At 38.5% G+C, this 71,080-nt stretch overlaps 7 protein-coding genes across 7 annotated transcripts in view; 4 read left to right on the top strand and 3 right to left on the bottom strand.

Annotated features, from left to right (window-relative positions):
* Nucleotides 1-460, top strand: part of LOC124643810 (kanadaptin) — a 10,391-nt gene extending 9,931 nt beyond the window's left edge. Inside the window, exon 10 of the mRNA XM_047182911.1 lies at nt 108-460. Coding sequence (XP_047038867.1) covers nt 108-432 — 325 coding nt within the window. The 3' untranslated portion in view covers nt 433-460. The remainder of the gene's footprint in view (nt 1-107) is intronic.
* A 2,206-nt stretch (nt 461-2,666) lies between these two features.
* LOC124643742 lies at nt 2,667-22,464 on the bottom strand. The gene is made up of 12 exons (XM_047182804.1): nt 22,341-22,464; nt 21,642-21,750; nt 20,358-20,445; nt 19,373-19,511; nt 16,632-16,814; nt 15,154-15,327; nt 12,409-12,597; nt 11,264-11,407; nt 10,302-10,469; nt 9,805-10,002; nt 7,997-8,124; nt 2,667-3,669 (listed from the first exon to the last, which is right to left on the bottom strand). The coding sequence occupies exons 1-12, from the start codon at nt 22,402-22,404 to the stop codon at nt 2,998-3,000; spliced, it is 2,256 nt and encodes a 751-aa protein (XP_047038760.1). The 5' UTR covers nt 22,405-22,464; the 3' UTR covers nt 2,667-2,997.
* A 12,829-nt stretch (nt 22,465-35,293) lies between these two features.
* LOC124643615 lies at nt 35,294-38,095 on the top strand. Its single transcript, XM_047182629.1, has 4 exons — nt 35,294-35,351; nt 35,791-35,932; nt 37,613-37,704; nt 38,005-38,095. Exons 1-4 carry the CDS (start codon nt 35,294-35,296, stop codon nt 38,073-38,075), a joined length of 363 nt encoding a protein of 120 aa, XP_047038585.1. The 3' UTR covers nt 38,076-38,095.
* Nucleotides 38,096-38,642: 547 nt separating this feature from the next.
* On the top strand, nt 38,643-47,349 carry LOC124643754. The gene is made up of 7 exons (XM_047182819.1): nt 38,643-38,774; nt 39,580-39,708; nt 39,844-40,056; nt 41,275-41,331; nt 45,122-45,292; nt 45,792-45,949; nt 47,041-47,349. The coding sequence occupies exons 1-7, from the start codon at nt 38,717-38,719 to the stop codon at nt 47,173-47,175; spliced, it is 921 nt and encodes a 306-aa protein (XP_047038775.1). The 5' UTR covers nt 38,643-38,716; the 3' UTR covers nt 47,176-47,349.
* Nucleotides 47,350-47,680: 331 nt separating this feature from the next.
* Nucleotides 47,681-53,839, top strand: LOC124643739. The gene is made up of 6 exons (XM_047182801.1): nt 47,681-48,018; nt 50,939-51,073; nt 51,531-51,704; nt 51,817-51,882; nt 52,007-52,545; nt 53,423-53,839. The coding sequence occupies exons 1-6, from the start codon at nt 47,865-47,867 to the stop codon at nt 53,543-53,545; spliced, it is 1,191 nt and encodes a 396-aa protein (XP_047038757.1). The 5' UTR covers nt 47,681-47,864; the 3' UTR covers nt 53,546-53,839.
* On the bottom strand, nt 53,837-58,927 carry LOC124643740. Its single transcript, XM_047182802.1, has 6 exons — nt 58,658-58,927; nt 58,107-58,235; nt 56,696-56,887; nt 55,024-55,089; nt 54,516-54,565; nt 53,837-53,953 (listed from the first exon to the last, which is right to left on the bottom strand). Exons 1-5 carry the CDS (start codon nt 58,731-58,733, stop codon nt 54,549-54,551), a joined length of 480 nt encoding a protein of 159 aa, XP_047038758.1. The 5' UTR covers nt 58,734-58,927; the 3' UTR covers nt 53,837-53,953; nt 54,516-54,548.
* Nucleotides 58,928-63,731: 4,804 nt separating this feature from the next.
* Nucleotides 63,732-70,724, bottom strand: LOC124643815. The gene is made up of 7 exons (XM_047182915.1): nt 70,576-70,724; nt 67,625-67,762; nt 66,973-67,152; nt 66,504-66,569; nt 65,710-66,309; nt 64,596-64,768; nt 63,732-63,892 (listed from the first exon to the last, which is right to left on the bottom strand). The coding sequence occupies exons 1-7, from the start codon at nt 70,643-70,645 to the stop codon at nt 63,767-63,769; spliced, it is 1,353 nt and encodes a 450-aa protein (XP_047038871.1). The 5' UTR covers nt 70,646-70,724; the 3' UTR covers nt 63,732-63,766.
* Between the last annotated feature and the right edge of the window lie 356 nt (nt 70,725-71,080).

Genomic DNA, 71,080 nt, shown 5'->3' with positions numbered 1-71,080 from the left:
TTAGAAACAATATGGACCCTATAGGGCACAGCTTAAAGAAGTTTGAGACTTTAATACTAGTTTATTTATAAATTCTTCAAATAATAACATATATAAATTAATTCCAGAATAAGATTAAAAGAAGACACAGAGAAGAAAACTAAAATAAGGAAAGAAATTAAACAAGAAGACACTGAATTTGTCGAAGAAGTGGATTCTGATGATGAAGCAGAATTAAATAATTTAAGAAAACAACAAGTTCCAGATGTAAACAGCCAAGAAGTACAGAAGGGCCCAGAAGATAAGAAGAGTGAACCAGAAGATAAGAAGAGCGAACCAGAAGTTAAGAAGGTTTATGGGCCTATGAGACCCCCAGAAAATTATGTGATACCCGAAAGTTATTTTGACCAAGAAAGTGACAGGGATCTGCCAGAAATTATGGAAAAGGAGTAATTTGAATAAATGTACATTTGAAAATGTATTTTTTGGGTTTTATTGCTGTTTTACCCACTTCTTGTACAAGGATAAAATATAGCCTATTTTACTTGAGCTCTGACTTCCATCTGCGCAGAAGTGATTTATTAGCAAAGAACCAATCCCGAGTGACGGCTATGACGCGATGCGCTGCGGGCCAATCACCGCTTTAGCCCGTCCCCGCGCCTCACTTCATACCACAAAAGGGACCCAATAAATTACTTCTGCGCAGGTGAACGTCAGAGCTCAAGATTCGTGCCGATAACTATTCTGTAGCTTCCCAACAGTGATAGAATTTGTTAAATCGGTTCAGTAGTTTCGGGGCCTTTGGAGTATGTTTATGCCATCTCCGCTATCTTTCCTTCTCGGTGAACTTATCGCATTATGTACTTACACTAGCTTTTGCCCGCGGCTTCGCTCCCGTCAACTGACTTCTCTACTTTACCCTATTTTTTTTTCATAAGAACCTTCTCCTGACAATAACAAACACAACAAAAAAAGAATTAGCCAAATTGGTCCAGGCGTTATTGAGTTATGCGCTTACCAACACATTTTGCGATTCATTTTTATATTTTTTACAAGTTTAATAACACAAAAAACTTAATTATTGCATGACGTAAAAAAAAAGCCTTATTTATACATATATACAACTAAAAAATGGCATCAAAAAACTCCTCATCGCTGCCCACCGGGAGTGTACCCAAGAGGCTGGCAGCATTGCCACGTTGGATGGCAATGCTTAATTTTTGACCAAAATAAAAACCAGCCTTTGGGTCACTCGAAGTGTCAGCAAGTCGCTTTGCCAGATCTTTAAAAAGCAGATGAGCACTTGGACCCCACGGCCCGAGGGTTTCAACCCCAAACGGCTCAAAGGTATAGTTACCAACCAGGGTGCTATATTTGCGCCGTTTGAGGTTCTCTGCAGCCGCAGCAGCGGAACCAGCACATCGCGCCGAGCTAGGAAGGTGAGATGGTGCAAGAGTATCGACACAAGTCGCGTCCCATACTAAAGACCTACCCATCTTCCACGGGAACAACGACATACCGTCTGGTCTCTTGCCATCGTCGCGTGCCAGACCACTGGGTTCTAAAATGGCTGGAACGCCTACGGCAACAAGAGCACGACGGATTATGTCATTGATATTCGCATGCCGTGCAAATCGTCCCGCGCTGCGGCTGCACGACAAGCCGTGGTGTCCAAGGCTGCTGACAGCTTCACCACAGTGGCAGCGGTGAGGAGAGCAGCACGGAGCACCCAAACGCAAGTAAACAGCAAGCCGGAAAGTGGTGTCGTCAAACAATGTGCCTATGTTTGACGACGGAAGTGCCAGAAGCCATAGACCCGACTCCCATTCGCCCACAGCCAGAAGGCGCGCTCGCTCTGCAGAAGAAATTGACGTATTTAGCAGATTATTCCGTATAACTCTGCAGAGCGGCTCATCCCACTGTCTCTGGGAGGACGGGTTGACGGGTGGATCAGTATTCGGGCAGGTGATTTTCCAAGCCTCTACAGCCTCAGTCAGACATGGTACCTCGCAATTGGCCAGTGTGATAGGAAGAATTTTCCTGGTCAATTGCTCAGTACCATGGACGGAGGATATAAAGGCCGGTAGGCTAATACTTGAAATTTGCGGACGCCAAGCCCTCTCATGCGAACGGGAAGAGTAGCCTGAATCCAGGCTCGGTCGTCCAAGGCCACATTTAAAATTGATGTTAATGTGTGCCTAATAATTTTGTCAAGTTTTTCCAAAAGATTTGTGTGCTTCCATAGACTGGAAGCACGCAAATAGTACGTTAATTTTGGGCCAAAACAACAATATCTAATGATTGTGATAGCTGAGTGCATGTTAATTTGGAGTAGCCTGTCCGAAATATGATTGAAATTTTGTATTTTATCATGAATAAAATTCGAGAATGAATTTTCAAATATTGGGGAACCGAGGAGACAAAGAGAACTCTTGTCAATTAATTTGATATCCGGGGCTATTGCACGGAAAATATGTCTTGTCTGTCTGTATTGTCCGTTACAAAGAGTTCACATTTGGAATAATTTAGATTTAGTCCTATTGCTTGGAATTTATTTTGAAGAAAGGATAGGTCTTTAAGAACAGTATCTATCTATTATTTTTATATTATAAGATAAATGTACCTGGTCTTACTAACTACGTTTAATCTACCTATGAGTATTAATGTAGTAAATTATAATAAGTATATGAATCAGAAATATTTATTTGTAAAACATAGCTTGATTACATAAAGTTCTTATTACTATTTCTCTATGCTTTACCGCTGAGGCGTACAAAAATCAAAACAAATTAAAAAAACCTTATATTGAGAAAATCATTAGAAAACACAAAATCAAACTAAAAAATCTATAATAAAAATGAACCATAAACAAATCAGTCTTAAAAATTATACCTACGTTGGAGACGTGAGGGATGGGACGGATGTACCCCTATGCGCATGCGCGCCATCACGCCACCGACGCGCATCGACTGGCGCAGCGACCATTTTGGTTTTCGTACGCAGGAGAGTTCCTAATTTTCAAATCTTCCCGTACAGTGTATTTATAACCATTTCATCAAAATCGGAATGAGGTTCTGCGTAAACTGGGTTTTCTACTCTCTTCTCTTTGGTTAAATTTTCATAATTAGTGTCTTTTTGCATGCTAACGTTACTGTTATTTTGTTTGTGCCCTCCAGTGTTAATATTATTTCGAAAAGGGTTCAAATCGTTTTGAATTCTAACTTCAGCTTGTGTTGGCTTGTTTTCTTGGAAGCTAACTACTTTATTTTTTCGGGGCACATTACAATATGTACGACTTATTGAACTCTTACTGTTGTTAGGCAAATCTTGATTCAAATAAGTGTTCTCGTATGTTAGTTTAAACGGCTTGCCGACATTTTGGTAATTTACTTCCTTCAACTTGCCAATTTCGAGTCCATTTACACTTGGACCTGCAGTGGGGTTGCCAGAATTATAAGTGGCATTTTTACCATTAATTTTGGTTTTAAAATAATCATCTATTTCAGTGTAGTGGTGTTCACTGGGCGCGTTACTTTCTCTTGTATTAAATTTATCGATAATGGTGGCGTAACTGTGAGTTTCTTGGGAAGGTCCTGCACCCAATGTGGTGCAATAGGCATACTCGTTTTCCCATTGTCTTGGGAACGCTGGGATGGGACTCTCGTTCTGACTTTGGTCTTCGTATGCATTCTGTAATTGAATTGTAAAATATAGTTTTTGTTATAAAAGTTGAATTCCATGAGGGCAATGTGCCTTGTCCATTTACACACACTATCATGGTTTCCATGAAATAAAACATTTATATACAACTAGCTTTTGCCCGCGGCTTCGCTCCCGTCAACTGACTTCTCTACTTTACCCTATTTTTTTTTTCATAAGAACCTTCTCCTGACAATAACAAACACAACAAAAAAAGAATTAGCTAAATTGGTCCAGGCGTTGTTGAGTTATGCGCTTACCAACACATTTTGCGATTCATTTTTATATTATAGACTAGCTGTTGCCCGCAACTTCGTCTGCGTGGGCAATATAGAATCGTCAAAATACTACTTATCCCGTAGGTGCATTCTTTCACGTGACAGTATAATTAGGATTAGCACTTAGCAGTCGCATAGATTCATTGATCAAGGTTGTGTTGTGGATGTGACCATTTATCTAAACAAAAGAAGTAAAGCTTGTGTCGTTGTTCAGCCAATTTGGAAAATTATTACGTATGGTGCGTAAGTAATTTTCACAGGAAACAGCTATAATCTATATCTACATGCTTTGAGTCTGACAAAGCTGTCATTTGTACATTTTCTGCAGCTGCTGCGACTAATCAGAAGCCAGAAAGTCTGTCAGTCTTACCATAATATGGATATCGTCTTGTGTAGTTGACTGGATTGTAGATAGGTAGATAGGTAGTCGCTCCAAGCAAAATATTGGTACTCAAAGAGATTCGGTGACTGGAAGCCAACACCAGCATAGTTGAGGAATAGCTGGATGGATGATAAAATGAGTCATCATCATCAGCAGGCGCATAGGGTAGGATAGTTTCACTTACTCATGGTAAGGCTGACCCCACATTAGGCGTGCGCGATCCTCGGGCGTGTGAGTAGCGCGGGCGTCGCGAGCGCGCTACGTGAACGTCGCGTTTTGCTGCCCTGCGGCATGTGTGAAGAGTGCAAGCGACGCGCTCGCGGCGAGCACGCGGCGCTCGAGTTGCGTTCTTACCCCTTCGCCTGCTATCCCCGCCGCCCGCTAAACGCCTTAGCAGTTAAACGTCAAGGAGAGCGGCGCGTGCGCGCCGCGAGCGCGCTGCAAATGCCGCAGGGCAGCAAAACGCGACGCTCACGCAACGCGCTCGCGACGCACGCGCGGCGCCCGCGCCACTCACACGCCCGAGGATCGCGCACGCCTAATGTGGGGGAGGCCTAAGCCGGGACTCCACCGAAAAGTTTGCATTAGTTCACGAATAGGCAAAATGTACGTATCTGTGAGAGTCCAGTTCATGCGTTCGTACTTGAAACCTGTAGTGTTGCCAAGATTTTCAGAATGTACGCTCGCAATTTGTCATTTCTTGGTGGAGCCAGTAAATCAAAGGAAACATAAGTGTTGTATACTGTGCGTCACTACCGCACACCGGGAAAATTTCGCTCTTGCGGAGGACGTTTATATACCATATTTTGTGTCACACGTAGACAGGACGACAGTAAGTATCCACCGAAACACTTTCAAAGATCTGATGAACGTCAAATCAGACCTGACTTGGTCACCTGGGGTCAATCAGAGCTCTATGAAGCGATAATACGCTTTGGCTCCTACTGTTATTGTGGTTTCTGAAAATTTATTCACCTCATTCAACGATGAATGTAATTCTGATGGTACTATTAAGAACACTTGCTTAGCGCAAAAGCTGACGTTGGCAGGTCAACTCTTTTGACTTCTCGAATAGGATACCATTAGTTTTTGTGTAATGCACACCTGCAATGCATTCTGGATTAGGATAGGATATAGGTGGATAGGATTTGCAACAGAGAACAATTCTGTCTTTGTGATTAAATGACATCAAACGTTGTTTTATATAAAAGGTGTTTTTTAGGGTTTTTAGACTTGGCTCGGGTCTTACTGAGACTGTTCGTAATCGTGCATGCATCGTAAGCATGTCTTTGGTATGCGGCGCGTAATTTGTACGTTTTCAGACGCATAAAGCATTTTACGTGTGTATGGTATTAAATAGAGAGAGCTCCCATTTCTTATCTGCACTTTGTATCTGGGCTTGTTTTTAAAGCTACAGAATCCTACATTACCAACCTCACGCTTAGCAGCGCTTGCGAGAGATAGATCCTCATTTCTTCTAGGATTAAGTTTACATATTTTGCATCAGAAAAAATAATTAAGGTCTACTTAATACTACTCACTCAAAGTAATTTGTTTTAAGGCCACCACATTAGTGGAAGATAAGCTAAACTATGTTTATGAAAAAATCCTGATATAAACTCCATCTGTAACTTTAAATGATAATTAATTGTTCCACTAAAGTCGTCATTTTTGACATAATGTTCAAAAAATAATTTAGATGGCACCGTTTTAAATTTGGCTGAGAACTATTAATTTTCTTTTCATCAAGGTAATAATTATAGTTGGATTTTGATGTGGCACGGCAAACTGACAAACACTATTGGAATGTCTATCGAAAAATTACACTACGTGTTAAAATATGGTGAATTACGGAAAATACACAACTCCATCTGTTGAAATAATAATCCTCTATAAAGAATGTATGGTAATATTGTCATTAAGGTGATCTTCACACTGCCCCGCATCACGCTGCATCTTGCGTGTCGACACACCTACGCGCGTTCCTGCGGGAGTGCAGGTCTGCATCATCGTGCGGGTTTTTCACGCACTCACGCGCGTAGGTGCGTTTTGTAAATTCACGCACAGCGAGTTCCATTTTCAAATATACACGTCACGCCCATTCAAAATCACGCGCGGCATTGCGGGATTCAGTGTGCCATACCTTGCGTCTCGCCCCGCACCTACGCGCGGGGGTGCGTGTTTCTCCGCATGTATGTGCGTGATCCGCATGAACGCGCGTGGATGCATTTTCAGTGTGTTGGACTATGCGTGTTTTCCATACAAACGGAGATATTTCCATACAACGGAAAAAAACGCATCCACGCACTACGCTGCATCATGCGGGGCAGTGTGATAATCGCCTTACCACCTCGCTCCTTCCTTTGACAAATTTGATGTATTTTATTTACCACAGACAGATGGAGCTACTTTAACCTTGGCTAAACAAAATTTTCATATTTTTTTTTTCTTCCGAAGTTACTTATAAAGGTGTGATTTTCTGTGTAAAGATTAATAATAGGCCGATCAAATAATATAAGTACAACATTCAAATGTACAGTTTTGACAAATAGATTGCGTGTCGTAATATTTTACATCTTGAATTCACAAAATTAATCATATCTTTTGATAGAGTGAATCGATTTCGATGAAACAAAAACTAAGTAATACCCCAAGTTACGTAGAATTTTTGTATATAAGCATTGTCTGCATTTAATTCGTAGATTTTACGTGAATCCCGAACAAACAAACAGATAAACAGACAAACAGACAAATAAGTACAACATTCAAATGTACAGTTTTGACAAATAGATTGCGTGTCGTAATATTTTACATCTTGAATTCACAAAATTAATCATATCTTTTGATAGAGTGAATCGATTTCGATGAAACAAAAACTAAGTAATACCCCAAGTTACGTAGAATTTTTGTATATAAGCATTGTCTGCATTTAATTCGTAGATTTTACGTGAATCCCGAACAAACAAACAGATAAACAGACAAACAGACAAAAATGACAAAAATGATGGAAATGGGTTCTGTTAGTTATCCTTTAACATGCTGGCTATTTTTTTTGTCAATTTCTTCAATGTACAAAAATTACTTTTCTACAGATTTATTATATGTATAGATAAAGAAAATTACCAACATCAAATACCCAAAAAAAATGCTTAATACCATTTTTGGGCGACCCATAAAAATTATCATAGATTTTGTAACTAACTGCCTTATTGGTTTAGCAGGCGCATAGCTCGACTGCTTCTGATCTGTCTCCGGTGGTGTCGGATTATCATTCCATCGTGCTATGAGAGTGAAGGAATAGAGAGTGCACCTGTGTCCAAGCAAATGCTCGTGCACTATAATATGTCCTTTGTAGCTGGCTGATCTCCTTAAATGAGAGCAACTGCCGTTGCCGTAACCGGCCTTGGATGCTATTAATCATGGAAGATATGAACTTCATTGAACATCTTTGGCAGTCATTACGGGTAGTCAGAAGCCAGTAAGTCTGACACCAGTCTAACCAAGGGGTATTAGGTAACTGCCCGGGTAACTAGGTTGAAAAGGTCAGATAGGGCAATCGCTCCTTGTAAAACACTGGTATTTAGCTATATCCGGTTAGACTGGAAGTCGACCCCAACATACTCAGGAAAAGGCTCGGAAGATGATGATATGAACTTACTTCAATAAGTCTGGCATGCTTCTTCCTCTTGATCCAAAACATGGAGAAGATGGTAGCCACTGCACTCAGAATGATCACGGCCACCGCGATGATGATAATCAGGTACTTCTCACTGCCTCTTTCCTGACCTTGAATTAAATACAACATTTATTATTATTTCTACATTTTTCCCGTGGTTTTATCTGCGTGGAATGCTATTGGACTAAAACACTACAAAAAATTGTTCGCGAACATATGTGCGCAAAATACATAGATACCTATGTTAACAGTTGCAATTTTGCGGACATTTTAGAAATGTTCGTACGCAATGTGTTACTGTTTGCTAGAGCGAATACACCAAGATACATTTGTGTGTGTCACAGTCATAGATATAATATTACTAAACAAGATTGCGCACGCTCAAAATATATATTTACGAAAATGAACTCTATTCTAACGCTATAAGGAACTAAATTGGTTGCATAATACACAGAGGCAAATCCGAGCCGAGAGGGATAGTTCGAACGGAGGCTGTTTGTCTCTTTCTAACACCTTGCATGCCAGCATAAAAAAATGTTGTGATCAAAAGTTTTGTCTTCCCAAAAACAATTGAATCACTTATATTTTTATCTTATTTTAACAATTGTAAGTCAACAAATTAATAACAATCGCATTAATTTATTCGTATTTATTATTAAAACATAAACAACATAAATTTTTATTTTGCTTTTTTTTATTTTCTAGCGGTAACCCTGAACATTCTTGGCGCGTAATCAGCATTTAAAATTTTGTTTATATTTTTTTGTATTAAATCAATGTAAACTATTAAAATGGTGAAAAAGTGTTGCGTTTCTACTTGCAAAAGTGAATCCTATGGTGGTTGCAATATATCGTTCCACAGGTTAGCTAATAATAACATTTTCGTAAACCAAACAACTAGGGTGCCCATGAATTCTTGTAACGAGTCAAAATATGGGTGATGGATTTTAAAACTGTTGTACTATTGTTATAGCTTCCCAAAAAATGAAGAAAGGCGACATAAATGGCTCAGCAGTCTATATATGAAGTAGAAATACAAAAAAAACAGTCTTCACTTCGAATCTTCCTGCTTTTATACTGCTAATTTCCGCTAATTATTAAAAGCCTGTATTAGTATCTTAAGGTCACAAACTGCGTAAGTTAAAACTTCAATACTAATCTGTGTTTAATAATCTTAGCAAATTCGGATTTGTCTCACATAGCTTAATCTCATAGTCACCCTATTAGAAAGGGACAGACAGCCTCCGTACTAACTGTTTCACTCGGCTCGTTTTTTGGGTTTATATGCGCAGTCCTGTTTACTAATATTATGTCTATGGTCACAGTGCACAGTTTTGTCCTGAAAGCGTAACTAACTCACTTTGGCATCCTACTAATTAGCGGAAGCTAGTTTATAATATTCTTTATTTAAGTATTTGCTGTGAATAATGTTTAAGGGCCAATGCAAATTTTCTAAGTTTGATGTACTTTCTAAGTATCTTGGACACCAATGACTGTGTTTTGGAGGGCAGGATAAACTGTAAGTCCCAGCTGTCACTTAACATTCTTGGCAGTCGTTACGGACGTTAGTCAGATGTCAGTAAATCTGACACCAGTCTTACCAAGGGATACTGGGTTTGCCTGGGTAACTGGGTTGAGGAGGTCAGATAGGCAATCGCTCCTTGTTAAGCACTGGTACCTACTTAGCTGCATGCGGTTAGACTGGAAGCCGACCCCAACATAGTTGCGAAAAGGCTAGCCGGATAGTTAATATTTTAGAGCTCTATTAATCGTGAGCACTAGCTACTAACCTGCTAGTTCATCAATAGATATTTCTGAATCTATTTCTGGTTTTAAATGCAGCACCACTACAGCGGTTTCGTTCTGTCTTTGATAAATACAGCGTATGTGTGTCTGGTTGTGCCTTTCGTTCAGCACCTTCACATAACTTGTATTGGTCACCAGTACCGTTGAGAGCATCATTTTTGGAGTAGATGTTAGGGTTTCATCTAAAAATATTAATTATGTACTGAACAGACCAAAATCCCAAGGCTTTTAGCAACCGACGCTTTTATTGAATTGAATTGAAATATGTAGTTTATTAAATAAACATCATATTTGAACTTCTTGCACGATAAAACTATTGTCTTGAAATAATACTAGAGACAAAATAGTTATTTTTGCGTCCCTTCATTAATTCCTAGTAATGTAATTTAACTTACGTCAATAGAAATTGACGCTACAGAATCGACAAAAATGATGGATAACCTTCTCTTTTTACATTAAAATACTTTCTTGAAATACATACCTTCAAATTTCCACAGGAATGTGTGGTCACTAATACTCACTTCACTTTTGGTGACACAAGTTAAATTAAGAGTTTCGTTCACCGAAAATTGATACGCAATGGTCCATTTAGAATCATTTGTATATCGGTACATAATGTTCTTTCTCGGCAGCCCTATTATACGAACACCTGAAAATATTAAAATGAAAATCAGACAGTTAAGAGAGTACTGTAAACTAAACAGTCGGCCGATGGCCGATTTAATTTTTTTAAAATCTTGATTCCAGTAAGTCGCGGTGGCCTAGTGGGTAAAGCACCAACCTCTTATGTATGAGTGTGTGAGTTCAATTCCAGGTCAGGCAAGTCCCAATGCAACTTTTATAAGTGTGTATGTATTGTCTAAGTATATCTTAGACACCAATGGCTAATAAAAAGGTGAAGGAAAACGTTTCGAGGAACCTGGACTATAAAGTCTAAAATCACCAACCCGCATTGAGCAAGCGTGGTGCTTACCGCTGAATCCTTCTCCGTGTGAGAGAAGGCCTGTGCCCAGCATTGGGACGATAAAAAGGCTTAAAAGTTTAATCTTTAAAGTTTTCAGTCGGTCTGATACCCACAAACCTAATTGTTGTTATCTGCATACTACCATTCATTTCTAAACTGACTTATGAGCCCGAACAAACTGTCGGCTAACTAAAAGTTTGCAGTGAGCGGATAAGGTACTCTAAAGGCGGAAACACACTTACATGGCGTGTCTTGGCGTGACGCGCCAGAAGCTATCGGTTTCATACATTTAAATACACGTGGTGCGACACGACACGTCATGGCTTTAACCATATTAAATACCCAAATACCCATAACCAAACCAAAAGAAACCGTTATGCTTCTGGCGCGTCACGCCACGTCACGACACGTACCTAAGTGTGTTTCCGCCTTACATGTCTGCAGTGTCAGGAGGCTTTTAAACGATTAAAAAAACTTACCCAATTCAGGCAATGCAGACTTAAAATCGATTCTGGCAGAACGATTTTGGACATGCATATTACCAATGTTACAAATTAAGGATTGGTTAATATTATGCTTGACTGTTTCAGAAGGAAGCGTTATTTCTGATTGGCCCTCAAAATCTAAAACAAAAAGAATGGTATTTTTTTAATGCAGGTTCCGAAACTATTGAAGCCTCTCAAGTATCAGAGTGCTGGTTCGATCCCAGGTCAGGCAAGTACCAATGCAACTTTTCTAAGTTTGTATGTTCTTTCTAAGTATATCTTAGACACCATTGAGTGTGTTTCGGATGGCACGTTAAACTATAGGTCCCGGCTATCATTGAACATCCTTGGCAGTCGTTACGGGTAGTCAGAAGCCAGTAAGTCTGACACCAGTCTAACCAAGGGGTATCGGATTGCCCGGGTAACTGGGTTGAGGAGTTCAGATAGGCAGTCGCTTCTTGTAAAGCACTGGTACTCAGCTGAATCCGGTTAGACTGGAAGCCGACCCCAACATGATTGGGAAAAGGCTCGGAGGATGTTCCGAAACTATTGAACTGATTTGAAAAAATATTCGGGCGGGGCGCCTTGGGAGCGAGTGCGGGGCTGCTATGCAGACCATGTCCCACCTCATCGCATGTCCAATGTGCCCTGAAACTTGCTCGCGGGAGGACCTTATGAGCGCATCCGGCCGTGCTCTCGCTGTGGCGGCATATTGGGCTGACAAAGTGTAGTCTCACATATAAGACATGTCGTCGACACGAAAGAAGAAGAAGAATCAGTGCTCACAGTAGTTCACTCTTTCCGAGTAACATTGGCTATATTGAAGGACGGGCAGTAGTACCCACAGGACGCGGGTGAAGCCGCTTGATAACGGTCATACTAGCTTTTGCCCGCGACTCGTTCGCGTGGAATAGTGACTTCCGGCAGATTTTTGGTTTGACCAATAGATGGCGATTTATCCGGTTTTTTTTTTGTAAAAAAAACTATCATACATTGTTCTTTCTCAAGTTCCAAACTAAGTCTGTACCAAATTTCACAAAAATCAGTTCATTAGTTTAGGCGTGAAGAAAAGACAGAGTTACTTTCACACTTATAATATTAGTTATGATATATTTTTTAGAAACATCTTAAATACTTACTCGCGTAATTGTTATTTTTAAAATAGACTCGTATATTCCCTTCAAATTCTCTATTTTTCTTACAGGTTACATTCAATTGTTCTCCGTCTATGTACTTATAGGGTATATAATCATCGTAGGATGTTTCAAGTTGCTCGCGGCGTAACAACTGTCGTTCTCCATTGACGTATAATGTAAGCGGGTGTTTATCTGCAAAAGTAGATAAATAAATGTTAAATGAACACACGAAAAGCACAACTGAAAAATACAGTATTTTTTTAGATATAGGTTCGTAAAATAATTTTCTCATTTAGTTTTAAAGGGGTAGTATTTAAACGCAAATCAAAAAATATCCTTTTTCTATGCAGTAAAATTCCGAATTCCCATCAAAATTACTGATTGCACAGCAAAATATTCAACTCAAAATATCACTAAACACACTACAATTTATTTTCGCAGCGTACAGCGATTTTTCCTAAAGCAAAAGCTTTTTCATCAATGCACAGCTAACAATCTTAATGCACATTATACATGTTAACTTTTTTCCTTTTAAATATAGCTTCTATTTTTATATTATTTACAGCAGTTTTTCTGAATAAAACAGCATTTAATTAGTCACAGTCATCTTATTATTTATTAATTACCACATAATGAGATCAGCAAAAAAATATAAAATTAAATGCAAAATTGTAATTTATTGAAATCTTAATAAGAGTCCACGCTTCCTTTTTTGCCCAATAGGCTCATTTTTAGCTTCTGCAGTTGGCGCCACGTACTTGAGTCGGATCGCAAGTCCGATGATATGCTTGCACATTCTTAAAAAAAATGGGGCGGGTACATTTTTAGTCATTGTCAGTACTTCCTTTTGGCATACATTTCATATAAGTAGTCATTAAAAGGCAGAACTATCATATTTCAGAATGTTTATAGTCAGAATCATATTTTGGCATATTTTTGGAATTTTTATTTTCCTGTAAGAAGCATGCAAACAAGCCTGAAGCATGCAAGCAGGCATGCAGCATGTAAGCAGGCATGCAACATGGAACTAAGCATGCAACAAGCATGGCTTCTGTCACGGCTCCGGCGCTTCGTGGCTCCGGCGGTCCCATGCGAGCTTATCGTCGCAGATGGTTTTCACGCTCGCCGACGCGGTTGAGGCTGGCCGGCTCTGCCGGCCAGTAAGCCGAAGCTGCGGTGTGGTTAAAACTACCTGCGCCTCAGCTCGCAGGCCGCCTCGCCCCTCCGCGCCTACGCGGTTTTGAATTGCACTCTAGGGGTAGGGCAAATAAGACTACGTGGAGTCGGTTTTGCAGCGATTCGTTTTCGTTGCTAGCTTCAATTTTTAAAACAATGTTTTTTAATTGAAGGTTATAAATGGCAATGTGCTAAATAAATTGAATCTAAATAAAATTCTACCATCTTCATAGTACGCTGCATGAGATTTCAGTTAATTTGTTCTGCTTTTAGAAATAATGCAATGTGACAGGATTTTTTTGTTATAATAATCATTAAATTTGCCGAGCATGGCTTCTTGAAAATTAAGACTAATATGATGAACAGGTTTTGTTGTACTTACTGGTTAATATGCGATTGGGATAGTTATTTTGCTATGAAATATGGAAAATTTGCTGTGCAGTCAGTATTTAATGCTTGTATGTAGTATTTTTGTACAAGAATAAATTTAACTGTATTGCATTATAAGGAAAAAAGTAATGTCATATTGATGTATAATTTCGAATTATCTGCAGTTTGAGTTTTGTTAAACATTTAGTTTATTTGTAGTGGAGTAAGTTATTTGATGTAAAAAAGAATATAAATGATGAGTATTTATTGATAGGCGATTATTTATTTGATATGCAATTTATAATATCCCGTTTTAAAGTAGTTATTTCGAAATTTCATGAAATTCTATCTTCTGCTTCTTTTTCATATATCATAGTTGCTGTTTCTCCACCACCCAAAGTTAGACTGGTGGAAAACGCCTAAGTCCTTTGTATACGATTATGCAAAATATGTAAGAAATAAGTATGAAATAAATCAATGAAAGACATCGATAAGGCCGGATTTAAATATAAGCTTTTACTGTATTTTTACTACTTCATTTTGAAAGTCTTCAAAAAGCTAATCTAGTTGTTATGCTTTCCTGATTTTACCCCAATTTCTTATTTGTGGTCGGCATCTACGACGTCTGCTACTATCTCCCTAACTAATGGTGAGATTCAATCTAAATTCACTCATTAATCCACTGCTAGCATAATGGTCGCGCACGGCGGTTGCAGTTTCGCGGACATTTTAGAAATGTTCGCACGCAATGTGCTACTGTTTGCTAGAGCGAGTACACCAGAAGATACATTTGTGTGCGTCACAGTCACTTCTCTACGTGATCGAGTCCGAAACGAGGAGATCCGTAGACGAACCAAAGTCACCGATATAGCCCACCGGATTAGCAAGTTGAAGTGGCAATGGGCAGGCCATATTGCTCACAGAGCGGATGGCAGATCGGGCCGAAAAGTGCTGGAGTGGAGACCACCGACTAGCAAGCGCAGCGTTGGACGTCCACCAACGAGGTGGACAGACGACCTTATAAAGGTCGCTGGAAGACGCTGGATGCAGGTCGCCTCCAACAGGTATCTGTGGAGATCTAAAGAGCAGGCTTATGTTCAGCAGTGGATCGTCCTATGGCGGAGATGACGATGATGATGACAGTGACGCACACTGGTGGAATCTGACCTGCATGTAGTCAAAAATACTTTTTTTCATACTCACATGGATCTAAATCCTGGTTTCTGAAATAGAAATATACTCTGTAACGATATTCTCTTTTAGGATCGAAAGTTGTACAAATACAGTCCAAATAATAATTGTTATGTTCCAATTTCAGTAGCGAACGAAATGTTTCACTTCTTGTTTGTGATGACGTAGTTTTAAAGATTGATCTACCTGAAATATAAACAGTTTTTGTTTAAAACATTATTCAAAGTTATATATAAATTTTATTTATATATAATTTTTTTTTATAGTTTTTCATTCAACATTATATAATAAATAAATAAATATATATATATATTTTTAATAGTTTTTCATTCAACAATATATAAATTTTATCTATGTAATTCTTCTTAATATTGTTAAAATTGTTTCAATATTATTAAGTAAGGATACTAATGGAGTCCAAGGCTGATTTCGGCGGCAGTTCTCATAAGAAGATCAGCCAACTGCGCAGGACATTATAGTGCACAAGCATTTGCGCAGACAGGTGCACTCTCTGTTCCTTCACTTTCATAGCCCGGTGGGACAGGAATAATATACGACCGGACAGAGATCATAAGCAGGACCAATATTTACGTGCTCTCCGATGCACGGGTGCATCAATCGCCAACTTCCAGACTACGGGCTGCTTTGTGAAAGTTTATAATACAAAGCACACGAAGCGATGTCAGCCCGACCCGGAAATCGAACCCGAGACCTCGTGCACAGTAGTCGCGCTTGTGATCATAAGACCAACTAGGTAGACACTAGCCCCCTTACTTATAAAAATCTTTAATCACCTTCTAAGCAACATTTTAACTAATCACTACTTAAAGTCTTAAGCAGTGATTAAATGTTAGTTAAGGCATGCTTAAGCAACGTTCATAAGTAAGAATTTTCTTAAACAACCCTTAAGTATTACTTATCGTTTAATTCGCATTTATAAGTAAGGCTGTTAATATATTTTACCTTACTTAACATTATAATTGCGAAAGTAACTGCCAAGTTGTTGCGCCAAAAATGAAAATTCGTACACAGATAGTCTAGAGAACCTAAGGGTGCGTCCACATCTGGCGAATGTGCCGCGAATGCGCAGCTCGCGAGCCGTTTGCGACCTGCCCGCGAGCTGCGCGCGTGCAGTCACTGCAATAGTTTGGTGCGCCTCTTTAGCGCAACTCATGCAAGGCGCGTATAGAGCGCGCGATCTGCGCGCACTCAGTTCTCGCCCTTACAGTTCCGTTTATTATTTAATAAAGAGCGCGTCGCGCGCCGCCTGCGCGCTGATCGTGTACGGCGCTTAGGTCGCGCGCGAACTGCGCGCGGGCGGCGCAGAAGCGGCGCACGAACAAAAATGCACGCGCGCAGCTCGCGGGCATGTCGCAAACGGCTCGCGAGCTGCACATTCGCGGCACATTCGCCAGATGTGGACGCACCCTAAGAAGGACATAGGCTACTTTTTGTTTGTTTCTGCGCGAATGAGGGTAGAACTTCGGTACCTTGTGCATCGTAATATTCTAACCGGAGCTCGTCTTGTGTCGGATCATAATTTATTAGATGGCACTTATATTCAATATTTTCTCCATCTTCGTATTTGTAGTGAGCTTCCGCGTCGTGATCAGCTGTCTCGTTTGTTGGGACGACCGTTAAAGAAGCATCATTTACTATCAACACGACCTCTTCTGAAAAATATAAATGTTATCATCCTAATCACTACATAGTATAAAACAAAGTCGCTTTTTCTATCACTATGTCCCTTTGTACGCATAAATCTTCAAAACTACGAAACCGATTTTCATGCGGTTTTTTTTAATAGATAGAGTGATTAAAGAGGAAGGTTAATATACATTAAATAGTGGGGAAATACTGTTATCCCGTGAGAAGCCGGAGCGGGTCGCTAGTATACATATAATTTTCTCTCTATAAGTTGCCGTATAAAAAAAATCTGGGGGATTGATATCTGAAAGCCGGTTTCTGATTTCTGAGTACCCTTATCTATTCTTTTAATTCTGTTAACTACGTGAATTCAATAATTGAATGTATGTGAATGTTCAACATCAGATGAATTTTATTTTTTAGACTGGATCCGTCTCTATTGTTGAGGAAAAAATCATAGATAATCCATTGATGGGAGTGCCCAGAAAATATCTAGTAGTCGTTAGAGCCATGTTCCTTTAAAAGAACCTACCAAAAAAATAAATAATAATAATAAATCTGCCCCGCAGGGCATCTGAGACGGATGACGGGGAGTAGCGACCCCGCGGGGCTATATATCCGAGTGCTCCAGGGAGAGTATACTGTCCCCCATCTCCGGCCTGCCGGAGTGAAGCATGACGGGGGATAGGTCTCCCGCCTCTTGGCTTGCCTTCATCGGCATGCCCCATTCCTAGTCCATTAGCATCCCATCACAATAGCCCAAGTAGTTTTCATCCACAGTTAGCAATAGTATAGCATAGAACCGGGGATTGTCCTTGGGTACATTTCTATAGTGTATACAGGGATAATCGTCGGTTTTATGTCACCATCTCATTAAAGTTGTCTCAAAAGGGCTTCAGCGTGTTGGCATCGGCCCCACGTTCGCCTCCCAAAAATCCGGGACTCCATAGTCCCGAGGTCTGGTAGAGACATACAAAATAATAATAAATCTTGATATTATGAAGCCTGGTTACACATTGACCTAAATATTAACTGTAAAAATATAAAGGTGAGTCAAGTATTTCACATTAAGTATTAATACGCCATTTGTGGTTGAGGAAAAACGATCACTATTGAACTTTACGTAGTTTTCCTTCATAAAAGTGTGGGTTTTCAGTCCATCCATACATGGATTCATGGATGGGCTTACTACTAAAATTAACTTCTACGCCGCAATCAGTACGTCGTCTCTTTATTAGGGTTCCGTACCCAAAGGATAAAATGGGACCCTATTGTTTTCGTTCCTCTGTCCGTCCGTCCGTCCGTCCGTCTATCACCAGGCTGTATCTCATGAACCGTGATAGTTAGAGAGCTGAAATGAGCTATTTCTGTTGCCGCTATAACAACAAATACGAAAAAAGAAAATTAGAATAAAATAAATATTTTGGGAGGATCCCATACAACAAACGTGATTTTTTTGCTCATTTTTGCTCTAGTTGCGAAATCTTCATGCGCGAGTCCGACTCGCAATTTGCTGATTTTTATTTATTTTATTTTGCTCTTCAACAATATGTACCTACACTATTACAAATGTGATGATGGCGTCCACGGCCGATTTCGGCAACGGCGGCTGTTCTCATTTAAGGAGATCAGCCAGCTGCGCAGGACATATTATAGTGCACGAGCATTTGCGCAGACACAGGTGCACTCCCTATTCCTTCACTCTCATAGCCCGATGGGACGGCAATCCGACACGACCGGAAAGAGATCAGGCGCAGGACCGACATTTACGTGCTCTCCGATGCACGGGTGAATCAATCACCAACTTCCAGACTACGGGCTGCTTTGTGAAAGTTTAAAAAAAGAACCAAAGTTTAAAGAAGACCCACAAAGCGATTTCGGCCCGACCCGGGAATCGAACCCGAGACCTCGAGCACAGCAGCCCCGCTTGCGACCACTAGACCAACGAGGCAGTCAAAAAACAAATGTACTATAAATACTATAATACCCTTTTTTTGGTGAGAAATCATCAATCGATACCACCCGCTGATACAACGTGAGGGAGTGTCAGACTCTTTCTGACTTATTTTAGAACCCACCATTATGTACAGGGCCGTGGTAATTCTTTCGAAGAATCCCGCAGATTATTTAGGTAACATTTATCTTTAAACTGATATCTAAATACCCCAACACCTTACTGAAACCTCTTTATTAACAATCCATGCTGAAATGACGCGACCCACTACCGCATTTTGCGTTAATATTACCTACTAGCTGTTTTCCCGCGGTTTCACCCTTGTCCCTTGGTACTACTGCCCATACCCCGATAAACTATAGCCTATGTTACTCGAGAAGAGTATAGCCAGTGAGTGTAGCCCTATGTTACCCGAGAAGAGTGTAGCTTTCTAATAGTGAAAGAATTTTTCAAATCGGTTGAGCGGTTTTGGAACCTTTAGGGTACAAATAAAATAATTTTTCCTCTTTATTTTATTAGTAAAGTTTGATAAATGCGGTTAGGTGGTGCGGCAATAGGGCACGCCATTTCAGCGTAGACGACTATATGTATCCGCTAGTTTAATTTTCTTCTTCGATCAGAACAACTTACTTGCCATCGTAACATGTATGTGAAAGAGCAGGTCCATTGAAGTAAATGTCTTGTTATTATAAACCGTCGCTGTTGGACCATGATATTCCTGCAAGATGGAGCATTTCCATTTCGTGCTCATGTCATTTATAACCTTCACCTACAAAATAGAACAATTTTATTCATCATCTTCATCTTCTGAGCCTTTTCCCAACTATGTTGGGGTCGGCTTCCAGTCTAACCGGATGTAGCTGTGTACCAGTGCTTTGCAAGGAGCGACTGCCCTATCTGCTGCTCTATCTAAAAATAGGTATATCAATTTTTTTATGATGATTTATACCAGTTTAGTTCACAGAGTTGTGTAGGTGGACTTCCAGTTGTTCAAGGGAGACCCGGCGGGGGCCCACGTTGGCGAAATACCAATATACTGTTACAGCCTTTTATCATCCCAGTGCTGCTGGGCTGCGGCCTCCTCTCACACGGAGAAGGATTGAGCATTAATCACCACGCTTGCTTAATGCGGGTTATATCTACCAATATAGGAATGGACAAAACATAAACTTTTCCCTGGACCCCCAGGGAACTACAAGACTAGTAAACTACCTCGGAAAGTTCTGCCGCTGTCACTATATCATATTACAATGGAATTGTATAGGGTGACTGGTAATTAGTGACCGATGTCATTGAACATCCTTGACAGTCGTTACGGGTAGTCAGAAGCCAGTAAGTCTGACACCCAGTCTTACCAAGGCGTCTTGGGTTGCCCAGGTAACTGGGTTGAAGAGGTCAGATAGGCAGTTGCTTCTTGTGGCACACTGGTACTCAGCTGCATCCGGTTAGACTGGAAGCCGACCCCAACATAGTTGGGATAAGGCTCGGGAGATGATGATGACTTGAATACGCGATTATACTCATGATTACAAAAACAATTTCCTAAATAACCTTTTTTATTATTCTTTGTCTACATTTGTCTTTTTTAAAAGTGGTCTATAGTAATTCTACTTACTACAATATAATTATTTGTAGGTTTTCTAAATTCAGTTGATAGTGTAAATGGGTGTTTATTATTTGGATTCCAGTAAAAACTTCTGCACCTGAAAATATAAATCGTAAAGATTTGAAGCGGTTTCACTCATTCCGGCTATTTGCTGAAAATCAGCGCTTTGACCTTATCTCCTATGATCACTAGTGTAGAACAGTCGCTTATCCCTATATCCTATGCTTAAATCTTTAAAACTACGCAACGGATTTTGATGCGGTTTTTTTTTAAATAAGTAGATTGATTGAAGAGGAAAGTTCAACATTTCATATGTATTATTAACATCCTGCACCCGTGCGAAGCCAGTGTGGGTCGCTAGTAAATAATATTAAAATATCCACAGTTACATAAGATCGGTTTCTTAAAAAAATAAGTTAACATTTGATAAATTGTTTTGGTGTCTATTTAAATATCTATTTAAATTGTCTATTGTAGCAGACATTGGTTTGTTGGAACGGCGGTAAGTAAACAATGTACCATGTATAGTTATCGGCACGGATATTGAGCTCTCGGCGGAAGAGTGGGGATCGCTTTGCGCACTGTACACTTAAGGCAATAAACCAATAAATCACTTCTGCGCAGGTGAAGGTCAGGGCTCAATATCCTTGCCGATGATTATACGAGGCCTGTATTTCTGGGGCCCGAGTTGCGGTAACATAAGTTCATTTCAGTTCAAGTATCGGCTCTCACGTGTATCCGGGGTTTATGGTGGACAAAGTATATACACTCGCAAGCAAAAAAATGGAATCACCCCCTTGCGCTGTACAAATACAAAGATTGCCAATGATACAATATTTACAGTTTACAGAGTTTATGGTCTCGTTTGAAAGCCTAGCACAAGGAGGCGATTCCATTTTTTTGCTCGGGAGTGTAGTAAACAAAACAAAGACAGGATTTAAACAATTGATAGGGTCACAGTGTTATGAGACGCAAAACATCACATTTTGTACTACCGCCTCATGATTTTGAGAATTATTTTATAACTGACTTCAAAAAAGTTAAGGGTCTCAGTTTGACCCGTATGGATACCTATATGTATGTATCTCTTGATTGGCTGTAACGATTTTGATGCGGTTTTCAGAAAATTATGTGTCAAGAGAAGATTTAAGGCATATTTATTTATTTATTTTCTATTTTTGTATACACACGTAATAAAGAAAATAGACAGGAAAGAAAAAATCATATTGTTGAAGTCAATTCAATTACTTTTTCTCTTTCATTTCCTAACTAAAATACCAATAAATTACTCACTCTTTTAAGACGCTTACGTCATCCTCAAATATGATTTTAAGTGGTTTTTCTTTCATCACTCTGAATGCTTCGTTTGGTCTTGTATAGCTGACATGAATAACTTGAACTTCTGTAAATGAAAGAGTCATTTAGTTCTGGTTTCCTGACCTTGTTTTTTTCTTCGTAACCAGCGTCTATATGTATTTGATTCACCCGTGTATCGGAGACCACTTTAATGTCCGTCTTGCGCCTGATCTCTCTCCGGTCGTGTCGGACTGCCGTCCCATCGGGCTATGAGAGTAAAGGAATGGTGAGTGCACTTCTGTCTGCTCAAATACTCGTGCACTATAATATGTTCTGCGCAGCTGGCTGATCTCCTTATATGAGAACAGCCGCCGTGGCCGAAATCGGCCGTGGACGCCATTATTATGTAAGACAAAGCGTGGTGGCCTGGTCGGTAAAGATCCATCCTCTCAAGTAAGAGTGTGGGTTCGATTAGAATTAAGGCAAGTACTAATGCAACTTTTCTAAAGTTTGTGTGACTTTCTAAGTATATCTTGGACACTAATTACTGTGTTTTAGAGGGCACGATAAACTGTAGGTCCCTGCTGTCATGATGACTGAACATCTTTGGTAGTCGCTGTATCCGGGTCGAATAGAAGCGAAGCCGACCCCAATAGTAAGGAAAAAACTAGGCAGAAAAAAAGTAAATTCACTTACCAGACTCACTGAAACCATCACAGTTAATTATTAAGAACATAAAATATAATATTAAATTGAACATTGTCACTGTTTAAACCACAAGCTTGTTACATTGAAAATCCGTCACAACAAAATAATTATTAACAATAATGGTGTATTCCTGAAATGCGGTCACCATGATTTTTGCTTTTTTAGTCCTTGACAAGTATGAGTATGTTTCTAAGTATATCTTAGACACCAATGACTGTGTTTCGGATGGCACGTTAAACTGTAGGTCACGGCTGTAATTGAACATCCTTGGCAGTCGTTACAGGTAGTCAGAAGCCATTAAGTCTTACACCAGTCTAACCAAGAAGTATTGGGTTGCCCGGGTAACTGGGTTGAGGGGGTCAGATAGGGCAGTCGCTCCTCGTAAAGCACTGGTACATCACTCAGCTACATCCAGTTAGACTGGAAGCCGACCCCAACATAGTTGAGAAAAAGGCTCGGAGGATAGAGTCCATGTTAATGTGTGCATGGACAGAAAGGGGAAGACCTAAGAAAAGATGGATTTATCGGCTGATGGATGTCGTGAAAGAAGGGTGTGAGCGACAGTATGACTAGAGGAATGGAAGCGGAAGACGGGAGGAATAGAAGCGAAATGTTGCGTCGATTGAAATCCAAATGAAATTGGGAACGAGGCAGGAAGAAGTCACAGCGATTATTGTAACGTGAATCAAAATCAATCTTTTGTATCGTTAGTCTGTCAATTGCATAGGGGAAAGAAAGATGAACGGAGAAGCCCTAAGGCAAGTAGGACAGGCGCCTTCTTGTAAGTCAAATAAAGTACAGTAGCCGTAATCAGTTAATAAAACTAACGAGGCATTCGGGTTTCTTGTCAAATCAAAACGAATCTATCAAAGATTAGTCTTTATCGATTGGTGATTTGGTTAAAAAAATAAAATAGTGCCAATCTTACTTGGGAATAGAGTAGCTTTCCAACATTGAAAGAATTTTTCAAATAAGTTCAGTAGTTTCAGACCAGGATAGAAACATTCAGGAAAATGTTTATTTTTTATCATATTAGTATTGATAGTATAGAAAAATAGATTAAGCTTGTGCAGACCACTATTGTATTTGATAAACAACCTGTATAGATAGTTAATAGATAAACACTATTATAACTATTTATGAGGTGGCCTATATTTAATTGAGCATGTTAACAGGATTGTCCTAAAATAACCCATTTTCATGGCGACCCTAGTCCCGATATCACAGTATTATTCATTTTATAGGAAAACTCAGCACTTATCCTCATTATTTCAACCATAATATAAGAACCCATATACGTATTTATCGTAAGAAAGACAAACAGAATAGGCATGGCAAATGAAAAAACCGGCCAAGTGCGAGTCGGACTCGCGTACGAAGGGTTCCGAACCATTATTTATGAAATGAGCAAAAAAATCACGTTTGTTGTATGGGAGCTCTCCAAAATATTTTATTCTAGACTAGCTTCTGCCAGCGACTTCGTCCGCGTTAGAGTCGGACTTTGTGCAAAGAGAGGAAGAAATAATAAACACCAGCCCCTCCAATTATCTAAATCTATGCGTACTTACTGCTACTTTAAGTAATAAAATGTAAACTATTAATAATTTGTAATTTGAACGAATATTTAAACACAAAAATAACTAATAGGTACCAACCTATTTTATAAAATAACAACAAAAGAAAGTTAAAAATAAATTATTTAAAACCTAAAAGTCGCGCAATAAGGTTGAACGCTCTGAACGTCTATTCGCATCAATCGCACCAACAGCCAAATATTGTATGAAGCTCGCGCAGCCACCGCGCCGCGAGTCGCGTCGAGCGCGGCGACCGTTGCACAAAAATGATCCTTATAGCGTGCGTGATTCAGTATTCACGCGCGGTGGCTTATTACCGTTTTTCATGTATAACTTTGGTGTTTCTTTACCGATTTAAATCATTCTTTTTTTAATTAATAGATAATACTGTTAACTATGTTTAATTAGTGTGAGTGAGAGTGTTACGTTACGTTGTGAACGAAATAGTAGACAAATATAATCAGAAAGCTCCGAGCTGCTAAGTTACCGAGAGTTTTACGTGTTATTGTGAGTCAACCATAAAAGATAGACATATGCTCCCATGGGATATTTTTTACATAATTTTATGAAGAATATTTCCGTCGTACATGGTTTCTGTGTAGCTGTAACCATTAAGGCTGCACACGCGACGGAAGCTTAAAAAATGGAGTAACTTCTCCCGTTTTCCCAACATTTACCTTCACTGCTCTGCTCCTATTGATCGTAGCGTGATGGAAAGTATCCTATAACCTGCCCAGGAGTATGAAGAATATTTGTGCCAAGTTTCATTAAAATCCGTCCAGTAGTTTTTGTTTCCATAACGAACATACAGACAGACAGACAGACAGACAGACAGACAGACAAAAATTTTACTGATTGCATTTTTGGCATCAGTATCGATCACTAATCACCCTCTAATAGTTATTTTGGAAATATATTCAATGTACAGAATTGACCTCTCTACAGATTTATTATAAGTATAGATTTCAGTATTTGTTGTTATAGCGGCAACAGAAATACATCATCTGTGAAAATGTCAACTCTCTAAATATCACGGTTCATGAGATACAGCCTGGTGACGGACGGACGGACAGAGGAGCGAAAACAATAGGTTCCCGTTTTACCCTTTGGGTACGGAACCCGAAGGGTTGAAAAGGAAAAATAATTTAGTATTGTAGGTACCCCATTCTGCGAAAATTTTTATATTATATTAATATTTTTATAATAATGTATTCGAATATTTTTATATTCGCGGAATGGGGTACCTACAATACTAAATTATTTTTCCTTTTCAATTTATTTACCTGCGAGACGAATACATATTTCAGATCCCTCAATTAATTTAATTATAGGTACCTTCATAAAAAAAGATTTCTATTTTTCTTCAAAATACGCCTTAACTGCTTCAGTGACTTCATCATTGGTGATTTTTTTACCCCGTAGCTCCCATTTCATTTTTTAAAATTGGTAATTATCCTTCGGGGCCAGGTCTGGACCGTAGGGTGGGTGATTCAAAATATCGCGGCCCGCCTAGTGCAGGGCACCCAACGCAACGCCGCTCTTGTGGACGGTTGCGTTATCGCGTAAAAGCAGCACACCTTTCGACATATATAAGTTTTCTAACTGGTCCGGATAAAGAGTGAATATGTGCTTTATAAGAGAGATTCTCGTCTAGTGTTCATCAGCCATGTCAGCAGCCAGTAAGTCTGACACCAGTTTTACCAAGGGATATTGGGTTGTCAGTTTAACTGGGTTTAGGAGATCAGATAGGGCAGTCGCTCCTTGTTAAACACTGGTACTCAGTTGCGTGCGGTTAGACTGGAAGCCGACACCATCAAAGTTGGGAAAAGGCTCGGCAGATGATCAGTTGTTAATTGTTTGTGGCCTGTAAGTACGAACCGGGCGATGTCGCTCGGAAAATCAGCTGAGGTGAAAACACTTGGATCTGCTGTTAGAAGTCGTCTTTCAATTAAACAAAACAAATAGTTGAACTAAGCACGTATTTATTTCCATTACATTATAGATAAAGATACATTATTTTGTAAAAACATGGTACAAAAGCATAGGTGTTATAATAAGTTGTGTCAACTCATGTTTTGCCTTATGATGGCGTACAAAATTTTAAATGGTGCTTAAGCTAGCTTAAGATATTAAAATTGACTCTATATAAAAAAAGAAAAAACATTTTTAAAATATGTAACTAAAATAAAAAAGATCAAAATAATTAAGTCAATAGAAGAGAATGTTAAACGAGTGTGTGTATCACTCGCTTAAAAATTCTTGCAGGCTATAGCAGCATTTATTTATTAAATACTTTTTGAAAAGGCACTTATCTTAAACAGTATTTCTTATACTACATATAATGTTCATGCGCAAGACCGGAAAGTATTTATACCTAGTCTAGATCAGAACAATGATCAGAATCAATTTAACCACTTTCTAATGAATATAAAAAAGTTCACCCTAAGAGTACACCACAAACTTTTAGTCGTTTTTTTTTTTAATTATCCGGGTATGTGAAAAAGCCGGATACGGGTGAAACCGCAGGAAAACAGTGAGTCTAGACTATCCATACTTCTACCCTAATATAATGAAGAGGAAACGCTTTTCGTATCCTATAAAGGTATGAATAATGTGGTTTATTAAAAAACAAAAGGCTTACTTGAACATTCGTCATCAAGCATTATGTTAACAGAGCAGGGTTCAGTTTCTGTACAAATATTAACTGAAAGTAAATAATAAGTAATTATTTATTATGTTTCTAGCTTCCGCCCGCGCTTCGCCCACGTAGAGTTCGGTTATATCGCGTTTCCAAGAGAATTCTTCAAAAGTCCAGGATAAAAACTATCCTATATTCTCAAGGTCAACTCTATCTCTGTACAATTTTTTTTTTTATCAGTTCAGTGGTTTAGACGTGAAAGCGTAACAGACAGACAGACAGAGTTACTTTCGCATTTATAATATTAGTAGGGATTTAAAAATTCTTAAATGATAATGGCGTCCTAGCCGATTATCGGCCACGCGCTATTCTCATATGAGGAGATCAGCCAGCTGCGCAGGACGTATTATATTGAATCATTCTCATAGCCCGATAGGACGGCAATCCGACACGACCGGGGAGAGATCAGACGCAAGACGGACACTAACGTGCTCTCCGATGTGCAGGTAAATCAATCACCAACTTCCAGACTCCGGGCTCCTTTGTGAAAGTTTCTTAATCTCACAAAGTGATTTCAGTCCGCTCCGGGAATCGAACCCGAGACCTGCACAGCAGACGCTCTATGCGACAGCTGGACTAACGAGGTTCCTTAAATAATTATACAAAACAGGTTAAAAAAATCTATTACGTCTACTTTCCAGTTTCCACGTGTTCGTCTCTTCTTATAGATCTGGTTCCATCAAATAATCGCCAAATACAATACTTTTTTTTATCAAATCTCAAAGATATGTCTACTTTAGTTGTATTGTCTATCAGTTTTCCTTTGATACTAAATATAATTTCTGTATTTACGTTTGTATCTATTCCGAATTCACCTTCGTTATCACCTGTAATTATTTGAAAATTGATTAAAGCATCGAAATCTGAATCTCCTTACTTTATATCTTTCATGAACATTATTCTCTTCATTCATCGTCCCACTGCTGGGCTGCGGCCTCCTCTCACAGAGAAGAATTAAGCGTTAATCATCACATGCGCGAGATGCGGGTTGCTAATTTCAGTCCAGTTTTCCCCGAGATGATTTCCTTCACCTTCAATGAGTAATTGGTGCCCAAGATATGAGTGAAATAAGTACTTCAGAGAGACTCTTATTTTAAAAAAATCTTCCAGTTATCGGACCGATTGTTTAGTCCTCTGTATGCGGGTACTCTTACGGCCAGTTTCTTCATCAAAAGTTAAAGTTAAAGTAATGTCTAAAGTAAAAGTAACGGTCAAATTCATTTTTTCAAGGCTAAAGTGACAGCAAAACTAATAGAAAAATTGAATTTAACCGTTACTTTTACTTTAGACATTACTTTAGCCATAACTTTAACTTTAACTTTTGATGAAGAAACTGGCCGTTAGTGTGTATAAGTACGTAGATTAATTAAATGAAATTACCAGCTTTAATATGTAGTGACATTTCGGTTAAGTCGTCATCCGAATAGTAAATTGTCACAAACATATGTAATGTTTCATTTTCGCCATAATGAACTTTATATGGGAAGTTAAAAAGGTAATTTCTCCCTAAAAAAGTTTGAGTCTAAGAAAATCCAACAGTAGGTAAATAATTCCGCTGATGCAGAAGCAGAGAACCTAAAGGGTTAATAGTCAACAACACCAGATTAAACTAGTGCGGGGCCAGTAGCAAATTCGGCCGAGGGTTCCTTAGTCGTCCTCAGATAAAAAAACCGGCCAAGAATAAAAAAACCGGCCAAGAGCGTGTCGGGCCATGCTCAGTGTAGGGTTCCGTAATTTCCCGTATTTGCATATGCTCCATCAACTCAGAAAAAGTCTTATAATATAATAATAATGAATTTTTATTCAGATAATACAATCCATTTTGTTAGTAAAGACATAAACAGCTTATAATCTAGTATTAGTACATACATTTTTAGGCAACACATTAATAAAAAATGGGAAATTATAAGTATAGCCACAAAATTATTTATTGGACACATGATTAACTTCTAATTTTATAACTAAGCAACGGGGAAATGACATAGCCCCTAATAAACTAATTCGTCGTTTTTACAACGCCAACTAAATCTATCTTCTTCTTTCTCCTGCCCTGTTCCCAAATTTTACTTGGGGTCGGCGCAATATGTCATTTTCTTCTATTTTCCCCTGTCACTCGTCATACTGACACTCACTCCCTTCCTATTCATATCATCTTTCAGGCAATCCTTCCATCTTTTCTTAGGTCTTTCTCTTCCTCTCCATCCATCTACATTCATACTTAGCACACACTTTGTTGCAAGCGCATTCTCATCGCATCGCATCGCTCCTCATTACATACCCATACCATGACAATCTTCTACTTCTCATCTTTTCTGTAACTGACGCTACTTTCAGACTTCCTCTAATGTAATCATTCCTCACTTTATCCATTCTTGCAACACCACACATCCATCTCAGCATTCTCATTTCTGCTATAATTATGCACTCTCTTCTCATGCCTCTTTTTCAATGCCCAACACATACAGGACGACAGGTCTAATGACGGATTTGTAAATTTTGCCCTTCAGTTTGAGGGGCATCCGCGGGTCACAGATCTAAACTAAATCTATATTAGGTATATAAAAGAAAGTCGTGTTAGTTACTCCACTTATAACTCAAGAACGGCTGAACTGATTTAGCTGAAAACTGGCAGGGAGGTAGTTTAGAGCCAGGAGAAGGACATAGGATTTTTATTACAAAAAATAAAAATAAAAAATACAATTTATTCCGGACATCGACAGCGCCATCTATTGTTCAAATCAAAAATCTGCCGGATGCCACTATTCCACGCAAACGAAGTCGCGGGCAAAAGCTAGTATTCTATAGAAAGCTTCAAGTAAAGATCATCAATTATTGTGACTTGTCCTTCTTATTTATACACTAGCTGTTGCCCGCAACTTCGTCTACGTGGGCAATATAGAATCGTCAAAATACTACTTATCCCGTAGGTGCATTCTTTCACGTGACAGAATAATTACTACATACTACTACATTAATAGGGTAGGATAGTTTCACTTACTCATGGTAAGGCTGACCACACATTAGGCGTGCGCGATCCTCGGGCGTGTGTGTAGCGCGGGCGTCGCGAGGGCGCTGCGTGAACGTCGCGTTTTGCTGCCCTGCGGCATGTGTGAAGAGTGCAAGCGACGCGCTCGCGGCGAGCACGCGGCGCTCGAGTTGCGTTCTTACCCCTTCGCCCGGTATCCCCGCCGCCCGCTAAACGCCTTAGCAGTTAAACGTCAAGGACAGCGGCGCGTGCGCGCCGCGAGCGCGCTGCAAATGCCGCAGGGCAGCAAAACGCGACGCTCACGCAACGCGCTCGCGACGCACGCGCGGCGCCCGCGCTACTCACACGCCCGAGGATCGCGCACGCCTAATGTGGGGGAGGCCTAAGCCGGGACTCCACCGAAATGTTTGCATTAGTTCACAAATAGGCAAAATGTACGTATCTGTGAGAGTCTACTTCATGTGTTCGTACTTGAAACCTGCAGTTTTGCCAAGATTTTCAGAATGTACGCTCGCAATTTGTCATTTCTTGGTGGAGCCAGCAAATCAAAAGAAACATAAGTGTTGTATACTGTGCGTCACTACCGCACACCGGGAAAATTTCGCTCTTGCGGAGGACGTTTATATACCATATTTTGTGTCACACGTAAACAGGACGACAGTAAGTATCCACCGAAACACTTTCAAAGATCTGATGAACGAACAAATCAGACCTGACTTGGTCACCTGGGGCCAATCAGAGCTCTATGAAGCGATAATACGCTTTGGCTCCTACTGTTATTGTGGTTTCTGAAAATTTAGTCACCTCATTCAACGATGAATGTAATTCTGATGGTACTATTAAGAACACTTGCTTAGCGCAGAAGCTGACGTTGGCAGGTCAACTCTTTTGACTTCTCGAATAGGATACCATTGGTTTTTGTGCAATGCACACCTGCAATGCATTCTGGATTAGGATAGGATATAGGTGGATAGAGGTATTTAGCCTATAGTATATAGAGGTATTTATATAGGATTTGCAACTGAGAACAATTCTGTCTTTGTGATTATCAAACGTAGGTTTATATAAAGGTGTTTTTTAGGGTTTTTAGACTTGGCTCGGGTCTTACTGAGACTGTTCGTAATCGTGAACAGTGTATTTGCGATCAGAAGTTGAAAGTAAGCATGTCTCTGGTATGCGGCGCGTAATTTGTACGTTTTCAGACGCATAAAGCATTTTACGTGTGTATGGTATTAAATAGAGAGAGCTCCTATTTCTTATCTGCACTTTGTATCTGGGCTTGTTTTTAAAGCTACAGAATCCTACATTACCTTCCTCACGCTTAGCAGCGCTTGCGAGAGATAGATCCTCATTTCTTCTAGGATTAAGTTTACATATTTTGCATCAGAAAAAATAATTAAGGTCTACTTAATACTACTCACTCAAAGTAATTTGTTTTAAGGCCACCACATTAGTGGAAGATAAGCTAAACTATGTTTATGAAAATATCCTGATATGAACTCCATCTGTAACTTTAAATGATAATTAATTGTTCCACTAAAGTCATCATTTTTGACATAATGTTCAAAAAATAATTTAGATGGCACCGTTTTAAATTTGGCTGAGAACTATTAATTTTCTTTTCATCAAGGTAATAATTATAGTTGGATTTTGATGTGGTACGGCAAACTGACAAACACTATTGAAATGTCTATTGAAAAATTGCACTATGTACGTGTTAAAATATGGTGAATTACGGAAAATACACAACTCCATCTGTTGAAATAATAATCCTCTATAAAGAATGTATGGTAATATTGTCATTTACCACCTCGCTCCTTTGACAAATTGATGATGTATTTTATTTACCACAGATGGAGCTACTTTAACCTTGGCTAAACAAAATTTTCATATTTTTTTTTCTTCCGAAGTTACTTATAAAGGTGTGATTTTCTGTGTAAAGATTAATAATAGGCCGATCAACTAATATAAGTACAACATTCAAATGTACAGTTTTGACAAATAGATTGCGTGTCGTAATATTTTACATCTTGAATTCACAAAATTAATCATATCTTTTGATAGAGTGAATCGATTTCGATGAAACAAAAACTAAGTAATACCCCAAGTTACGTAGAATTTTTGTATATAAGCATTGTCTGCATTTAATTCGTAGATTTTACGTGAATCCCGAACAAACAAACAGATAAACAGACAAACAGACAAACAGACAAAAATGACAAAAATGATGGAAATGGGTTCTGTTAGTTATCCTTTAACATGCTGGCTATTTTTTTTGTCAATTTCTTCAATGTACAAAAATTACTTTTCTACAGATTTATTATATGTATAGATTGTCATCTAATACTAACTCGGCCCCGTTTTTCTTGGCTCATTTTTTATTTTTTTATTGATTAAGGCGGCCTGTGAGCTAAGGCAAAGGTAGTTTCAACGCCCGCCGCGGCTGAGGCAGCAAGCCGAAGCTGGTGAGCGTGAAAACCATCTGCGACGATAAGCTCGCAAGCCGTGTTAGCGCTGCCCTGCACCCGACACATATCTGTCTTAACAGCTACAATCAGCCCAATGTACAGCGTTATCTCTCGGGAAATTACGTTAGATACTAATTTGTGAAAACTAAATGGGTTATGTACGTTGGGTTTTTGAAGGATTCAATTGCCCCTAACTAACAATTCCTTAACAATACCAATTTCTGAAAGAATATTTAAGCAATAACTACATACATGTTTGTTCAATATGTATTCTTATCGAGATGTTTACCTTTGCTAAAGTTAATACTCAAATGAAGTAGGTATTAATAACATTAAATCAAGCCATTAAAATACAGGATACTCACAATATTCCGTTTTATATATGTTAAAATGTTTATAAACTGTCGACATTTCTATTGTCATCACAAACCAAGACATTACAGCCACAAAAATGATGAATTTCATGGTTTTGAACAGAAGTTAATGATTTTGATATCCGACACGAATTAAATTTGAAAAGTATCTGAGTAAGTACGTGAACGTTATGTGCAAATTTTTCCTTCAAAAATAATCCTATGCGGTTTTTGTACTGTAGGTATCGATACTAAAATTAAACATTATCAATAACAAGTTACATCATCAGTGTCCCGTGGTCTTGTCATCAATTAATAATAGTTGCAAAATTATCGGATTAAATCAATTTAAAAGGCCTGGTGAATGAAAGAAAGTAATTACCTAGTCCGTCTTTTGGATAACCCTATCTAGGGTTACGCGCGTGAGTGCGCGTATTGGAAAACCCTAAATAGGGTTATCCAATACGCGCACTCACGCGCGTAGGTGCGTTTGGCAGATTCACGCACGGCGGCTCTCATCGAGATCCATTTTTCAAATATACACGTCACGCCCATTCAAAACCACGCGCGGCACTGCGGAATTCGGTGTGCCATACCTTGCGTCTCGCCCCGCACCTACGCGCGGGGGTGCATGTTTCTCCGCGTGTATGCGCGTGATCCGCATGAACGCGCGTGGATGCATTTTCAGTGTGTTGGACTGTGCGTGTTTTCCATACAAACGGAGATATTTACAAGCAACGGAAGTAAACGCATCCACGCGCTACGCTGCATCATGCGGGGCAGTGTGAGAATCGCCTTAATGTAGCTTTAAAAACAAGCCCAGATACAAAGTGCAGATAAGAAATGGGAGCTTTCTCGTTTTAATACTATACGCACGTAAAATGCTTTATCGCGTCTGAAAACGTACAAATTACGCGTCGCATACCAGAGACATGCTTACTTTCAACTTCTGATCGGAAATACACTGTTCACGATTACGAACAGTCTCAGTAAGACCCGAGCCAAGTCTAAAAAACACCTTTTATATAAAACTACGTTTGATATCATTTAATTACAAAGACAGAATTGTTTTCTGTTCCAAATCCTATCCACCTATATCCTATCCTAATCCAGAATGCATTGCAGGTGTGCATTGCACAAAAACCAATGGTATCCTATTCGAGAAGTCAAAAGAGTCGGCCTGCCAACGTCAGCTTTTGCGCTAAGCAAGTGTTCTTAATAATACCATCAGAATTACATTCATCGTTGAATGAGGTGAAAAAATTTTCAGAAACCACAATAACAGTAGGAGCCAAAGCGTATGATCGCTTCATAGACCTCTGATTGGCCCCAGGTGACCAAGTCAGGTCTGATTTGTTCCCAGCGGGGCCCAGCAGGGCCAAGGCCTGCCGGGGCTGCGGGTTGTTCGAAAGAGATACCGCGGCCCTGGTACATAAAAGGCCTATGACGGAACACGACGGTTTTTAGTCAGTAAGAGTCTGACACTCCCTCACCGCTGCTAACCCACAGCGGGAGGGGTCATTTGATGATTTTTGACGTCGGAAAAAAAAAAACTGCAGGTTTCAAGTACGAACGCATGAAGTGGACTCTCACAGATACGTATATTTTGCCTATTCGTAAGCTAATGCAAACATTTCGGTGGAGTCCCGCCTAACATAGTGAGTAAGTGCACAGAAAATCCCCGTCATACAAGTGTTTCTCCCCAGTAGTGAAACTATCCTACCCTATGCGCCAGCCTGATGATGATGACTCATTTCATCATCCATCCAGCTATTCCCCAACTATGTTGGTGTTGGCTTCCAGTCACCGAATCTGTTCGAGTACCTACCAATATTTGCACCTACGGGATAAGTAGTATTTTGACGATTCTATATTGCCCACGCAGACGAAGTTGCGGGCAACAGCTAGTATAGAATAAAAATGTGCGAAAATTAGAACACCATATAAAAGTCAGTCATTAAAAAAAAAACTGAATTACTCCCTTGAAAACTGGCAGCTGTCAACTGATCAAAACATTCGATACTCGTAACTTTATCTCTGCTTTACACATGATGTTGTAAATTATAAAAAGGAAAAATGAATCCTGTGGTTATACCACTGAATGGATTAAGTAGGTTATTTTTTTACAATTCGCCATAGAATATCATAAAGTATATGCGATAGGATTTAATGTGATTGTGAACGACACACGCTGTATGAAAGAGTATATTCGTATTCGGATCCGATTGTCACCACATCAGAATCTGATGATGGTAACCCCGAGAAATCGAGAGCAACTCTTGATACTTATTGCCAAGACTTGATAGAAGTCAGCTAATTACGCATTGTACTTAATTAATGAGCGTGAGTGAATCAACAAAGAATATTGAATACTAACGGCTTTTCCGCTGCTTCGCCCGCGTCCCGGGGAAACTTCTTCCCATATCCAGATAAAATATAGCCTATGTTACTCGGTATAATGTAGGCTTCCACACAGTGAACTCTTCAAATCTGTTAAGTAATTTTGGAGCCTTTAGGGTGCAAACAAACAAACAAAAAAAATTCTCTTTATTATATTAAGTACTAGCTTCCGCCCGCGGCTTCGCCCCCGTAGAGTTCGGTTATATCGCGTTTCCAAGAGAATTCTTCAAAAGTCCGAGATAAAAACTATCCTATGTTCTTTCTCAAGGTCAACTCTATCTCTGTACCAAATTTTATTAAAATCAGTTCAGTGGTTTAGACGTGAAAGCGTAACAGACAGGCAGACAGACAGACAGACAGAGTTACTTTCGCATTTATAATATTAGTAGGGATATAAGAGTGGACTACTTGATTACGTTATACAACACAAGTCTTTCAGAAGTCGCTTTTTGTGCATAAAAAATGAAAACCTTAATTCTATCTGGATTCGTTTCAACAACTATATTTATATTGCTAAACAGTATGTATGCCTAATATATATATTTTTAATTTTATTTCTCTCTCTCTGTAACATGGTCCAAGTTCACCTACAACTAATGTTTAGGTACTTTGAAAATTGAAAGTGAAAACTCATAAGAAAACAGTGATTTATGTTCTCGAACTTTCCAAGTATATCTTGGACATCAATGGCTAATAAAAAGGTGAAGGAAAACATCTTGAGGAAACCTGGACTATCAAGTCTGAAATCACCAACCCGCATTGAGCAAGCGTGGTGATCAATGCTCAATCCTTCTCCGTGTGAGAGGAGGCCTGTGCCCAGCAGTGGGACGATAAAAAAGGCTGTAACAGTAACAGTAAATTTCCGAGTTGACGAGTGGGTGGTAACTAAATGAATAGTCATGGTTTATCATTGTAGTTAAAACGGTGTAATTCACCTCAGTTAAAGCAAGTAATTTCAGTTTCAGTTTATCAGGTGACGGACGGTCAGAAAGTAACTTTGGCAAGGCAGTATAAAAGAATCGTATTTGATAAAATAAACCGTGGTTCTTTCAACGTATCACAATGCTTGTCAGATCTATTGAACTGCTGGGAAGTTGTCAGGTATTTATCATCATCACAAGAAAGAAAAAATAAATATTGACACAAGACATACCTACGCATAGAATATACAAAAATAACAATAGGTTGCCCCAAATAGATCCAGTTCAGCATTATGTCAGACAGCTAGTGCCTGACGCTGGTTTTGAACTGGACCTTTGAGGATCCATCTGGCATCTGCCTAGACTTGTTCCCAATTATGTTGGAGTCAGCTTCCAGTCTAAGCCGTTCCACCCACTGCACCGCACCCCGCCGCTTATGGGATGACAGAATTTCTCCCTTGCAAATTTCCGCGCATTTTCGCGTCGGCAGTGTGTAATAGGCGTGCTATGTAAATTGAGTAGCTTCCTTCCGCGGCTTCGCCCGCGTGGAGTTCGGTTATATCGCGTTTCCTAGAGAATTCTTCAAAAGTCCGGGATAAAAACTATCCTATGTTCTTTCTCAAGGTCAAGTCTATCTCTGTACCAAGTTTTATTAAAATCAGTTCAGTGGTTTAGACGTGCAAGCGTAACAGACAGACAGACATACAAAGTTAGTTTCGCATTTATAATATTAGTAGGGATATTGCTTACAATGGTAAAATATGCCATCCCGCGCTACGTGACAGGGCACGGCGCTGTGGGTGGAAGCGACTAATGTGCAGCTGAATACCAGTGTGCCACATGGAGCGACTGCTTATCTGACCTGCTCAACCCAGTTACCTGAGGAACCCAATACTCTCTGGTGTGGTTGTCAGACTTTTTGGCTTCTGTCTACGCATAAATTATACCAAATATGTGCTATGACAGCCTGGAGTTACAGTTTATCGTGCTTTCCGAAACACGGAAGGCCTCGTTATAACTAACTAGATTACCCATCCATGGAGCAAACGCGCCAAACGATGCTTAACTTAATGCTTATTAGAAGATGTAAGTAGGTACGAGGCAAGAGGTCACTTCTAGCCGGTCTACAAAAGTTGCAGTTTCGCGGACATTTTAGAAATGTTAGCATGCAATGTGTTACTGTTTGCTAGAGCGAATACACCAGAAGATACATTTGCGTGTCACAGTGAGAATTGCTCGTTTATAAAGACATAGAATATTGACTTATGTTATAATTGTTTACCGCATAAACTTAAAGGGTGCTAATTAAACAGGCTTCTTTTCAATACCATTATTCGCCCCCAAAAATGTATGTTGCCTTCTAAATTACTAAGTCAGCCACAATTAACGAGCATGTAAATAATACTATCTTAGCCACTAGTTATCTTCTAAGTAAACCACTCTAAATACAACTCAGCATGATGGTTATTTTTTAGCAGCGGTTTTGAATTGCATTCTAGAGGTAGGGCAGGCAAGACTACGTGGAGTCGGTTTTGCAGCGATTCATTTTCGTCACTAAATTAAATTTTTAATAAAATCTTTTCAAATTGAAGGTTATAAATGGCAATATGCTAAAACCGAAGCCGAGTTAGTAAATTAGATGACAATGTCAATGAAGGACAAGTCACAATAATTGATGATCTTTACTTGAAGCTTTCTATAGAATATTTAGTTGGCGTTGTAAAAAAGACGAATTAGTTTATTAGAGGCTATGTCATTTCCCCGTTGCTTAGTTATAAAATTAGAAGTTTAATCATGTGTCCAATAAATAATTTTGTAGCTAGACTTATAATTTCCCAAACTTAAATATTTTCTTTCACAGAGGAGATGTGTTGTGTGCATATGACAAATATAAGGAATCAATTTGTGGATTTTTCAAAGATAATTGCCATGATTTTTATGGAAAGCTTGATAGTAAGTATATTAATTTATCATGTCAATGTCAATGTTTAGTATGTCAAATTGGTAAGGCTTTATATTAAACTAGCTTCTGCCAGCGGTTTCACCCGCATCCCGTGGAAACCTCTGCACGAACCCGGATAAAAAGTAGCCTATAGCCTTCCTCGATAAATAAAACCTAACACTGAAAGAATTTTTCAAATCGGACCAGTAGTTCCTGAGATTAGCGCGTTCAAACAAACAAATAAAATCTTCAGCTTTATAATATTAATAGATACACTTTGTATATATAACTGACTCAAGTGTGATTTTCAGGTAATTGGGGATTAGAGTATACTTTGTATGAGTCCTACTGTCAGGACAGTTCGCAGTCTTGGACCAAGTAGCTAAGGATTGCACTACAGTGGAAAATGGGAAATTCGTTATGGATCAAAGAAACTTTAATGGAATAAATCACCTGAGCCCTTTTTATTTGTAATTAAATCAAGTTTCATTGGATCCCAACCGATTTTTCTTTTTTTTGTAATTTATTGGGCTTTTTATTTACTCTACCCGCACACTGCACTAGCCCACTACCACTTTTTCACATCGTCGACTTGATAATTTATAAAAATACTAGCTTCTGCCAGCGGTTTCACCCGCATCCCGTGGGAACTACTTCCCGTACCGGGATAAAAAGTAGCCTATAGCCTTCCTCGATAAATGGGCTATCTAACACTGAAAGAAATTTTCAAATCGGACCAGTAGTTCCTGAGATTAGCGCGTTCAAACAACAAACAAACTCTTCAGCTTTATAATATTAGTATAGATTTTGGTTATCATTACAGTTAAACTATTGCTGTATATGAACAATATTTTACGTAAGAGGAAAATTAGTGCAAAATAATCGAATAAAGTATTAGCAAGCAAAGGAATTATTTATAAATATGGCCAGTATTATATTGCTGTCCTCGCGATTGGCAGTTTAAATAAACTAAATCTGTATATAACATGAAAATAAATTAATGTTATTGTAAACTTGTGAAAAATGAAAGTATTTATATTGCTTGCATTTATAAATGGGTGTTTCAGTCAACAAAATACAGGTTAGTAAGTGATTTCATTAAATTACTCCGAAACAAGTTGAGTCAAAATATCATCAATTAAAATAAGCATGTTGAATATAAGAAACAACTACAACTATCGAATTGAGGACCTCTTTCTTTGAGAAGTCGGTAAACCAGGTATGTACCTAACACTAGTTCGTTTAGCAATGTACCTATCTTAAAACAATGAAAACTAAATAATATTAGTCTAATATCAAAACAGGCGTGATGATAACGTTAAAAATAGAATCATTAAACTTTACTAAATTTAGTAGCCTAATTAGGTTTCTAAATGATGTAGTGAGTCAGTAGCCGTACTTTTTAGGGTAAAACGAGACCCTATTGTTTTCGCTCCTCTGTCCGTCCGTCACCAGGCTGTATCTCATGGACCGTGATAGTTAGAGAGTAGACATTTTCACAGATGATGTATTTCAGTTGCCGCTATTTAACAAATACTGAAAACTCCCATACAACATACGGAAATCTTCGTGCGCGAGTCCGACTCGCACTTGGCCGTTTTTTTTAACGACATCATAAATCATCAAGTGACCCCTCCCGCTGTGGGTTAGCAGCGGTGAGGGAGTGTCAGACTCTTACTGACTAAAAACCGTCGTGTTTCGTCGTAGGCCTTTTATGTACCAGGGCCGCGGTAACTCTTTCGAACAATCCCGCAGCCCCGGCAGAAATTCAATTGTATCTTCGTTGTAAATAGTTTCTGAGAGAAGGAAAAAATATTTGTCCATCATCTTAGGGTTATCTTACTAATTACTTTTTTCATTTGCCACGCCTATTATTCTCTTTTCAGATATTCGCCATCAAATTATAAGTAGTCCATTAAGGTTCATTTATCATTGGTCTCAAGATTTTAATGTGGAAATACAGTTTAAGAACATATCATCTGATTTTATAAGTTATCAAATAGTATTTACGTACGGTAAGAGTTTAATGCTTACTTACAAGAGTGACTCACTTTCAAAGTCAAATAATTTTTTTTTTGTTTGGTTAGCTTCCACAGAAAAACAGCTTTTTATGCCAGGTAAACTTACGAGTGATTTTTTAAAATTTTCAGGTAATTTCCCTGATAAGTCTGACCCAAAACCGTTAAAGGATTTTAATCTAGAATGTAGACGCTCAGTATTAAGGCAATGGAAAGTATCTATTGAAGCTGAATTATATGATGGAAACGATGTTGTGCAAAAAATTCTAATAGTTGATGGAATATATGAAGCAAATCTGCTACAAAGGGATGATCCAAATACAATGAAATACGCAAATTATACACGTAAGGCAAACATTTGCAAAAATCTTTAGATTTTGAAGTCTATCTATATCGGGTGCGTCGTACCTAATTCGTACCTTTCACATATACTTTATGATATTCTATGGCGAATTGTAAAAAAAATTACCTAATCCATTCAGTGGTTTAGCCACAGGAGTCATTTTTCGTTTTCATAATTTACAACATCATGTGTCAAGCAGAGATAGAGTTAGGAGTAGGCATTTATAATGTTTTAACCAGTTGACAGCTGTCAGTTTTCAAGGGACAATTTCCGTTGTTTGTAATAATTGACTTTTATATGATGTTCTAATTCTCGCACATTTTTATTCTATTTAGTTTGCTTGATATTTTTTTACGTATTTTATTTTTTTCTTTGTGCTTATTGACATATATTAACCAGTATGTTAGCGTATTTAATTTAATGTGATTAGGTACGACACACCCGATATACTTAAGTATTACAAGAACCACAGCAAACTTCACGACTGTCGGCCGATAGTTGACCATATAGGCGATGACTGGGTGATAGTTTATTTTTTGAATTTGATTTTATATCAAACTTTTACTGGATTCCGATCTTGTAATGTGCGCACCTGTAGATGCAAACTGTCTTTATCTGCATACTGATTTATGAGAGCCTAATAAAACTGTCTAAGTCGTGGTGGCCTAGTGGGTAAAGAACCAACCTCTTGAGTATGAGGGTTTGGTTTCGATTCCAGTTCAGGCAAGTGACAACACAACTTTTCTTGTTTGTATTTTCTAAGTATATCTTGGACACCAAAGGCTGATGAAAAGGTGAAGGAAAACATCTTGAGGAAACCTGGACTATATAGTCTGAAATCACCAACCCGCATTGAGCTAGCGTGGTGATTAATGCTCAATCCTTCTCCGTGTGAGAGGAGGCCGCAGCCCAGCAGTGGGACGATAAAAAGGCTGTAACAGTAATAAAACTATTGGTTGACTTAAGGTTTGCAGGGCCATTAATAAGTTTGGAGTTGTTTGGAAGCAAGCTGCCGCTTGCTACTGCCGACTGCACAGCTGGTCTGTATGTATTTACGTGAAATCGTAATAGATCGAAGCGGCAGTAAGTGCAGGAGCCCTAAGTTATCGACTGATTTGATGCAGTCGCTGCATGTGTGGTCCGCAGCTCGCTTCCAAAATGTACATTTAATCCATATACAGTCAAGTTACTGGATGAAACTGGTTTTACTATTTTTACAGCCAGCGATGTTTGTTCGAGACCAGAATGCTGTATAATTGAAGTGGATTTGGGTGTGGGTAAGGCCTTCTATACTTTTAACATTATTATATAAAACCACATTATTTTTATTTAGTTTACAGTTGATAAATATCATTTGATGACTTGCCAAAGACTTGTAAATAATAATCTATATACATATAATAAAATGATAGGAAAGTCAAAACTGTACATTGAATATTTTTTTTAAAGAATACTTGGGGGGTGATCTATTATCGATTCTGAACCCAAATGTATAGTTTTTAGAATTTTTGTCTGTTTGTCTGTTTGTCTGTATGTTTGGTCTCACTGAACTCGAAAAGTACTGCATAGATTTAAATCAAATTTTGCATGAATATTACCTGGGGGCCGGTTCAACATATAGAATATATATTATCACGCTATCACCTACGGGGGATGAGCAATCAACGATAATTTCTGTTGACGTTTCTGCAACAGCGGGTGCAATAATGACACATATTTGAATGTTGAACTTTGTAAGTTTATCGGCCTATTATCAATCTTTACATAGAAAATAACGCTTTTATAAGTAACTTGAGCAAAAAACTGAATTTAAAGAAATGATATCCTAAAATTATAGATGAAGAAAATCATGCAGAAACAGATGTGCCATAAAACTGGTAGTAGGTAAAATATAAATGAAAACAGACTTCACTTTGTCGTGGTATGTTCTTACTTTCAAGAAAAAATTATATGACGTGTGTATTTCGCTACCATAAAAACACTACAAGAAATATCAGCGCATCATCAGGGACATTTTTATAATTCTTTCACCATTAGAAAGCTACATTATCTGCGAGTAACATAGGGTGTATTTTATCCCGGTGCGGGCAGTAGTTCCCATGGGAAGCGACACCCACGTCCCGGAGAAATTATGTACTTCCCCACATTCTTAAAAACTCTACATATGTTGTTCTGACATAATATAAGCTATACCTCTCATAAACATGAATATCCATTCATTTCATCCAAAAAAAAAAACATTGTAATTAATATTCAAACATCCTTAAAAATAAGTTCCTGGTTTTAATATATTACATTATTTTGAATTCACTTACATATAAATCGAAGGTCCTTATTAATATACTTTTTGAGTAATGAAGAATGTAGGCAAAATAAGACCGAAAACTTTGTGTCACTTCTAAAATTAACATCAATGGGAATAACTACCTGTCACAATACGTCAACAAGATGTCAACAGAAGACAAGAGTTCGTTCGTTCTGAAAACGTACAAATTACGCGTCGCAGGCCAGAGACATACTTGCTTTCAACTTCTGATCACAAATCATCGAGCTAAGAATTATATCACAAATACACCGTTCACAATTACGAACAGTCACAGTCAGACCCACGGACTGAGTCTAAAAAACACCTTTTATATAGCTACGTTTATATCATTTATATTATTCAGTTACAAAGACAGAATTACTATCAAACGTGTTTTCGCTAAATGTTCTATTAGTTTTTGCAAACATACATTCCCAACTCTGATCTCATGGAGGTGGCGCCCGGGTGTCACCACTGTGCGGACTGTGCGACCTATCGCACCCGGCCCCGGTTTAAACCATGATCTGGAGCGAGAAGAAATGAGATGACAAAGAATGAGTGCGGTGGAGCGACTGAAAATTCCCTTCCGGCTTCTGGGAGATCCGTTATTTCACGCGCCCCTCAAGGAGATTCAGCAAACCCCTGTGAGGCCCACTAGGGCCAAAGCCTGACACTCCCTCACGCTGCTCAAACTGATGGCTGAGAATTACGTAACTTTCCAGGATGCCATGCAACGTGTTGCAAATGCCCAGGCCTTTGGGAGCTTGGTAATCCTTTTCTCCACCTTAACTTGAGTTTTGTGCTACAAGAACAAATTAGAATAGTAATGAATTAGGTCATCTTCATCGCGTATTTACCAACTCTTAGGCGATTATCACACTGCCCCGCATGATGCAGCGTAGTGCGTGGATGCGTTTTTTTTCCGTTGTATGGAAATATCTCCGTTTGTATGGAAAACACGCATAGTCCAACACACTGAAAATGCATCCACGCGCGTTCATGCGGATCACGCACATACATGCGGAGAAACACGCACCCCCGCGCGTAGGTGCGGGGCGAGACGCAAGGTATGGCACACTGAATCCCGCAATGCCGCGCGTGATTTTGAATGGGCGTGACGTGAATATTTGAAAATGGAACTCGCTGTGCGTGAATTTTCAAAACGCACCTACGCGCGTGAGTGCGTGAAAAACCCGCACGATGATGCAGATCTGCACTCCCGCAGGAACGCGCGTAGGTGCGTCGACACGCAAGATGCAGCGTGATGCGGGGCAGTGTGAAGATCACCTTAATGTTCATCATGCACACCCGCTTCTCTAACTTTATTGAAGGATCACTAAAATTGTTTCAGTTAGTTTAACTACGCTACTATAGCCCGTTGTCAAACCTTTTGCGCTTGCACAATCCCTCCTGCTTCCAATCCTTGATTATGCTGATGTCAGTTATCTTGATCTCACTGAGGCACAGCTTGATAAACTTGAGCGACTTCAAAATGTTTGTATTAGATTTATATTTGGCTTGCGCAAATATGATCATATTTCTGAATTCCGTTCAAAACTCAAGTGGCTTCCTATACGTCTTCGCCGGAATACTCATATCCTGTCTTTACTGTACAACATTTTGTTCAATCCAAAAAACCCGTCCTATCTCAAAGAACGTTTTAAGTTCCTTAATGACACACATACAAAATATCTAAGGTCATCTGAGAATTTGAGACTAGAGATGGCAATGCATTCCACTAACTTCTTTGATAAATCCTTTACCGTTCAAGCTGTGCGGTTGTGGAATGCGTTGCCCGTAACAATAAGGCAGGCTCAATCTTTAGCAGTTTTCAAGAACCTGGTAAAAAAACACTACCTTTCTAATTTGTAGTTGGGTATAATACCATACTGTTGCAGACTTGTTGTCAAGTTTAATTGGCGACTTTAAAAATATATCATATATGTATACATATTTCTGTTATATTTATCTATTATATATATAAATATATATATATTTATTATATTTTATTTGTTATTCTTTTATGTATTAATATTATATATACATAGTGCACCAAAGCTACCTGCGATATGGTTATTTCCTTTTTTACAATCCATCCAAAGGTTGTCTGTAAGAGATCGCTTTTAGCGATAAGACCGCCCATTGTGTCACCGACTTCAAAATTTTTGTTTGTTCTTGTTGTTTTTTTAATTGGTGTGCATAATAAAGAATATATCTATCTATCTATCTTTTGATATCAATTCTGTAGAAGTGTGAATATCGAATGTGTAATATATCGAATTTCCGTTTGTGCATTGCACAAAAACCAACGTTATGATTTTCGAGAAGTCAAAAGAGTCGGCCGGCTAAGAATTATATTCATCGTTGGTTAATTGAAAACATTTACAGAAACCACAATAACAGTAGGAACCAAAGCGAATGAGCGCTTCATAGAACTCTGATTTTCTCGAGGCGATCAAGTCAGTTCTGGTCTGTTCGCTCATCAGATCTTTGAAAGCGGTTCGATGATAATATACTGTTGTCCTGTTTACCTACGTGTTACACATAATATGGTATTTAAACGTCCTCCGCAAGAGAGCGAACGTTTGTGCTATTTATAAAGACGAAATTTTACCGTTGTGCAGTAGTGACGCACAGTATACACAGCACTTATGTTTCTTCTGATTTTTAGTAAGGATTCTTCAAGGAACAATGCTGGGACCGTCCCTATGAAAATTGTAAGACTGCATTAATATTTTTTTTTTCTTATTATTTATCTCCAGGAAAAGTACCAAAACCTAAGAAATCCTCTAAGGCAACACATGTTCCTAGAGAAGGCCAAGATTCAAAAAGGCACCACATAGTGCCAATGGAAACAAAAACGAGAACAATTGCTCCGAAGCATGTGCTAAAATTTGATGAAACATATACTAACATAACGCAATGTATTGAAGGTGAGGTTTGCTATTCTAAAAAAATAATTATACGTTATAATACTATTATAATAAAAATTTATACGTGTACCTAGACGACTGATCTTGAAATTCGATTATCTTGAAACGGGTTAACTTTTGCCCAGTGTATCCCCATGGTCAAATTTGTCCGTATTGACCTATACACCTATTCACCTCATGAAAGGATGCGGTCTACTTACCAGTAACCCTGTATAATACGATTTTAGAAATATGGACCTTACCAACATAATAAAATTTCTCAGTCAGGTCAGGAAAATACAAGTAATTTAATAAGTTTTTATTCATTACTGTTGCTATTCATGAATTCGGTATATTACATATTTTGATTAATATAAAGGCAATTAAAAATCGTACTATAGGTGCTGCCTTTTGGACTATCCGCTTACAAATAGAACTGAAAACGAGGCAATCCTTGTGAAACTAATAAAAATTTAAGTAAATAAAAATTTTACACTACAAGATTTATTTATACTTTCAGTGAATACAGATGAGAAACCATTGATTTCACGAAAGCTCGCGTTGATATGTGGTATATCGTCCGTGGGCGTAGCGTGTGCTGTAATATTGCTTGTCTGTGTGTGTATCCGACGATGTAGAAACAAAACAACATCAGAACAAACAATAAAATATAATTCTGTAAGTATGTACACTACAAAATCTTTCAAAACGAGGAGGGTTTTCTTGGAAAAGAAATGACGAGCGGAGATGTGATAATGGAAAAACTGCTAGCAAAGTAATGTCGCCAAGATGTGTAGTGCCATTTTTTTAAAAAGCAATTCTCCAGATTGGTTAATCAGGACAAATCTTTGTGAGGTGTGACAAGGAACCCGAACTCCTCGTTAGTTCACTAGTACTCCAAGCGTTTGGGTTAGAAGAAGGCACCGGCTCTACCTGCATTGTATGTAGCCTATCCCCGCTCTCTGCTCATCATTAAATCGTCATTGGGAGTTTCAGACTATATAAAATCTTTAGTAGGTACCCTAGACAATTATAATCTTACTAACTCCCTCCAGTTAACTGAGTCCCGCAGGAACTACTTCGTGCACCCGGACAAAAAGTATCCCATAGCCTTCCTTGATAAATGGGATATCAAATACAGGAAGATTTTTCAGATAGATAGTTTAGGAAGATCGTGAATTCAATCAATACTTTTAGTCGGTTTGGTACCTGATCATTGTTATGTGTGTACTATCCCATTCATCTTCATACTGATTTCTAAGAACAAACCATCTATAGACCGACTAAAAATTTGCAGTGTGTGCGTACTCTTAACTTTTACAGTATAGATGTATATAAAGTTAAATCTAAGGGTGCGTCTACACGGTGCATGTAGCTGGAGCAAGTTAACATGCGCAAGTGACAAGAGGGTGGGTATCTTGCTTTGGTACATGCGCGAGTCGCTGGACCTGCACGTTTTTTAAAATGCATGTAACCTGCGCATGTGCTTCAACATGCGCAAGTTACTTGCACTGTTTCATCATCATCATCATCATCTCAGCCATAGGACGTCCACTGCTGAACATAGGCCTCCCCCTTAGATCTCTACAGATACCTGTTGGAGGCGACCTGCATCCAGCGTCTTCCGGCGGCCTTTATAAGGTCGTCTGTCCACCTTGTTGGTGGACGTCCTACGTTGCGCTTACTAGTCCGTGTTGCACTGTTTAGACGCACCCTAACAGTATAGATAGAGAGACAGAGAGATAGAGTTAAAATGTATTTTATTTCAGGCTACCTCAAACTGCGTTCTTTACGCAGACCTGGACATCAGACAGACTGAGAATAGAACACCAGTGTACGTCGAGGAATCTCCTTATGCAGAAATTATTGGCGTTTTAGAACCAGACAAAAAAGGGAGAACATGAAATAAAAATAACTTTTCAAATAGCCGACTTGATAATTGTTTTAAAAAAGCTAATTCCATAGATAAAGAATAGTCCTTACTAATATTATGAACTAGTCATTTACCCACGTTTTCACCCGCATCTCCTGGGGATTACTGCCCATACCGGGATAAAATATAGCCGATACCGACCGATAACAATCGGTCCAGGTGGGGTTTCACGGGCGGGGCGGACCTTGAGTGCGAGTGCGGGGCTGCTGTGCAGACCATGTCCCACCTCATCGCATGTCCACTATGCCCTGAAACTTGCTCGTGGCGGGACCTCAATTCCTCTACTGAGCAAAGACCGTCATAAGGCCGGCCCATAAATAAAAAATCTACAAGTCCCTACCTCTGAAAATATACTTCTGAAAAAGCAAATATTTCCAAATTTTTTATCTCATTTATCTCACTTTTTTACATACATATATTTATTTATAGTATAAATATAATAAGTAAAATCCATGCACAAAAATTTTATTTCTTTGTTGACCGATTCGAAGCCGAGTTTTCGTACACAGCAGTCGCGCTTGCGGCCACTAGACCAACGAGGAATATAGAAACATGTACTTATGTTCTAAAATTGTTATCCTACTCTAAAAACAGGAAAACCTATATTTAAACGCCATATTAAAATGATGAATCATTTATAATTAAGTTAAGTACTTATTTATGTTCCCAATCAGTTTAACCAGTCTTTTGGTACATGTAGGTTATACTGCAGTTTATGTAAAAATGTTCGGAATAATTTATTTAACTGTGGTATTCGTTTTTGTGAATTCTGCGCGATCGACTGATGGATTGAACGTTTGTCAAGTTGTTCGACGTAAGTAGATTTTTTACCTGTATTCATTTAAGTATAGATCCTTTATCTCGCGAAAGCGGATCAGTCATACTTGTGTTGTGTTAATATGACTCAGCTACTTGACCACTTACGCATACGGGTCAGTTCAGATAGACCGGCTCGGAGAGAAGAGCAAATTTTTGACACGTTGGAAATGGAGTACTTAGTATTTGTAGTAAGGTTTATTTTTGGATGTGCACTGCATTTGTCATTAAGAATGCTCGAATGCGCTCGGTGTGAAATAATAAGAGGAGCCGACCGGCTCCGATCGCGTAATATTTCTTGACGTTTGGCTCCGATTGCATGCTCTTTAGTGCTCGCGCAGCCAATCGGCTCCGGTCTGTGTGAAAAGAAAAATGCGCGCCGATGCTCTCCGAGCCGGTCTGTTTGAACGGACCCTACAAAGACAATGTGCATGTACTTTTACACACACACAAGTATATCTCACCCGTTTTTAGGGTTCCGTACTTCAAAAGGAAAAAACGGAACCCTTATAGGATCACTTTGTTGTCCATCTGTCTGTCTGTCTGTCTGTCAAGACCCTTTATCTCAAGAAAGCGTGAACGTGTCAAGCTGAAATTCACATGAAATACTCAGGTCTATTGTCCCTTTAAGCTGTGAAAATATCAAACTTCTAAGCCAAGCCAATCAAAAGATACAGCCGATTATGTCGATATTTTCAACAAATTTTCGACACTCGCAAAGGAATCAAAACCTACAAGGTACTTCCCGTGAACTCAGAATCTTAAAATTTGGCAAGAAGCAACGTTATGTAGTACAGATAAAGGAAAAATTGCGAAAATGATAAATTTGAAGTTACATAAAATATTAAAATATTATTTTTGCTTACATTGTCATGTAAAATATTATTTTTAATAATTATAAACTTACTATATACCCTTTTTCACATGAACGCGTAGAGATATTAAAGTTGAAATTCATATCAAACACTTCTTAAATATAATTGCCTCTAAACTGTGAAAAATTTTAAATCATTCAAAGGTCATTGGGCACCTTAGTATGGAAACCATACCCACGGCAGACACGAACAGAATATAGCACAGTATAATGATAAAGGCTCTGATTTACTATGGCATTAGTCGCATCAATGTGAACCATGGAAATCTAGAGAAAATCAGGTGTAAACATCAAATATTTTCCTCATTTCAATGGGGAATTTAAACGACCAAGTTTGACGGATTTGAGAAATCATTTCTTTGTAGCGAAAGAGTATACTCGCCGTTTATTTCCATTGTCATCAGGTCAGGATCTGATGATGGAAATCCTGAGAAATCGAGAGCAACTATCAGAAATTGTAGGCAATCATAGGATTAAAACTTGTTTCTCAGATGTATGTCTGGTGATACTATCAAACAGTGAAGGTTTAGAGCTTACCTGATGATGGAGACGTGAGAAAGTCGAGAGAACTCCTCAACGGTATGTTTTAGTTACGTCGTGTTTGGGCTTATATTATTCGTATTGGCGAGAACTTTTCACAAAAGTTAAAAATAAAAACTTTTTACAAAAAAAAAACAACAAGAAAACTGTTTATATGCATCGGTCTAGATCTCGGTGGTTAAATAAATATAGATGCATCCTCTAGACACCGACTTCTAGACCGATGCACCTAACATCTTTTTAATTTCTTTCTTGCTTTTGTTTTCTTGTTGCTTTTATATGTTTGAAGTTGGATTTGTTTGTAAAATGCTACAAAATAAAATAAAGCCGACTTTATAAAACAAAGAAAGGGACAGAATTACACTTTTGTCAAGGCTCCAGAAACGTAAAGCCAGCAGCCCCGAATCCTACTCTCTAGCAGTCGTTGTTACAATTCGACAGTTACAAGTCGTCAGGCAGTTTCGAAAAAACCTGAAACTGGGGCTCGTTAGGTGATTAATCCCTCAAAAATAAAAGATCCCATTAGTAGTGAATTCTCATCACCTAAAATAAAATAAGCTCCAACACGAGGTTACGCAATAAATTGTGAAGGAGTTCCCATAACTATATCTGATCTTTGCTATCGATCCCACAATGGCAGTCAAACCTATCTATGTGGAAAGTCTTCGCCAATACGAATAAAATAAGCCCAAACACGTGGTAGTTGCAACATACCGTTCAGGAATTCCCTCGACTCTCTGTAGTCTCCATAATCAAATCAGCTCCAAACCTTCACTGTTTACGAGTACCCTCAAAAATACACTCACATGTCTGGTTTTGACTCGATGCGTGCCTACAATATTCAAGAGTTGCCCTCGATTTCTCAGGGTTTCCAGATCCTCATCAGATCGTGGTCATCCGAATTGGCATCTTCCTTCTTTATGAAAAGTCTTTAACAATAAAAACTAGCCAACAATCCTCTGAAACTGCTTGTCTTTTATATTTTTCAAACGATCCTGGACATTCGTCTCCATGGAATATTAATAAAATATTTATATTCAAAGAAACGTCATGCCATTCTCCACGATTTAAAACTACTTTGATTCATGTCCGCCACTTTTTACAAAGCGGGTCAGATATGCCCAATGACCTTTAAGACATAATAAGTTATTTTCAATCAGATTTCTGAATGATGACTATAAAATGTTGTATATAAATAACTTCAATAAAATAACTTTTACAAGGTACTGGCAAGGTAATTTTAGTTATATTATAAAATAAAAAATATTAACTATTTTGACTCTCACGAAATTACCATAACTATGACTGTTCTAAACTGAACGGTTGGCACGAGACTCACTTTTTATCTATACAGGATTTGTACGGAACCCTCGGTGCGCGAGTCCGACTCGCACTTGGCCGGTTTTTTTGTGAGACAAAACGTCTGTACCAGGGTCCCAGTATAGTTTGAGATCGTCCACGATTGATTTATAAAGTTTTACTTAATTATTCATTTTTATTTTAGCCTTTGTTCCGTTGGATACAATAGAAATATTACCATATAAGTTTGCTTATGACTACAGCGAGGAATTGAATATGTTTTTAAGCTTAACTGATGTTTGTGAAGAAATAACAGCCGTGCGTTTAAAAACTACATCAGGTGGGTAGTAGGTACATGAAAAAACTACACGAGTGAGTTGAGGTCATCTAGTTTATTTACACAAATTTTCAGAATATAAATAAAAACAAACTGAAGAATCTTACAGAATATTACAAATGCTGAGTATCTTGGTACTACTGAGTATCAGTTTTACAAGGAGCGACTGCCTGTCTGACACCTTTTACCCAGTTACTCAGGCTACCCAATAATCCAAAGCCTGTTTGTTAGACTTACTGGCTTCTGACTACCCTAATGGCAGCTTTATTATATTTGTATACATAATTTCATCATCATCATCATCTCAGCCATAGGACGTCCACTGCTGAACATAGGCCTTCCCCTTAGATCTCCACAGATACCTGTTGGAGGCGACCTGCATCCAGCGTTTTCCGGCGATACATAATTTAATGTAATTAAATATGTATAAGTAGATAGATAATATTTTTGTATGTTCCAGGAGGGATAGAGAGAATAATATGTTTAACTAGCCCAGAAAACGGCTTTTATCATATTCAAGGCTTGTTGGAGGGTGAAGTATCAATAGTTATGGAAATTTATACTAATTCTATAGATTTTCCTGTTAAATGTGTGCTAGAATTGTCTGGGGGCAAGGACAGATGGTTTTTTGAATGTAAGTACCTACAATTTTACTTTTTCCAAATAAATATTTCAAAAGCAATGAACCCGAATTCGGAATAAATCGATTTATAGTAGCATAATAATCCAAGTACACATATTTACAGGGAACACAAACAGGTGCAAAGAACCACCCTGCCTTCTGAAGATATCGCTGCATGAATATTGTACAGGTAGACATTGAAATTCTGTAGACTGTTAAAAAACTTATATCAATCCATGTCCCTCCCCAATCGTGCTGGGTCGTCTAAGGACTCGAGAATGAGGAAAAAGTTCTTTTATATTTTTTTGCTCTAGGTCTGATCGAGAGACTCATAAGGCGGACCAGTTGTTCAGATTCGTGGTACGATCATTTATGGTGGTCCGAGAAAAATTGTAATAAAAACTGTGATTTTTCATTGATATCTGAAGCTTTCTACCAAAGTCCTGCGGGATGTCACGGAATTGAGTCAAACTTTACAGGATATAATGATAGTTCAGATACAAATACTATAACAACCGTTGCTCCAAATGAAAATAACAATACAACAGAGAATTATACAGAATTTGAAAATAATTATGCAGAATCCAATAACACAGCATTTGAAAATAATAGTGAAAATAAGAATAACACAGCATTTGAAGACAAAAATACTTTAAATAATGATACTTATAGCGATAACAATACTGCAAATGAAACCAAGGAACTGAATAGACAAAAAAATCTAACGGCTGCATTAGCTTATGGCATAGGAGGCATGGTTGGCGCATGCGTTGTGGCATTTCTCGTCTATGTTTGGGTGAGGCAGCGTTGTAATAAGCCCGATGTACAAGCAACAATGGAACTGAATACTTATGTAAGTAATTCTTTACCTTCTTTAAAATCTAGTCTTCATCATCACCATTATCATCAGCCTATCGCAGTTCACTGCTGGACATAGGCCTCTCCAAGTGCACGCCACTGAGATCGATTTTCGGCTTCTCACATCCAGTTCTTATTAATCTAGTCTTAGTATTAATCTAGTTGAACCATCTTGTCGTCTTGCATTTGCCCGGATACACACCGCATTAGACATGCGTGTTGGTGAGCGCAGTGTGGGATAAAATCAAAATCGAATCAAAATTCGTTTATTCAAACTTAGCTGCAAAACAGCACAAAAATTTACAAAAGACAGCCCCCAAAACGCCCACCCTTCACCACTTCCTATGTGTTTTTGCTGGGAAGAAGAGGTAGAAAGTTTTAGCTTCAGAGATACTGCTGACCATCTTCTTGCAAGGCATTTAATGCTGCACTTGGTCCTGTGTGGTGGTTATATCGTCACCAGTAGGTCGTCACAGCACCTCGATCAGATGAGGTTGGCATGCGATAGAACGATGTTACTTGGCCCCATTACACCAGTAACTGGCTTGAGGAGACCACGTAGGGCACCCCAATTCAAGCCCTGAAATTCAGTTGTATGATAAAACTACAAAAGCTGACCACAGTCTAAGCAGCATATTGACGTAGTTTAATCTCACTATTATAATTTAATTCTTAAGTTTTGAGTGTGTATCTTTGTTCCTTGCTTCTCCCGCGCCTTTTCCTAACTACTACATATTTGGGAGAAGGCTCGGGAGATGATGATGATGATTGTATGTTCGTTACTTCTCTACGCCCATACGTCTAGACGTAAGTAGTCAACGTACAATAGCGGGAGAAACGGAAGCCAGTGTAATGAATGCATTTTGTTTCAGTCTACTGCAAATCCAGTACTGTATGCAGATTTAGAATTCGCGCGATCTGGCAATACGAATCGAGTGCACGTCGAAGAACCTTACGCCCAAGTTATTGGCGTTTTGAAACCTACGAAAACGTAATAAAAGGTGTAAAAAAAATGCTTTGAATTAAAGTTATGTGGACCAAATTAACTTAAGCTAAATTCTGATTGCCAAATAAGATATTACAAGCTTTTTCTGATGGTTTTATTTACCAACTCGCAAAATATTATAAAACAAATCAGTCTAGGCATTAATTAGGTGACAAGTTCACGTAAATTTACTTCTACATATAAGTAGGTATATGATTTTTTTTTCAGTTAGCATTCGAATTGGAGTCAAACATAATATCTGAGGTAGATACACCAGTAAATGAAATTAAAATAATACAAATTATTATAAGCCTTTTATTTATTTGGAAACCGAAGACTTTAAAATATGTAGTTCATCTATAAATGTGGTAGTCGTTACTGCAAGCAGGGGTGCCAATCACTTATGCTAGCATGGTACCTGAAAAAAGTTGAAGATCTGTGATTATTTCATAAAATGTGTTTATTTTTAATAACAGTTTCTATGATTTATGAGTCTCCGTTACTTAAATTAATCATTTTTATTTTATAATGTTACTTTACAATCCTTGATAAAATAAGGCCATAAAGTAAATTGAACATCTTTGACAGTCGTCACGGGTAAGAAACCAGTAGGTCTGACAACCAGTCTTACCACGGGGTCAAGCAAAGGATAGACAGGCAGTCGATCCTTGTAAACCACTTGCATTCTACTTCATCCGATTAGACAGAAAGCCGACCCCAACATAGTTGGGAAAAGGCTAGGCAGATGATGATGATATTCTGATCATAAGTGATTGCTTTTGAACAATTGTTATAGTTAATTGTGAGATTTTCGTTAAAGCCAAAATTAAAAAGATTGACTTAATAAATCTATCTCTCAAGATATAATTCAAAACTCAGCACATGAGATAGATAGAATTTCATGGCAATTATTTAGCAGATTCTATATACCAGATTACTGATTAACCTTTTTAATACCTGCCTACACGAAAATTACATACCTTGAAGATTGGAGAAAGTCCTTTCAATTCTCCTTAAAGACTTTGTTCACCTAAAAGAGAAAATGATAATTTGATAAAATGTAGTGCTATATTAGAATATGTAAACACATTACAGACATATGTCGCAGACATCTGGTTGACGCTAGTTAGCTATTCGATTGGATAACTTTCGCCTTCATTGTCTGATCATCTAATTGAATATATATAATGTCAGATGATTCAAATTCAGTTTACATATGAAGCAATTTAAATTTTAAGATAAATCAAATCAAAGAAATCTTATAGGTACTTTTTTAAGATAGTCCTAACATACTCCCTTGAGGAAGCCCGTAATAAATCTTTTATACAATCAATTAATTCATACATTTTTTGGTTAAATTCTCTTGATACATTCCCTGATTACAAGAACGAATTGCTAGCATGCTGTATGGAGCAAAAACTATTTCTATTGATTATTATTGATATTATATTGAAGTTTTTAAGATGCTAAGAGTGTCGAAAGCCTCACCTGAGCATGCTTTTGATAAATCCACTTCAATCGAACAGCTCTGTTGTTGTAAACAAATGTTGTTATCTGTAAAATAGATGATTAAAGTCAAAACCAAAAGTCATTTATTCAAAGTAGGCTGAAAATCAGCACTTTTTGAACATCTTTACAAAAGACAGCCCCCAAAACGCCTGCCCTTCACCACTTCCTATGTGTTTTTGCTGGGAAGAAGAAACTCCCCAGCAACACAATTCTGTCTGTATGATTTGAAGAACCGTATCCAAAATAGATATTAAAAATATCATTCAAAAGACCTGTCTAGGCGGCTGGTTGACGCTTCTCGTGACCAAAAGGCTGGCTATTACCTCGGACAAAGGATCAGCATGGCCATCCAACGAGGTAATGCTGCCAGCCTCTTGGGTACGCTCCCAGTTGACAGCGATGGGGATGAATTTTTTGACGCCTTTTAGATATAGTGTATATATATATATATTTTTTTTTTATTCTACTAGGAAAGTTTTTTTTTTGTGTTGTAAATATGTATATAAATTTGATTAATAAAGAAATAAAGTTCAAAAAAAAAAAAAAAAAAAATTCAAAATTGTATACATAAATTTTATATTCAATAAATAATTATAATATATCGCAATTTCTGCTCTTGTCACAGTCCTTTGAAAGTTGATCAACCAAAAGTAGTAACTGTTAATTCAGTTGATCCCTAAAATATTATTGTTAATTAGCTGTCCCCCGCAGTTCTGAGAGAACGGTTTCAAGCTCCCGGATAAAAGAGGAGCCTTTTTACTTTTCAGGCTATCTATCTATATGTATGTGTACACCCAATTTCATTTAAACTGTTTCAGTCGTTTTGACATGAAAATCCGGAGCGATAAACAGAGTCACTTTTGCATTTATAGTATTAACCACCAGTTTCTTCATCAAAAGTAAAAGCCAAATTAATATTAGTTTTAAGTTGTATACAGGGTGTGTCGATCACAATCACATTAAATCCTATCGCATATACTTTATGATATTCTATGGCGAATTGTAAAAAAAAATAACCTAATTCATTTCTTTGGTTTTACCACAGGAGTCATTTTTCGTTTTTATAATTCACAACATCATGTGTAAAGCAGAGATAAAGTTAGGAGTATCGAATGTTTTGATCAGTTGACAGCTGTCAGTTTTCAAGGGAGAATTACAGTTGTTTGTAATGACTGACTTTTATATGGTGTTCTAATTTTCTCACATTTTATTCTATTTACTTTGTTTGAAAAATTCATTTTTTTATTTTTACGTATTTTTCTTTTTTCTTTGTGTTAATGGACATATATTAACCAGTATATTAACGCATTTCATTTAATGTGATTATGAACGACACACCCGATATATATCTATAAGTTTATTTTAAAAGATATTTATTTTAAAATATAAACTTTTTAAAATTAATGTAAAGATTTTGTTTTAATTAATTCAATAAAAAGCATCTCAGATTAAAAAAAAAAGTAATGTCATAAAGTAAAAGTAAAGGTCAAATTCGCCTTTTTCTCTATTTTAACTATGAGTTTTGCTGTTACTTTAGTCTTGAAAAAACGAATTTGACCGTTACTTTTACTTTATGACATTACTTTGGCTTTTACTTGTGATGAAGAAACTGGCTGTCAGTAAGCGATTTGTATTGTAAATATTGTCTTACATGAATAGTCTGTGTTGCCTTGACTCGAATTAACTTCTTTGCCTTCAACTATTATTTTCTTTTCACACAATCCAGTGGGGTCATAGATTTCTGCTTGAATAGACATTTTTGACCTCTTCAAATTCAAAGTTTTAGTGACTGTCAACACATGGTCTGCTGGAACTGTTTCATGACTCAATTCCTGAAGATTAACTGGAAATGAAAGTAAAAAGTATATTAGAAATTAATATTTGGCTAATACTAACTGCCGCCAGTGGTTTCACCCACCTCCCGTGGGAAGTGCTACGCGTGACTGTATAAAAATCAGCCTATACTTTATTCTGATTTACAAGTTATATTTCAGACAAGTTTCATCAAAATCCGTTCAACCGTTTATGCGTGAAGAAGTAATAAACATGCTTATACAACTTTATAAATCTAGTGTGACAAGACTGATCTCCCTTGCTTCCTATAACACACGAGAAACGTGGCTTTGTATGTGTATTTTTTCAAAATAAATTAAGCAGATCAAGAACTAACTCTTTATCAACTCACAATGTAGATGATTCCTCTCACGGAAGCCAATCAGCCATACCTGTGTGTGTACATATACATGCACATCGTGTTTGTATGTGTAAGCTCGGGAGCGCTCAGTAGTGGTCGAGTCACCGAGTAGTACAAAGACATCATCATCCTCCGAGCCTTTTCCCAACTATATTGTGGTCGGCTTCCAGTCTAACCAGATTCAGCTGAGTACCAGTGCTTTACAAGAAGCGACTGCCTATCTGACCTCCTCAACCCAGTTACCGGGCAACCAATACCCCTCGGTTAGACCGGTGTCAGACTTACTGGCTTCTGACTACCCGTAACGACTGCCAAGGATGTTCAATGACAGCCGGGACCTACAGTTTAACGTGCCATCCGAAACACAGTCATTGGTGTGCTTAGAAAGTACATACAAACTTAGAAAAGTTGCATTGGTACTTGCCTGACCTGGAATCGAATCTGCGCCCTCATACTTGAGATTTTGGTTTTTTACCCACTAGGCTAGGCCACCACTACTTTTCGAGTCATACAAATACAATGTGCATGTAATTTACACACACAAGTTTGGCTCTCCCGTATTCCTTATTTTATTAGCTTGATCTGTCCCACTGCTGAGCAAAGGCCTCCCCACTTCGTCTCCACACCTGTCGATCCTTTGATACCTCCCACCAGTCAGGGTTGTAGTGTAGGCGTTCAGGTCGTCGCGCCATCTTTTGCGGGGTCTACCTCGTCTGCGGTGGCCGTCTTGTGGTATCCATGAGTGACAATGTTGGCCCACCTATCTGGATGCATGCGGCTGACGTGTCCAGCCCAGTCCCACCCGTATTCCTTATGTTTATAATTAATATTATACACTAATGTGTATATAACTAGGGATTTTACTTACACATTTTAGTCCTCATATTAATATAGGTAATGCTAGATGGAATATTTTTTAAAGTTATTAACACATTTAATTTCTCGTTAGCATTGTAGCCGAATTTAAATGGTACAGGGATAGCTCCTTGTGGCGGATCTAAAACAAATAAATTAATATATTGTAACTAATATCTTAGCTAAAGTTCCAAAAATTGGTCATATAGAAAAGAACTGGCAAGAAACTCCATGGGCACTCTTTTGAAATGAGAAGATAAATCTAATCTTGCATTCCGCAAATTAATTATGTCAATCTATCATCAGGTAAAAAAAAACTGTTTAAAATAAGACAAATTAATTTGTTTTATTCGTAATGATGTGATTCCATCAAAATCGTACACAATATTTTGAAAAAAGCATGTGTTCGCGCGGCGGTTGCAGTTTCGCGGACATTTTAGAAATGTTCGCACGCAATGTGTTACTGTTTGCTACAGCGAGTACACCAGAAGATACATTTGTGTGCGTCACAGTGCCGCACGCTTAATTTACGATCGTCAATTAATATAATAAAATAGAACTTACCAGTACAGCCAAATTCAGATACATTAATTATCAAAATTACAAAGAAGAAAAGAAAAAAACATTGATGCCAATTCATTTTGAAAACTTCAAGTTGCGGTAATATTATTTCAACTTAAATATTTTACTGGCGACCGTTCTGTACTAAGAATAGTTGTAATATGATATGGATAGGCAATCTGGAGTTACAATTTTTTTTATGTTGGTTAAGAACCTCAACATAGGTACTGCAGACTAAACTGTCGCCCGACAGTCGATGTAATCGTTGCCTGACAGTATATTTATACTGTCCTGTACTGTAATACAAAATATATATCTATATCAAAAGAAAGTCGTGTTAGTTACTCCACTTATAACTCAAGAACGGCTGAACCGATTTAGCTGAAAATTGGCAGGGAGGTAGTTTAGAGCCAGGAGAAGGACATAGGATAGATGATTTTTGTCACCATCCGGCTACGGGAAGCAGTTATCTCGGGAGGCGGGTGAAACCGCGAGCGGAAAGCTAGTAATACAAATAAGTATACCGAATAAGGAATATTGTTTTGTTTGTTTGAATCACAAAGCCTTCGTAATTACTAACCGATTTGAAAAATTATTTACACTCTATTTAATTGTAATTACTACACTCTTTCCGAGTAAAATAAGCTATATTTTATCCCTGTACGGGCAGTAGTTCCTACAGGACGCAGGTGAAACCGCAGGAAAACGGCTAGCTTTGTAATAAGGTATACATGAATCGAAACTTTCTAGTCGGTCCGGCTGGATACCTGATCGTACAATCCAACTTCATATAGTTCTTGGCACGAATCTTGAGCTCTGACCTACATCTGCGCAGAAGTGATTTATTAGCAAAGAACCAATCCCGAGTGACGGCTATGACGCGATGTACTGCGGGCCAGTCACCGCTTTAGCCCGCCCCCGCGCCTCGCTTCATACCACCAAAGGGACCAAATAAATTACTTCTGCGCAGGTGAAGGTCAGAGCTCAAGATTCGTGCCGATAACTATACTAATTTATGAGCCCAATCAAACTATCGGCCGACTAAAAGTTTGCAGTGTACGGGGCATCTAATTAGGTATGTTTTTGACCGCGCTTTATTTTTTTTTTAATTCCTAATATTATCTGTTTTTTTAAGGTTATCTAAACAAAAAGTGTACGAAACTAGGTGCAAAGGTTATGTAAACAAAATAATATCAAATCATTATGATAAAAATGTGTTTTTGGAGAATTCTAATCAAAAACGTCTAGGCAACGATAAAGGCTGGGTTTTTAGAGTTCCGTAAATAAAGGGAAAAACGGGTCCAGTATTGTCTTTCCGTCTGTTTGGGTTGTATACTCCCCTTATGTACTCCTCGTATATACTCTCTTATGTAGTCCCCGTAAGTGCTCTCTTATGTCCTCTCTTATATACTCCTCTTATGCACTCTCTTATGTACTCCCCTTATGTACTAGTCTTATGTACTCCTCTAATGACTTCTTATGAACTCTCTTATATACTGTAAAGTAAAAATAATAAAAATATGCGAGACTTAGTGCATATACCATATGAAGGTAGAATTCCGTGCATCGCGACTGTCGCAGCCGCGCGCGGCCTACGACAGTCGTCGATCGCTCGCCACAGTAGTCAAACAATGAAAATGTATGGCACCGCTGCCGAGGCCTGCGACAGACGCGTGCGGCCGACAAATGGCGTGAGCTGCGAACTCCCCTGATGTCCCTTAAGGCCTCGGCCTCGAATTTTGCGGGCAGCGGGGCGGCAGCGGTGGCGGCGCGGGAGCGGCAGGATCTTACGCGTATAATCAAATGGACCGGCCCTCGAATACAGCGGCGCGAGAGCGGGCAACGAGCGGTGCACTCCAGTCAAACGGTGACCGCCCGCGCTGCCGCCGCTGCCGCCCCGCTGCCCGCAAAATTCGAAGCCGAGGCCTAAGAACTCCTCTTATGAACTCTTATGTATACCTTTTATGTTTTCCTCTTATGTACCCCGCCTATGTACTCTGGTATATATTCTTATATGTACTCTGTTATATGGGGTTTCAAGTTTTAAAATCTCGTTAAATAAAATGCGTTGATATACTGATTGATATAGGGTCGAGTTGCATAAATTGGACCGGCTCGTAAATTGTACCATCTCAAAATCTACTAAAAACTGTTATGTTTAGTTTTAAATTAGTAACACTAAAAAGCAATACTACCAAAATGACGCAAACGCTGCCATTTTGGATTCGATAACCCAACAGAGTAAATTGTAGTTAACAAAAATATCTTTTGCGGCCTTCTAGTATTATTTTATGGGTAGCAACGGTAAGAACACTGCAACTGTTATGTATGTTTTTGGAAAGTAGACATATTAGTCACCTTTTCTGAGACTATTGTTTTATGTTTAACATTTCGAGGTTATAATGCCGGCTCACATAAAAATAAAAATTAGGGTTGCCTAATTTGTACCAAGTTTTACCACACCTAGCACCTACCAATAAAATGTACCGGTAAAATTTACGTGTATGGAGTATTTACATGTACTAGATTGAAATGGTTTCAGATGTCTGGAGAAGATAAAAAGTGTTATAAAAAGTCACAAGATGACTTAAAAAGGCCTTAGATTGCTTGAAAAATAAACCGAAAAATAAAAATTTCATTCCAAATACTTTTCCATATTTTATTTTATTAACTACATAATTAATATGCAAATGTATTTGAATAATATTTTTCATAAGCATGTTTGTACTTTTAGTTAATAAGAATCACTTTAATCTCATTTAGAATATGAAGTACAATTTAGGAAACCTATGGTACAATTAAGGAAACCGGTTTCCTAAATTGTACTTTTTGAGACTTTTTTTTAAACTTTAATTTTCATACTTATTTTCTAAATTCCTAATTTTCTTTCAATAAAAAATTATTGCTAATAGAACAACCTTTTTATTTATAGTAATATATTCCTTTAAAATTAAGTAGTTTTTGTGATAGCTTATGAAGTTTGTTAACGGGTACAATGTAGGCAACTCTCCTATATGTCGATTAACACAAAGAAAAAAGAAAAATAAGTAAAAAAAATTAATTTTTCAAACAAAGTAAATAGAATAAAAATGTGCGATAATTAGAACATAATATAAAAGTCAGTCATTACAAACAACTGAAATTCTCCCTTGAAAACTAAGAGCTGTCAACTGATCAAAACATTCGATACGCCTAACTATATCTCTGCTTTACACATAATGTTAAAAATTATAAAAACGAAAAACCGGCCAAGTGCGAGTCGGACTCGCGCACGAAGGCATACCAGAGCAAAAAAATCTCGTTTGTTCTATGGGAGCCCCCAAATATTTATTTTATTCTAGTTTTCTGTATTTGTTGTTATAGCGGCAATAGAAATAATCTCTGAAAATTTCAACTCTTAACTATCACGGTTCATGAGATACAGCCTGGTGACAGATGGACGGACGGACGGACGGACAGAGGAGCGAAAACAATAGTCCCGTTTTACGGAACCCTTCTTGCACGCGACTCGCACTTAGCTAGTTTTTGTAATGTGCTTCATCAGAATGAGCGTTCTTTTGACAGCCAGATATGATATTTACACGTGCCGAATCACAAAACCCAAGATCAAGTGACTAGGACCGCGGGATTGTTCGAAAGAGTTACCGCGGCCCTAGAACATAAGGGGCTTAAGAAGGAACATGATGGATTTTAGTCAGTAAGAGACTGACACTCCCTTTGCTAACCCACGGCGGGAGGAGTCAAAATCAAAAGTCATTTATTCAAATTAGGCTGCAAAACAGCACGAGTCAGAAATTTACAAAACACTGCCCCCAAAACGCCCACCCTTTTTTTTTAACGACGTCAATAATCATCAAATGACCCCTCCCGTTGTGGGTTAGCAGCGGTGAGGGAGTGTCAGACTCTTACTGACTAAAAACCGTCGTATCCCGTCGTAGGCCTTTTATGTACCAGGGCCGCGGTTTCTCTTTTATTCCGGATATATAGTGCCATCTATTGGTCAAACGAAAAATCCCGTTTTATCAATAATGGTACGGAACCCTTCTTGCGCGTGACTCGAACTTGGCTGGTTTTTGTAATATGTTAATGATCAGAATGAGCGTTCTTCTGACAGCCAGATATGATATTTACACGTGCCGAATCACAAAACCCAAGATCAAGTGACTAGGGCTGCGGGATTGTTCGAAAGAGTTACCGCGGCCCTAGAACATAAGGGGCTTAAGAAGGAACATCATGGGTTTTAGTCAGTAAGAGTCTGACACTCCCTCACCGCTGCTAACCCACAGCGGAAGCGGTCATTTGATGATAACTTTCCATCAAAAAAAAAGATGGCTATTTTTAACCAACTTCCCAAAAAGAAGGAGAGCCTCAATTGGTCCGAATCCGAAATTTCCTTTTTTATTTAATGTTCACCGATTACTCGAAGACGCTTGGAACGATTTAACCCTATCATTTACCACTTATTACTACTAAGATAATTGGGAAATGGCTAGACATGATGCTACGCATTATTTCGGTGGCAACTTTGGTAATTATTCCTCTCGATAGTGCAAATGTGCATGTAACCATGCAGGTACTTATATTTTCCTCATAATTAAAACCAAAATTCGTCATGATTTCATTTAAAATCGTTGTCGTCACAAAAAATCCACTGCTGGACAAAGGTCTCCTCCATGATAAGTGGAATTGTCTTTCTTTATTCACTTCTCGAGGCATGCGTGAAGTTGATTGATCAAGCATCCTAAGTTAGTGTATATTATTCTTGATTTTGGTCTAGTAGTTGCAAGAGCGACCAGGGTATTGGCTGTACCTACATTGGCAAATAAAAAAGGCTGATAATTATAACAACTTTTATTTGAAATACTTTATTTGCTTTATTTACATAACGTTTAATTATTTTTACAATTAAAATTAAAGACGAATTAAAATTGAAGAATTATTCTAGTAAAAAACCTACCCACATATCCTACCTAGTCCACATATTTACAAAAATAAAAACTATGTATCAAAAAACTCATCCGCATCGCTGTCAGCGGGGATCGTGCCAAAAAGGCTGGCTGCATTGCTACACTGAATGGCAATGCAGCCAGCCTTTTTTATTCGAAATACTACTTATTTATTTTTTGGCAATAAAACTCCAATAATTTCTACATACGGTGAGTCTTCGTTGTTTCTCTCGACTTCTTTGTTAGCCGTCGCAAGATCTAGCTCTGCATACAACACTTGATTCTTCGTAGACTGGAAAACAAGACAAGTAATACTCGTATTAAAATCTAGGTACTCCATTCTGAGTAGGTACCTAGAGGTCCATCATCCTCCGAGCCTTTTCCCCATCTATGTTGGGGTCGGCTTCCAGTCTAATCGGATGTAGCTGAGTACCAGTGCTTTACAAGTAGCGACTGCCCTATCTGACCTCCTCGACCCAGTTACCCGGGCAACCCAATACCCCTTGGTTAGACTGGTGCCAGACTTACCTACTTAACTTACTTAGGTACTTAACTAGAGGTAAAGTATCATAATATGTATAATTTTAATTAAATTTCATTGCTCGTCAAAATATAGTTGTTATTGTAAGCTTATTATTTTTCCGCCCAGCCTTATTATCAATATCAATATATCAATATAAATCTTAATATCAATATAAATCTAAATATAATTTTGAAATTATTCAACGTTCATTACGTTGTGTTGATTTATTATGAATCCAAATTCATATTGATCCTTTTTTTTAGTGGGAAGTCTTCAAATGACCTCTCCCGCTGTAGGTGCGTTGTCAGGGAGTGTCAGACCTTTACTGACTAAAACCCACCATGCTCCTTCTGAAGCCCTTTAGGTACCAGGACCATGGTAACTCTCTCGAACAATCCCACAGCCCTTCCTATCGATCCTGACCCACCAAGAAAAATGTATGCGAATTGAAAAAATCTCTTAACATACTTACATAGGTAGCTATATCAACCGCTTGTTGTCTTGAATTCCGAAGCCGATATCTTTTCATGCTTATTACAATGATTGGTATAAGGAGACATGCTACTACCACAGGTATGATGTAAATTAAAACAGGGGTTTCAGAACTCTGTGGCATCCGGCTATTGTCAGGAACAACTGTTGCATCTACAACACAAACAAAAAATTATACGCCGCCGCCGGTCAAATCATCATCTGCCTGGCCTTTTCTCAACTATGTTGGGGTCGGCTTCTAGTGTAATTGGATGCAGCTGAGTACTTAAGCTTTGCATGAAGCGACTGCCTATCTGACCTCCTCAACCCAGTAAATCGGGTACCAAGGGGCAACCTCTTGGGAAGACTCCGATTTTCCGTCAACCCGACTAGTAGTCAGACATTCAGTCTTGGCCACCGTCAACATAGTGGTTAAGGCGCATGCGTGTGTAGTACAAAATCTACCAAAATATGGTGTTCCATAAAAAGTTCATCAAGATAGGTTATTCTTTAGATCCAAAGAGTTCAGAAAAATTCAACTAGACTGGATAATAGTGAGAAAGGGTTTTGCAGCTGATGATTGTTATACCCTATTCGCGGAGCCATGAGCCAAAAGGAAAACAAACCATAAAAAGGGTTCTTTGTAGAACGATGTCTGTTGAACTTATGTAATCCTTTCAGACTTATTTGAAATCAAATGTGATAAATCTTAATTTTAATTAAATATTTAGTAAATCGTTTACATTTAAAAGAACCTTAAAGACTTGATTGTCAAACATGGGACTCTACTAAATTGTAGACCACAGATACTGCGAACATTATACATACAAATGTGACTTTTTGTCATCGGTCGGGTTATACCCGCCATCTTGAAAAAGTGTTGTTCTTTGTTTACCTTTTGGCTCACGGCTCGGCGAATAGGGTATAGAGTACTGACACACTGCAAACTATTGGTACCGTACCGACAGATTGTTCGGGCTCATAAATCTGTATTTAGCTCGTATCAGACCGACTGAAATTTTTGATTGGAATCAAGATCTTCTTTAAGCAAATGTTTGCCAAGCAACTGGCCAACTTTATCGGCCGACTGTTTAGATTACATGCGATTTACTTACTTGCTTTGTCTGCCGTGTTGTCACTCTCGTTGTCTCTCACGGTGACTCCTAGGCTATTTGTCACGTTTTCTGTGGCGTTTTCAATCGCAATGATTCTTGCTTTGTATCTGTCACTGTCCCTCTCGTTATCTCTGGCATTTTCTCTTGGGTGGTTCCCGAAATTGCCTCTCGTGGTGAAGCTTGGGTTGTTAGCGTTGTCTCTCCCATTGTCCCTCGCAGTGTCTCTTGGGTTATTCGCGTTGTCTCTCCTATTGTCCCTAACAGTGTCTCTTGGGTCGCTTGGTTGGTCTCTGAAGTTGCCTCTTGTGGTGAAGCTCGGGTTGTTCGCGTTGTCTCTCCCATTGTCCCTCGCAGTGTCTCTTGGGTTGTTCGCGTTGTCTCTCCTTTTGTCCGTCGCAGTGTCTCTCGGGTGGTTCCCGTCGTCTCTCCCATTGTCCCTCGTGTTATCTCTGATTTTGTCTCTCGAGTACTCCGTTGTAGTGGTGTCCACAACGTTACCAAAATCTGTACTACTCTGTCTTATAATTGTGGACTTCGTAACTCGTTTCGTGGTTCTTGGTATAGTGGTACTTGTTGTGTATTCCTTCGCTGCATTAATCTCTAAAACGTAGGAACACACAACCATAAGTCAATGCTTTTTTTCAGTCAAGTTCTTAAAAAAATGTTTACGACTTTTCCCGTTAAATTATTGTCAAAGTATGTAATTGTTATAAATACTGTCGAAGATGTCGGTGAAAATGGCTCTAAATGCTTGAAAATAAAAAAAGAAAGTAGCATTATACTTCTATTTTTACCTTTTGCAACTTCTGCCGCATCCACAGTAATTTTACACATATTTGGATTCACACAAATAGACGTATCTGTATCTGAAAAACAAAAAGAAATATAAACTCCCGATTGAGAACTTTCTCCTTTTTGAGAAGTCGTTTTAAAAGACAAAAACATTTGTTCATTGTTAGCCATTTGTATAGCCGAGAGACTGATGGACAAAGGCCTCCCCTTAGTTGGGGGGTATTGCATGGGTGTTGGTGAGCGCAGTTTTGGATAGTTCTAGCTTCGGAGATACTGCTGCCCATCTCCCAGCAAGGCATTTAACATCCCACTTGTTTCTGTTGGAGGTTATACCCCCACCTCGGTCGCCAGAGCCTCGTTCGTTGCTCAATCCTTCTCCGTGGGAGAGGCCTGTGTCCAGCAGTGAGGCGGAAAAATGCTGAAGATGATGATAATGAAAGTATGTGTCTGCTCTACAGCCGAGCTTGTTACCTTGTCCATTGTCGCCTGCAAGTGTTCCATTAGCGATTGTTTTATTAACATATCCAATTTCTGTATATAAACTTAGGTGTACCTTAACATAAGGTTTATGTAATAAATAGAGATCAATTAGAAAAATGACTGCAGTTGAAGTTTCTTGACCTTCAATCACGCGCTCATTTAGTTTTCCACCTGCAAATTCACTCAATTTACTGCTGTAGGCAGGTACTTTGTTATTGCTAAGAGCGCGCGCACACTACAAAGTTTTAGTCGGCTGATAGTTGACTTGAGCTTTGAAATCAATATGAAGATGGTTAGAAATACAAACGTAACAACGATCACATATTTGTTCGGTACGGCCGTGTAAAAACTTTGATTGAATTCATGATTTTCTGAAAAAATCTTACCTATCTTACAACTTTAATCAGCCGACTAAAAGTTAATAGTATGCGCGTGCTCTTATGCCATTTCAGTAACTCAAACATGTATGTTTTGCTGCTTAAAGGCAGTGAACAAAATCGATTTTTACTACTTACTAGCGAGACTAACAACACTGTATAAACAAACACTTAAGTTTGTTATAATTAGTATTAGATTATACTATTACATAATACTTAAAAATCGAGCGAGGGATAAATATTATTCAATGAAAAAAGTTGCTTACCTGACGTATGATAACTAAAATATACACCCACGCTCATATTTTGATTCATGTTTGTCAGTGTTAAAAATATATTTAGCTTATCATTATTGTGATATTTAAAAATAAATGGGATGTTATGTATCACATAACCAGTTTCGGCTGAAACAAATTGAAGTATACTTTAATCACCTAATTTAATTTAAACTTGCCGCGCTTCGCGCGTTTATATGTTGTCTGTGGAACTCGGCTGTGAAATGGCGGACGATGCTTCTATAGGCGGGTCTACGCTAGACATAAAGTAAATAACCACTAGAGAGCGCACTCGCCAATTTCTTCTAAGAACACGACTCACCACCGCGGGCCGGGGACGCGGCATAATCCGCGGCTACTATTGGTCAGTTCAAGGTCGAGTTGCACGAGTACGCCCGGCAAGGGATGGCTCTCTTTCAATTAAAAAATATCGATAAAATGTATTTCATTGTAATAATAAATACTCAATCAAAATCTTATAAGAATATTTAATAAAAATCAGTCTATTACAAAAAATAACTATGTACAAGAAAATTATTGATTCATAAAATGTATTCATTTTCTATTCATTTTTGGAATCGCTGAACTCAATAAACGTCGGAATTGTTTTAAATATTTTAAACAGTCGGGGGTGAAGTGCCTTGAGCAAACAACGCTGTACTTTGTTGGAAACCAATTTTTCCTATTGATAGTATCTATCCACTTCTCTTTTATTTCTGGAATCTTCGGAAATCTAAAATGAAAATACATTTTTTTCGATTACATTAAAAGTAACTTGTGGAGGCACCAGGAACAGCCGTCTGTAACGTCGCTATGAACAGTTAATTAACTCATTGGCCAAAATAAAACATATTTTTTTATTAATGTAAATGTACTATTATCGATATCCACTTCATCCTTAAAGGTAACAGCCCAAATTTCTTCGATAGGAATACAAAGGGCAAGAAAGAGATGGACATATTAGAATTTCTTAATGAAAGAAAGGGACTTTCCCAAAAGACATCAACGAGCGTGAGCGCGGTTCACCAACCACCAATTTAAATAGACCCCTGTGGTATTTTCGAAATATAATTAAATCAAAGCCAAATTTTGGTATTGATATTTACCGATGAAAAGTAATGCCATCATTTTTGTAACTAGATGTTGATGTTGATGTCCTGGATTGTTTCTCGCACCATTTCACCGCGCATGTGGGCATCTTTAAACATTTTTACTTAATAAAATCCACAATAATTTAGCGTGTACGCAGGTCATAGACTTGGTCACAACTAAATCTTTTTACTAGGATCGTAGCCTTATAAGAGCTAAATCTCTAATGTTTGGTGAGCGTCTCGGGGCACTGTATGCGCAGTCAAGTGGTTTTATAAGGCCCCAGTACACGTTGGCCCAAGTGCGGCCAATACACGCCATCACCAATGTGTACACGGGGTATTGGTGCAGGTTGGCGGACATTTGTCAAGGTTGGCGCGCATTCGGCGAATTGTCGGTTTTTTGGGCACACATCAAAGGAATCTTGGCCCAGCTTGGCGTGTGGTGTTTACACATTTGGCCAATGTTTAGTTCGTCACCGACCGCTGAGAATAGTACACTTTTGTGTTGCGTGTAAAAATAAACATAGTAGTAAATATAGTAGTGTAGTATAGTATAAATATATATAGTAGTGTACAAATAAATAGCCGCGGCCTTAATTACTTCGACGTCTATCGCAAGTGGTTTGCCAGGCAACAATGAGCCATGCGCCAATGTGTAAACACCATTTGATCGTGGCCTACATTTGTGCATTGCAACGCTTGGCCCAACACAGGCCAATGTGTACTGGGGGTTACAGTCTTTGACGCTAGACGAACCGAGCGCGAGCGAAGTACAAGCGGAGCCGTTTTCGGCTTGTCGCGTGTTGTTCGCGGCGTCAAGTGTGGACGTACAACGATCACTGTTACCCTTTGTGTTCGTCAAAAACCGACAACAGGCGGAACCCTCGCGCGAACAATGCCGCAGCCCCGACAGGCATTGGCCCCGGTTGGCCCCACTGGGGGTGTGTAAATGTACATGCATATAAATTGTCTGGACCTTGAGGGTCGAGAGGTTGGAGCCGCGTCACACGACCAATTTTAACTCGTTTGGAGTGCGAGTGCCGACACAAGCGCTTGAAAAGGTCGTCAAGGAAGATTTTTTGCCGAAGGGTGTTGTCAGCCCACACATAGTGTGCATTAGTTTTAAGAATATCTATAATAATGGCGTCCACGGCCGATTTCGGCCACGGCGGCTGTTCTCATTTAAGGAGATCAGCCAGTGGGCTGCTTTGTGAAAGTTTAAGAAAACCCACAAAGCGATTTCGGCCCGACCCGGGAATCGAACCCGAGACCTCGAGCACAGCAGCCGCGCTTGCGACCACTAGACCAACGAGGCAGTCAATATCTATACTAATATTATAAAGACGAAAACTTTGTTTGTTTGGTTGTAATGGATAAACTCAAAAACTACTGGACCGATTTTAAATATTCTTTCACCATTAGAAAGCTATATTACCTGCGAGTAACATCATCATCATCCTCCGAGCCTTTTTCCCAATCATGTTGGGGTCGGCTTCCAGTCTAACCGGATTCAGCTGAGTACCAGTGCTTTACAAGAAGCGACTGCCTATCCGATCTATAGGCTATATTTTATCCCGGTGCGGGCAGTAGTTCCCACGGGACGCGGGTGAAACCGCGGGAAAAAGGCTAGTATGTTATATATTTATAGTATGTTTAAGGTTTTATAGATATAGTAAGTATTGTATATATTGATATGGAGAATTTTTATGTATTAGTTTATAAGTATTGTAATGTACGTTATATGTGTATTTGTATTTTTATGGGCCCTAGTTGCCTGAAATAAAGGAATAAATAAATATTGTGTATATCAATTTAAACACTATAGCATAAACCAAATAATATCTTACTTACCACCTTGATACTTAACACAATTACCGCCAAATATCAAAGGAAACAACGTAAACCAAAAAACTGTAACCATCTTCACAAACAACGTTTTAATATTAATATATTGCTATTCGTTCAGACCGACAGAAGACACGGTTATTCCTACTGTAGGATAATAATAAACTGTTATTTATATAAATAAAATAATTCAATGTTGATTCATTTATGCTTTTTTCCCACTAACTGTGGTCTGCTAACTGTGGTCTCCAGACGGAACATGGTAGGTTTTAGTCGTAGTAAAATGGACGACGAAATTGTTGTGTTGTGGTGGTATCTTAATAGAAGGCAAAATAAGAGAAAACATTGGGTACACCTTATTTTACGGGAAAGATTTTCACTTGGAACATTTGAAACACTAATGGAAACTTAGAAGAGACGAATGAAAGTTCTTCAATTATTTTCGAATGACAGCAACCACTTTTGATGATTTACTGGGACGACTAGACATAAGAGTACGAGATTCAAGTTT

The sequence above is a fragment of the Helicoverpa zea genome, chromosome 28 (assembly GCF_022581195.2).
Source record: "Helicoverpa zea isolate HzStark_Cry1AcR chromosome 28, ilHelZeax1.1, whole genome shotgun sequence".
In the NCBI taxonomy this organism is placed as follows: domain Eukaryota; kingdom Metazoa; phylum Arthropoda; class Insecta; order Lepidoptera; family Noctuidae; genus Helicoverpa; species Helicoverpa zea.
Note: the sequence above shows the minus strand (reverse complement) of the source record. Positions and strands in the feature narration are given on the sequence as shown.

Excerpts from the sequence above, each read along its gene's own strand:
- LOC124643742 (XM_047182804.1), bottom strand. The coding sequence starts at position 22,404 with ATGTTCAATTTAATATTATATTTTATGTTCTTAATAATTAACTGTGAT. Across the intron at positions 11,408-12,408 it reads TAAAAATAACAATTACGCGA|ATTTTGAGGGCCAATCAGAA; the intron begins GTAAGTATTTAA and ends TTTTTGTTTTAG. Across the intron at positions 8,125-9,804 it reads ATCTATTGATGAACTAGCAG|GTCAGGAAAGAGGCAGTGAG; the intron begins GTTAGTAGCTAG and ends ATTTAATTCAAG.
- LOC124643615 (XM_047182629.1), top strand. The coding sequence starts at position 35,294 with ATGAAAACCTTAATTCTATCTGGATTCGTTTCAACAACTATATTTATA. Across the intron at positions 35,352-35,790 it reads TATATTTATATTGCTAAACA|TTTCAGTTTATCAGGTGACG; the intron begins GTATGTATGCCT and ends AAGTAATTTCAG. Across the intron at positions 35,933-37,612 it reads AACTGCTGGGAAGTTGTCAG|AGGAGATGTGTTGTGTGCAT; the intron begins GTATTTATCATC and ends TTTCTTTCACAG.
- LOC124643754 (XM_047182819.1), top strand. The coding sequence starts at position 38,717 with ATGAAAGTATTTATATTGCTTGCATTTATAAATGGGTGTTTCAGTCAA. Across the intron at positions 38,775-39,579 it reads TTTCAGTCAACAAAATACAG|ATATTCGCCATCAAATTATA; the intron begins GTTAGTAAGTGA and ends TTCTCTTTTCAG. Across the intron at positions 40,057-41,274 it reads GAAATACGCAAATTATACAC|CCAGCGATGTTTGTTCGAGA; the intron begins GTAAGGCAAACA and ends CTATTTTTACAG.
- LOC124643739 (XM_047182801.1), top strand. The coding sequence starts at position 47,865 with ATGTTCCCAATCAGTTTAACCAGTCTTTTGGTACATGTAGGTTATACT. Across the intron at positions 51,074-51,530 it reads GCGTTTAAAAACTACATCAG|GAGGGATAGAGAGAATAATA; the intron begins GTGGGTAGTAGG and ends TGTATGTTCCAG. Across the intron at positions 52,546-53,422 it reads CAATGGAACTGAATACTTAT|TCTACTGCAAATCCAGTACT; the intron begins GTAAGTAATTCT and ends ATTTTGTTTCAG.
- LOC124643740 (XM_047182802.1), bottom strand. The coding sequence starts at position 58,733 with ATGAATTGGCATCAATGTTTTTTTCTTTTCTTCTTTGTAATTTTGATA. Across the intron at positions 58,236-58,657 it reads ATCTGAATTTGGCTGTACTG|ATCCGCCACAAGGAGCTATC; the intron begins GTAAGTTCTATT and ends TATTTGTTTTAG. Across the intron at positions 56,888-58,106 it reads TAATATGAGGACTAAAATGT|TTAATCTTCAGGAATTGAGT; the intron begins GTAAGTAAAATC and ends TTTCATTTCCAG.
- LOC124643815 (XM_047182915.1), bottom strand. The coding sequence starts at position 70,645 with ATGGTTACAGTTTTTTGGTTTACGTTGTTTCCTTTGATATTTGGCGGT. Across the intron at positions 67,153-67,624 it reads TTTTAGTTATCATACGTCAG|GTGGAAAACTAAATGAGCGC; the intron begins GTAAGCAACTTT and ends GTGAATTTGCAG. Across the intron at positions 64,769-65,709 it reads CAACACGGCAGACAAAGCAA|ATGCAACAGTTGTTCCTGAC; the intron begins GTAAGTAAATCG and ends TTTGTGTTGTAG.